This window comes from Castor canadensis, chromosome 16, assembly GCF_047511655.1.
Source record: "Castor canadensis chromosome 16, mCasCan1.hap1v2, whole genome shotgun sequence".
NCBI classification, from domain to species: domain Eukaryota; kingdom Metazoa; phylum Chordata; class Mammalia; order Rodentia; family Castoridae; genus Castor; species Castor canadensis.
In genome coordinates, this window is record NC_133401.1 from 67,975,227 (window position 1) to 68,047,315 (window position 72,089).

Here is a 72,089-nt window from a genome sequence, read left to right on the forward strand (position 1 = left end):
GGCAATCAGGAATTAACCATTAGACACAAACTAAAGAAAGAACATGGTCATTTTAAAACTCAGAGTGACAAAAGGGAATCTTAAAATGTGGTTGTTTGAAAAAAAGATGCATGTATGTGATTAAGTTGGCTGTTAATTTAAAGGGTTAAAGGATTTTCTAATGTCAAGATTGAATACACTGACATAAAACGAACACCAAATTCTTTATGTTTTTAACAGTGTGGCTATCTTAAAAAATACTATTCTGCTCTTACTAAAAATTGGTTTAAAGGAGAGTTTTGTTTTACCAAGAATATTACTTGTGTTCTCTGATTTTTGTCAGGGTTTTAACAACTGAGGAAACTGAGTCTAAACTAAATAAAATTCAAGTAAGGTCTGTTTATGTCAAGTCTTCTAAATGACCATCTCATAATTACAGTTAAACAAATATTTTAAGTGATTCTAATACAGTTGGTGTATGTGACTAAAGATATGCAAAACTATATATCTAAACTTTATCTAAATGTGATACATATGTTTACAGAGTGTAAATTTAGCATATGTAAAATGGCCAGCTGATGCTCTCTTTCCTCCATGATGCAATGCATCTAAACCTTCTACAAAAAAAGTGGTCAATAGGACTATGCACATTTCTGCTATTTATGGTCTGTGCCAATCAGATGGGAAAGGACTGCTATTTGGGCAGCCCTGCTATTTGGAACCTGGACTATATCTGTCTGTCTTGGCTGGGTAAACATTGTTATATATATGAGATACACTTGTACATTTAAAAGTATGTCTACTTGGGGTCTCTGGAACTTCCCCTCAAACTCCTGGGAGACCTAGGGTTTTGACTTTTGTTGCTAGTGTACACCTGAGTAAAAATTAAATATATGTGTGTATATATATATTTATAAATATATATAAAAATTATATTTTTACAGTGATGCTAACTGTGATGCTATTACTAAATATTACTGGCTCCTTTGTACGTTAAATGTATTTGTGCTCTCCAAATATATAAGCCTTCTACAATGCAATGTTTGGGAAACGCTGTACCTCCAAATGAAAACTGTTAATTATGGTAGCCTTTCATAGATTGTGTGCATGTGTTCCTAACTGTAAAAAGAAGAGCTTAATGGTGCTGAAGAAATGCTGACAATCATAATTATTATCTGAAAGTGCTATATGCAATGGAAATAACTAAACTTGTCAATTGCTAAATATTTAAAAATTCTAGCAATGACTGTTGTGTTTGTATCTGTGGTTTGAGTCTTTCTCTTAGGCATTTATACTCAAAGTCATGAAAAACAGCTGTAGCAGTACTCATTTTTCCAACATTTGTTTCTTTAAATATTTGCTCCAATTGGTTTTGTTTTATATATTCCCTTCAAAACTTTGTAAATTTTGTCTGGTGATACTCTACAGAAGTACAACTTCTATCTAACAAAATAAACTAAGGACTATTATTTAAGATGCCAGAAAATTACCTACAAAGCAGACAAATTAAACTTAATAGACTCCAGGTAAGCCCAATTTAGGAGCCATTCTTTCTACACTTCTTTGTTGCTTAAATTTCTCCAAAAGTATCTTATTGGCACTGACTCCCACCTGATCTGCCTGCCATTCTACTACAATGTAGGATCAAATCAGACCCACTGAGATATCTCAGCTCAGCAACAAGGAAAGATCTACTAGGACATCTCACTGTGATGAGGGCCTATTCAGAGACAGTTGGAAAAAATTATTCAGACAAGAGGGGAAATGGTCAAATTCCAAATGGAATCACTGAGCCTAGACTGTCCCAAAGCAGTTAAACCTGAGAGGTTAAAAAGAAGTGGTTCATAAGCATGACTACCTGATTCCCATGCTGTTTACTTCTAAACTGGATAAGAACTTAAACTTTTGTCCCTCTATTGATAAGGAAACCCAGAGAAACTGGGAAATGAACCAAAGACGAGTAAAGCCCTTCTTAGCCCGGGCCCCTGCGTGCAGCTATCTTGCTAGAAACTATGGATGGCCTTCATCCACAGCTGTGCTGACATGATACATTGTAACCTTGAACAGCTAACTGTCAAGTCTGCTTCTGCACTCCCTGCTTGCTTGCTGCTGCTTTTCTGGGTATAAAAATCTCAGCCACCCTGAGCTCAGGGCCAGTGCTATTTTGGAGATATCCAGGTTCTAGCCCACTAGCGTAATAAGCTTCCTTTCCTCCATCCACCTGGGTTTGAGATTTATTCTCACTGGTCAGTCATACTTTCTGTACCGTTCCTGCAACACTATCACCTGCTATTTCTGTAGCTCCAGATTAATCCAGATGTTCCCTATTAAATCTTATATTAATATTTTAACCACGTTTGTTTCTTCTCATCACCAGGCTCTAAAACTACAAATGATACAACTGAAGGGCTAACTCCACTAAACTCTGAGCATGGATCCTCCTTCTTAAATACAACTTCTGGTTATGATCTCCTAGGGATATATTCCCTTGTACAGGGCCCACTGGATCATCTATGACCTAGGATCCCAGCTGTCTCCACCAACAAAGAGCAAAAAGCAAGAGACTCCTAACCCAGGAAGTAGACAATGACTGAATACAACTTTCCATTCCCTGAAAGATTTTAGGGTCTTTAGTCCTTGAGTGGGGAATGTTAAGTAGTAGTTAGCTAAGAGTGGTGCATGAGGTGAGATAGATAGATGAGGAGATAGAGAAATTATATTGTTTTTAATAAATATTAAAAGGGCCAGACTTGGATATTAGAGTGAGAAAGTAAAAACTAAAAAGCCAGAGCAGCTAGTGCCCTTCCACTTCCTTTTACATGTTGTTATAAGAACAGGGAGAGATAAAGTGGCCATCTGTATCTGCCTGTTAACAAGCTTCAGGGCTCCTTCAGTGGGTAGAGGGACAGAAAGAATAGAAGGCATGTCTAAAAAAGGAAGTCCTAAAGCATATCCATTGTCCCTGTGTTTGGGGTAGACCTGTATGACATCTCCCTGTTTTAGCACCCATATAAGCCACCCACATCCATTATCTTAATGATTAGAGGTTGGTAAACATGACCCTGTGTATTCCCCCAGCAGGAAAAGCATGATAAGAGATGAGGGCTACCATTTTGAGTCTTTGATTCCATTTCCTGCATGAAGAAGGGGAAATGTTTCTTCCTTTATGCCCATTTCTCCCTACTTTTATCCTGTTACACTGAATTTCTTTACTAATAAACTTTGCTATCATTTTTCACTACCAAAAATAAATAAATAAATAAAATTACTGGAGGCTATCATTTTATACTAAATTCTTGCTCTGGGACCTCTGAGATATCAGGACAAACCTTATAATGAAAATTCCCAAATATGCCCGTTTTCCTGTCATGATAACAAGTTCCCTCTGCTTTAATCCTTACAAAGTGTAACTGAAGCAGCCTCATGTTACCAGTTATTTCTCTATTGTTGAGTCTCTCTGTTCCTGCCTTACAGGGGAAGTTACTTTGAAATGTCCAATTTCTGTTTTGTTCCTTCTTTTTGCTTCTTATTGTCTATAAAACTAACCTCTCCTGCTCAGCTCATTGTAACACTTACTCTATTTTATAGGATAAAGGGTTACATGATTCTAAGAGTACAGAACAGAGCCAATTAATCTTTAAACAAAATTTGTTGGAATTTTGTCGTTTCACATTATTCATCAGAGAAATGCAATTTAAAGCCTAACAGAAATAGGACCTTACACCTGTGATCATGACTATTCTTAGAAAGATTAAAGAGCTGGATACAGTGGTTCACATCTGTATTTTCAACTTCTCGGTAGGTAGATAAAGGATTGCATTTCAAGGCCAACCCAAGAAAAAAAATTAGTGAGACTCTATCTCAAAGAACAAGTTGGTGATGCTGGGTCACACCTGTATTCCCAGCTACATGGGAGGCAAAGGTAGGAAGATTGAGGTTCAAGACCAGCTCTAGGATTACAGATTATCTGAAAAAGAGCTGGGTTTGTGGCTCAAGTGGTAGAGCTCTTGCCTAGAAACTATGGGGAGCTGAGTTCACAGCCAGTACCACCAAAAAACAAAACAACAAAACAAGGAGAGATAACAGTGTTAGAGGTGTGAAGAAATGGAAGCCTTTGCACAGTAGTAGTAAGAACATAAATTAGAAGAGTATGTAGGAGTTTTATGGCTTTATCTTGGAGAAACTTTTTCCATATTTTGTTATTTTTAATTGATACATAATAATTGTACAAATCATAGAGGAAAGAGAGATTTTCTTATGTGCGCTCTTTGATTGGATCTAGTAATCACATTAATACATGGCCAATGAACCAGAGAAAATCATCCAAACTTTATTACATTTTGATATACATGAGGACTTTACAAAAGAGCAAATTCTGAAGAAAATCACCAAAACAAGATGTGTTTGTTCTTCTTAGACAAAGATCAACACATTTCTGAAGGAATGACACAAAAGATCTCTGAAGTTGGGGCTGTTACCAACAGATCATTATAAGGTTGTGTGTATGTGTTTGTGTGTATTTAAAAGCTAGTGTAAGAAAAGGGCTACTTCAGTGAATTTATTCAGGTTCATTGTATCCACAATTATAGTCTCTAGTGATTAAGTCTATTTTACCATATTGGTACAGAGAGGTCACCACTTCCAGAAGAGTCCTGAAGTACTTGTTGCATGTAGGAAGAGACAGGTTAAATGTCCCAGTCTGACGTCACTTTTCCTCAAATATTTTATATTTTAATTAAGCACATTTTGAGATAGCAAGTCCTTAACCCCTTCAATGTTTAGGGAGTGCCCTGTGATGTTTCAACATGTGGATACAATGTGCAATCATCAGATCAGAGTGATTGGTATACTCAGCAAACATTTATCATATTTGTGTTGAGAGCATTAAAAATCCTCTGTACCAGCTATTTTGACATGTGGAACTAAATATTGTCAACAATAGTTACCTGACTGTGCTATAATTGGAAGTCATTCCTCCTCTCCTATTGCATGCCTATACCATTAACCATTATCTCTCCATTTATCACACATACATTTTTCTTTCAACACTCAAACAATAAAGGAATTAATTGGTATTCAATGAATATAGGAAGGCACACACAAAATAACACACACACATACATTTAATAAATTGAGCAAGAAATCAAGCTAGAGATATTTGCAATGTACACAACATCCTACAAATCTGTTAGAAATTACAAATATTTTAATAAAACGGAAAAAACAGATGAGCAGATAATTTAAGAAGAAAATAAAATGTACAATAAACCTTGTGAAAAAGTGTTCAGCCCCACTCAGAATCAATGAAAAGCAAATCAGAAAGACAATGAATACAGTTTCCACCCATCTCCTAGCAAACAGGTTTTTGTTTTTTAGCAAATAGGTGTTTAAAGTAGATGTAGGAATGAGACATACTGTAGCCGTTTCAAATATCTTTTTAAATCAATAATCTAATTACTCAAGATAGCCATCATTAACGTTTTTCAGTCTTTTCTATATTGCTTGCTACTGTAAGTTCTTTTAAATTTCATTTTCTTTTGATTAGCATATTACATAATAATTACATTATGTACAATTTTGTAATTATGTACAATTACATTGTACAGAAAATGGGGCTCAGTATATTTCAACCCATGCATACAGGATGCACTAATAAAATCCAGCCTCACTTTACCCCAACTACAGTAATCGCTATTCTACGTTCAGGTAATCTTTTTTACTTGCACATATGAGAATATGTCAGTACTTGTCTTTCTGTGTCTGGTTTGTTTCACTTAGTCAAATATCCTCCAATTCCAGCCATTCTGCTGCAAATAACAGGGTTTCATTCTTCATTGTGGCAGCATAATAGCCCATTGTGTTTGTGTGTTTGTGCGGGTGTGTGTATATTACTTTTTTATCTATTCATCCATTGATGGGCACATAGGTTGATTTTGTGAATGGTGCTGCAATAAACATGGCTGTGCAGTTATTTCTTAGTATTCTGGTTTAATTTGCATTGTATGTATATTCAGAAGTGGAATGGCTGGATCATAGGGTGGATTTATTTTCGGTTTTTGAGAATATTCCATCCTATTCTACATAATGTCTGTACTAATTTGTGTTTCTGACTGTAATGCATGGCAGTCCCTTTTTATTTACATTATTGGCAGCATTTATTATTTTTATGTTTGATAATGGCCATTCTTCCCAGAGCAATATGCTGTCTCATTATGGTTTTGATTTGCATGTCTTTGTAAGCTAAAGATACTGAGTATTTTTTTCATTTACTTGTTGACATTTGTGTTTCTTCTTTTCAGAAGTGTATGTTCAGGTCATTTGTCTCTCTGGGGGTTTTTTGTTTTTGATTTTTGGTGGTACTGGGGTTTGAATTCAAGGTCTTGCACTTGCTAGTCAAACACTTTACCATTTGACCCACACCTTCTGTCCTTTTGCTTTTAGGTTACTTTGCAGATAGGATCTCATAATTTTTAGCCTAGACCAGTCTATATATGCCTCCTTTGTAGTTGAGATTAAAGATGTACATCACCACACACAACTCGTTTGTTGAGATGGGGGTCTCTAACTTTTTGCCTGGGTGATCTCCAACTCCAATCCTCCTGATCTGAACGTTCTACATAGCTGAGATGACAGACCTGAGCCGTTACACCTGACCTTCATTTTTCCATTTTTTAATTGGGTTATTTGTACTATTTGTTGTTACAATTTTTGAGATTCTTATACGTTCTGGATATTAATCCTTTGTCAGATGCATAATTGGCAAATATTTTCTCCCATTCCGTAGGTTATCTCTTTCCTCTCTTGTTTTCTTAGCTGTGAAAAAGCTTTCCTCTTTGATGTAATCCCATTTCTATATTTGCTTTTATTTTGTGTGCTTTTGGAATCATATAAAAAAACCACTGACTCTACCAGTACTTTGGATATCTCTTTTTTTAGTGCTGTGACTCACGCCCAGACCCTTGTGCATGCTAAGCATGTGCTCCACCATGTCTGCACCCAGGTCCCAGAACGTCTCTAATGTCAGAGAGCCTCATCCTCTCTGACCCAGCGTTCACTCTGTGACACACTGTCTAATGAAATCCCTGCATACAGGTACAAGAGCTGTGTGTAAATATGTCTGCTGCCAAACTGTCATAAGCAGCAAAGTATTTGAGACAACACAGTGTTCTGTGTTCTTCAAAAATAATGGTTAACCATGGTATGCTTGTGTCATGTAATTTTATTGATTAAAATCAATAGACTCCCCAAATCTTCCAACTTAGTGGAGAAAAATCTCTTTAGTTTTTCTTTTGTTGTTCATTTTCATGTTTGTCCTCTTTGGTACATATTATACTACAGTACATTGGAGCAATATTGACATTTGGAATAGAAGGAGTTTCATTTTACTTGTGACTTTCCCTAACTACTAATTTCTTGGATATAGATAATTTATCAAAATATTCTTTGTCTGTGGCCTGAAGGTGTCCCCAGGACTCCTTTTTTAAGGAAAAATATCACTTAATCAAGATTTATTTCTAAACTTGAAAACATTCAGACTAATCAAAGTGGAACTACTGTAATTTCCTGTGATACATAAACACATAAAACTTTTGAGAAGGTAGACACAATTAACTAACCCTAAACAATCCACTGTATTATGCCCAAAAGCAATGGCAATTTAACAAATGTAAGGGGATGAGAAAATGCCACTAAGCCTCCACAGGTTTAAGAAGGACATAATCCCCAGCAATCTATTTCTACTAAACGAACACAAATACACATTTACACTTTCCATGGTGGTGTTTGACTTTGCTTCTTAAAGCCACTGGTAACTGAAGCTTCTTTCACATAGGATATTTCTAACACTAAAACTTTTATTTTCAGGGCTAGGGGATTTCATCTCAGTAGTAGAAAAATGGCCTAGCTTATACCTATCCCTGGGTTACATTCATGATATTACGATACATAATATAATATAGTATAGTATTGAATAACATAATATCTGTTAATATTTTACTTTTTATAAAGAAATGAAAAACCCACAAATTGTATTATTGGTCATTAAGCAATAAATCAAAAAGTAAAACACAATCCAACCCAATTTATCCATGTGTTCACCCTCTCCAATAATTTTAATGTTTTTCTATATCATTTATATAGTGAAAGCAATGATATAAAATTATAAAAGTAATTATAATTTATTTATGGAGATTAAGCAAATGATTTGTAGTGTGTTGTCTTTTAAGTTACCTTGTACATAGTTCAATCTCTAAGATGCTACCACTTCTTCCCAACAATAAACCTGTTACTACGGTGGACTGTGCATCAGCACCGTGTCATCCGACAGAGCACAATGCAACCTGCACACTCAGTGCCCTAAATAGCCAAAGATTACAACTTTTTGCCAATATAAACAAAAGGTGACCAAAGTTATAGTTATTATGCAAAATTTGAAGTGCAAAAAGATTTCTTAACTAAAATTTTATTTGTACATTTCTCTCAAGTTAAAAGAACCCTCAGATAAGCCTCAAATTATAGTTTATACGCACCAAATCAGAATGAAGAGAGCCTACAGAATGTGAAAAAACGTTTGCAAACTATTCATTGGACAAGTGACAAATATCCAGAATTTATAGAGTTCAAAAAACTAAACACCAAAAGAACAAATAATCCAATTAATAAAAACACAAATAAATTGTACAATTCTCCAAAGAAGAAGTAAAACTGGCAAATAAATACATGAGAAATGTTTAACAGCCTTACTATAAAAGAAATGAAAATCAAGATGACACTGAGATTCCATCTCACTGAAGTAAGAATGATTATCATCAAAAAAGCAGCAATAAATTCAAGTGATAATTCAGGGAAAAGAATCTTTATTCTTGTTGGTGGGAATGTAAATTAGTGTAGCCACTACAGAAATAAGGTGGGGGTTCCTCAAATAAACAAAAAACAACCACCATGTGATCCTTCTACACCACTCTTGGGCATATATCCAAAGGAACAACAGAGATACCTGCACATCCATGTTTATTGTAGCCCTATTCATAATAGCCAAGCTACAGAATCAGCACAGGAGCCCTAAAACTAATGAATGAATAAAGAAAATGTGGTTGTTAGTATGATGGCTCAAGTTTATAATCCCAGCTACTCCTGAGAGGGAAGTAATGAGGGTCATGGTTCAAGCCAGCCCAGGCAAAAAGTTAGCAGGACCCTATCTCAACAACTAACTTAGGAACGGTGGTGTGTGACTACACTCAAGTTACGTGGGAGGCATGGGTAGGAGGACTGCAGTCTAAGAACAGCCCTGAGCAAAAATATGAGTCCATGTGAAAAATAATCTAAAAGCAGAAAAGACTGGAGGTGTGGCTCAATTGGAATAGCGCTTGCCTAGCAAGTGCAAGGAGCTGAGTTTAGACCCAGCCCCCCAAAAAGATAGTGGAGTATTATTCAGCCATAAAGAATGAAATTATGTCATTAGCATGAAAATGGATGGAAGTGGACATCATCACATTGAGCGAGTTAAGCCAAGCTCACAAAGACAAATATGGCATGTTTTCTGTCACATGTGAAATCAAGACCTAATGACAATAATAGCATGAATAATAGCATAAAAGGGGATCTTTGAGGAAGAATTAGTGGAACTGGGGAGGGACAATGCAGAGATTTAAAGGGGACGAATATGATTGAAGTACATTGTATGTATGAATGAAAATACCATGATGAAAACCAATACAAATTGCATAAGATGAGGGAAGTAGGGGGAGGGGAGAGAGAGTAATAGAGATCATATTTTCTCCAATGCTCAGATGAAGAGAGGGCATGCAATGAATGGTACCTGCTGAGTGAATATAACACACACCAGGCACCTCACATACAGAATGTCATTAATCCATAGACAATGGTAAGCAGACATGTCAGTCACATTAACATCATCTCAATGATGGGGAAACTCAAGGCTCAAGAATACCTTGAAAGCTTTCCAAGGTCACAACCCTAATAATGGCCAAGCAATTTACTAACATTATGCTTCCAAAAGCGACTGCACATAATTTTGAATATTGACTTTTATATTATGTAGAAAAGTGTTATTTGCTTGATGCATAATTTTTTAATGAATGCTTCTTAAGTATATTGGCAAGCAAAACAAGACATTATATTGTAACAGAAAAATGAAAGCATCAAACTTCACAGAAAAAAATACTAGTTGGATCAGTCATACCCATGTCTTAGAATGCATGAGCATTCCATGAAGTCATGAGAAGGACACCATTTAGGGTGTGGTGAACATGTGAGACTTCAAATAAGGCATACAATTTGGACTGACTGGTGAAGGGCTGGTAAGACAGGGGTCAAAGCAGGGAAGTGAGAAGTCCCAGGCTGCAGAGTGGCTTGAGCAAGCAAAGAGGTCTAAGGACACTGAAGAAGTCAACTTGTTTTGGGCAGTGTTTGGGGAATACAATGAACTGAGGATTGCAAGGCAGATCATGGAGAGCCAGGAGGTTGATTATAATTGCCACATTGGGGATCAGAGGTTTCCAAAGTCACACTTTGTAAACAACTTTCCTCTACTGCTTCAGAGAGGCCTTATCATTGCCTGAAGGGCCAAATTGGTGAACTCAGCCTTAGAGTTAGGACAGGTTTAGTTAATGCAGAAGCTCAGCCTTAGGATTGCGAGTGATCCGATGATCCACCAACTCCTTCTGAAGCTCAATTGATTAGGGTGAGCAACAGAACAGGGACTCTGTGTAGAGGATGTTCCTACCATGGAGGCTATGAACTGTCTCTGCTGTTGAGGGAGAGAGGAACCATATGTATTCATGGTTTCCCAAGAACAGGAGCTTTTATCTGTGTGCTTTCCACTACAGGAGAAATGGCACCTAAAGAGAAAAATGTCTTTTCAGATACCAATAGATGCCACCAGTTTCCAGTGGGCTTCATGTCTCCCTTGAAGTCAATAGAGTTGAGGAAGGAAAAAGAATCAGTTTTCTTTCCTTGAACTCCAGGTGAGTGCTGAGTAGGTGGGCCACTCCCACCTACAGTTCAAATCAAGAAATATTCTAGTAGGCAATTATCACTGGGCTCCATTGTGCCATGTCCCGGGTTTGAGGACAAAGAAGTGTTAAGTGCATGTAGAAACAAATTCAAAACCAATAGAGTTTTTCTGTTCTCTATCAACTATTTACCCTCTACTTACTCTACACAAAGGATATCATAAAACATTCTTATCTGAAAGTTGTTATCTCATGTCCATAAACTCAGGAAAACAAGTTTCTTTAAAATGTAAATCATAAGGGTTAACTTCAAATTATTTTAAGCCCCTCCAAAACTCAAATCCTGTAATATCAGTGCTCTAAAACAAAAAGTAAAGGGTGGACATCAGAGACACAAAATAGAGCAATGGTTATCATTGTAGAAATAAATCAAGATGGATTTTCTTGGAGGAGTAGTCAACAAGAGGGAACCCATGACACACACAGAGAGCATTCAGTATGCAGAGTCCCAATTAAATCAGCAATTTGTTAATTAGGAGTTTGAATGTCAACTGACTACTAGCCTGGATTTCTAGTTTTCTAGAAAATTTGGGTGGGACATCATTGGATATTTGGTGAAGACTTATGGGATAAATAAAAGGTACTTTTAAGGTGAAATGAGTGGAGTCCAAATCAAAGAATTGAAGAAAATGAGGGGGTTTGATAGGCAGACAATCTGCCAAACACTAATAAGAGAGTTGTATATGCAGGCATAATGGGGCGAAGTGGAAATGGTTCAGTTTAAGAATAGAATTTATGGAATCTCCTTCTTTGCCCACAGATTGTTAATTTCTGTGGTTTGAATGTGGTTCCATTTTAGTCTGATAATAACATTAAATTGGGCTGAAGGAGGTATACTATATGCTGTTAGAAAAACATTTAACATGAATTCTGATCCATAACTTTATTATTTATGAAGATCATAGCCCATAGACACAAACATGCTGAGTGATGAATACAGAAAATCACCAAACTTTGTAATGGAGAAACCAATATACAAATATCAAATTCCTATGTGCGTCATGGAGGAAAGGATTAGAGATTAAATATTTAAAACATAGTTAAAGAGCACCTGTATAGCAAGGGGAAGCTCTGAGTTTACAGCCCAATCCCATAAAACAAGCAAACAAATAAAACATAATTAAGATTAGAACAGTAAATAAGATCAGGAGTGGGTGGGATGATCCAAACCATCTGACACAATCTTTCACCTAACACAGAAACATTTTTGCAATATGTTGAAAGGTTATTTTCTTCAGACTGAATTAACAGGCATCTTTTTTGTTATAGGTATATCTCTTCCATTTTTAGGTAGTCTATTTTAAACCCCTATATTCTTTTTTCAAGTTTTCTCTTTATTGAGTTTTTATCTGCCCTCTTGTAAATGTCATTAGTTGGTCTGTTTTGGCTTTAGGAGAACAACAAAAAAATTTCATCACCTCTTCCGTAGGATAATTTATTTAAACACAGACACACACTATCATACTTGTCTTTAAGCATTCTCTATTTTAATCTAAAGCTCAATGAGAAATACCTGTTGCCCATTTTGGGTGCTTACAAATGTCTTATTAATTTCACTGTCTTTTGATTCTATGTATTTAGCCAAGGTTCTAACCCAGTACTACAGCCAGGAATTTGCATAGTATTCAATAGCCTATCAGACCAGCATGGGCCATTGAGCCCTATACTTTTAACTATGTGTAAAGTTGTAGAATAATATGTGAACACCTACTGATAGTTGGGATGAAAATGTGAGTCATTAGGAATCAGTTATATAAGCCTAACAACATTTTTTTTCCTTAATTAGAATGAAAGATTTGGACACTATGAAAGGAAATGGATATTTTTTAGCTACCACCTTCAGTAGAGGAGTATGGAGTACAGTAAATCTTGTATACCATGGTTATTTTCATCAATATTTGATGGACTGTTGGTTTAAAAGGGTTGTTGTTTTTTCTGTGTGCTCCCTAACTAGGCTTCTGCACTCTCTAGCACACTTGCAATGGGGCTCTCCACAGGAAGGTTTTGTGCTGTCCAGTCCCTGAGTCATCGTGACTAGGGTCAGAGCCTCCCTGAGTCAGGAGATGTAGGACTAGGAATACTGCATGGGATCTGAGACCTACATTTGAGTCCATGTGAGGAGTAAGCTACAATTCCTCTTTAATAATGGAAGTGTTTCCCTGGAAGATTTTCTTTCCATGATCACCAGACATGGGCATGAGTCAGACCCTAGCTACTGTCCATACAGAGGAGTAGAAAAAAGCCATATGAGGGATTGGGAAGGTGTCATAACTGCATCATGTGGTTGCTGAGTAACAGACGCATAGGCAGTGCAGTGAGAGCGAGGTGAGTTGCACTGAACACAGGGAGTAACCAGCATCAGTTTTGGGGAGTGGTTTAATGAGACCTTTCAGGTGGGCACTGATATGGTTGTACTGCAGATCAGCCCATTCTCAGCAGACCCTGTTGGGCACATCACCAAACAAGGAACTCACAAAAAGGCACACAAGGGTCAAAGCCTTGATTAGACAGGAAAAAGGAAATAAGATGGATAGAAAAGCTTTGAGATTGAGGTTTCATAGTATTAATAATCTCTCCTTGCCCACAAAATTCAAGAAATCAAAACCAGATTGGACAGTTCTCCACATCCCAGAGGCTAAGTAAGATGGCAGATGCCTCAGGGCTTCCTGCCTTTCTATGGACCTGTTCAAAAGGTGGTTCAGGTCAATGCTGGAGGCATCTGAGCACTTTTTTGTGCCAGTTCTTGTGCTGGAGACAACACTGTAATCCTATGCAAATAAGGAAATTTATTGATCAGATTTTTAGTCATTGAGACTACAGAATGGCTTATTTCTAGAATTGGATTCATGACACATAATGAATCAAAGACTCATTGAAATACAGAGATTGAAATAGGGAGCTGAGAGATGAGGGAAAGTGGGAAAAGATAATGATTAAGAAATCATTTCGGACACCAGTAGCTCAAACCTGTAATCCTAGCTACTTGGGAATCTAAGGTCAGGAAGATTGCAGTTCAAGGCCAGCAGGGGCAAATAGTTCTCGAGACTCCATTTCCAAAATAGTCAAAGTAAAATCGACTGGAGGTGTGGCTTAATTGGTAGAGTGCCTGCTCTGTACTGAATTCAAACCCCAGTACTACCACACACACACACACACACACAGACACACACACACACAGACACACACACACACACACACACACACACACACACACACACACACACACAAAGAAGAAATGAGGGCAAGGGATTCATTATCCAAATTCATGTTTTGGCATTATGTATAGGGAAGACCTGCATCAGAAAGACACTGGGAGGAGATGATTTTCAAGTTCATTATAAACTAGAGTTGGGATTTTATTTAGTATGTCTTTAGGCCATCTGTGTCTTCTAGTTTCATAGTAAATGGATGTCAAGTTTACAAGCTTGGACCATCACCTTCTCCATTCATCCAAATGAGGTTTTGAAGTTACATTCAATTTTCCCCTTTCAATGTTGTCTTTTCTTATGTACTTTGGCAGTCATTTATTGGTTTATGGGTTCCTGTTCATCAAGTGCAATTTCTTTTGAATTATGCTCCTAACATATATTACATAATTATGATTCTAAGCTCTTTTTCAATTTCAAACATAGTCAATACTTCTGTATGCCATTTAAAAAATTAGTGATAAAAATATAGATCAAAAATAGTTTAAAAAACAATGTGTTACCAACTGAGAAAACATTGTAGATTTTTATTCTTTCCTCTTAGACAATAAACAATTATTTCTGGAATATTTATGTGTACTAAGAATGGTACAGGGCCAGGGTTGCATTAAATAATTCATTCAGCAACATTTTTGGAAAATTGGTTTCCTTGTTATTGTCTGTTTGCTTGTTTTGAGTAAGCTTCTTGCTATGTAGCCTGGGCTGACCTCAAACTCCCAATCTTCCTGTGTCTGTGTCCAGAGTGCTGGAATGAAAGGCATAAGCCATTACAACCATCACTCTTAAAAACTTCTAATAATAATCAAATAATTATTTTATGTTTTACACCTAAGAAGACTGAAGCTCACGGACGTGAGTCTTCAGAACCAGTGACAGCTGGTCATGATTGAATTGAACTGTAAAATTCTATTTATGGAAACTCAAGACTGATGTGCTTTTCTATGTTGGCCATTTCACAAAAGAGCTTTGATGCATTGGTTGAGATAAAAGTGTACATTTTGTCTTTATAATTCACATTTTCTCCATGTTGCTCACAAGGCCATCAAGACTGGCATCCAAATATTTCATTGGAATCATTTTGTCAGCATTGAAGCACTGATGAGGATATTCCTGCTTAGTATACTTTAAACATAGAGGAATGAGTTACTCTGGCAAAAAATTATTAATGCCAAGAATACACTAGGATTCTATTGATGGCTTATTTTTTTCTTTCTGGAATAATTTCTTTGAATCTTGCTTATCTTTTTGTCTTTATTCATATATTCATATGTGCATACATTGTTTCAGCCATTTCACCTCCCTGCCCCCATCCCTTCCCTCTCCCCTCCACCCCCCTTGCTTCCAGGCAGAACCTGTTCTGCCCCTTTCTCCAATTTTGTTGAAGAGAAGACACAAGCAATAATAAGAAAGACAAAGCATTTTTGCTAGTTGAGATAAGGATAACTATACAGAGAGATTCCTAGCATTGCTTCCACACACAAGTCTATTACAACCCGAATTGATTCTTCTCTACCTGACCTCTTCATTACTTCTGGGTCACCTTCCCATATTGACCTCTGTCATTTTAAGGTTTCTGTATTAGCTCCTCTGCAGTAAGGACGTCAAACACTTTCAAGTTTTGGGTTTCCTACCTATCCCTATTCCTCCTGTATATGCTCTCCCGTTAGCGTGTGACCCAAGTCCAACAGCATTGCTGCCTTTTTCCCTAGATCTAAAGTCTGCATATGAAGAAAAACATGATATTTGGTCTTCTGAACCTGGCTAACCTCGCTCAGGATGATGTTCTCCAGTTCCATCCACTTACTTGAAAATGATAAGATTTATTCTTCTTCATGGCTGAGTAAAACTTCATTGTGTATAATAAATACCACATTTTCTTAATCCATCTTGGATTAAGGCATCTTGGCTCTTTCCATAACTTGTCTATTGTGAATAGTGCTGCAATAAACATGGGTGTGCAGGTGCCTCTGGAGTAACCTGAGTCACATTCCTTAGGGTGTATCCTCAGGAGTGGGATTGCTGGATCATATGGCAGATCTATGTTTAGATTTTTAAGAAGTCTCCATATTGTTTTCCAGAGTGGTTGCACTAGCTTGCATTCCCACCAGCAGTGTATGAGGGTTCCTTTTTCCCCACATCCTTGCCAGCACCTGTTGTTGGTGGTGTTTTTGATGATAGCTATTCTAACAGGGGTGAGGTGGATTGCTTTTCTTTTTATCTCAGTTAATATTAACCTTTAGCTAGAAAGCTGGGGCAGGAGGATCTGAAATCTGAGGCTACACTCTGTCTAAAAAAGAAAGAAAGATGGAAAGAGAAAAGGAAGGAAGGAAGGAAGGAAGGAAGGAATGGAGGGAAAGAGGAAGGAAGGTAGAAGAAAAAGAAAGAAAATGTCAGCCTTCAAAGGAGAACAGCTTTTTATGCCTGTCCTATATATAATCAAAGATCATTTTACAGGTTTCAATTTACTCTCCTTTCTTAGCATATCAATTTCTCAATTTTGCTTCTTTTCAAAAACTTTTTAAGTATTTTCCTTAGAATGCGCAATATACACTTACAATTAATTCTCTACTTTCAATAGCATTTACTGCTTAAAGGGTAATTAAGTATCTTATACTAACAAAGTATTCCATCAAGATCATTGGTTATTATTAATGAACTTATAATCATAGACTATATTTTGACTATGACAATTATGGACTGTTACCAGTTTAATCACCTAAGACTAAGAAAAACAAAATTTTTGTTTTATCTAAACCTATTACTTTTCTAATGTTATTTCTTTATGTAGATCCAAGTTTCTCACCTACATCATTTTGCTTCTCTACAAAGAATTTCCAACATTTGTTGCAATGCAAGTTTTCTACAAACAAATTATTTCAATTTTTACTTATCTAAGAAAGCATTTATTTATCTTCATTGTTTCTTGTTTGGTATTGTTTTTAGAATTTTTTAAGTAGATGTTAGTTTTAGAGCAGTTTGGTTCACAACAATATTACAGTTTCTCACATTGTCAATATCCGCCACCACAGTGATACATTTGTTACAAGTATGTACATAGATGGAGACTCCTTTTCACTGAGTCTGTAGTTTACATTAGAGTTCACTCTTGTTAGTTCATGTGCTTTTGTAGTCATATGTAAAAATACTTTCCAAGAACAATGTTAAAATAAGTCTCCTATGTTTGCCTGAAGTCACTTTACTATATTACTAAAGTACTTTACTGTACTTTACAGTTACAGGTGTTATGAGTAAAACTCAATCCACTTTCTGAATTTTTATTTGTCGATTTTCTCCTTTTTATATGTGAATATCCAGTTTTCCCAAGACAAAGAAATGAAAGGCAACCAATTTAGAAGGAAAAGAGCAAAATTAACACTGTTTTGAATGATGTCATAAACAGAAAATCCTTGAGATGCAAAAGCAGCAACAAAAAATGACAGAAATAATAGACAAATTCATTAAATTTGCAAGATACATAAATTAGACAAAAATAATTTGCATTTCTAGACAATCATCAAGAAAGAAACTTGATAGCACTATTCCATGCACAACAGCAACAGAAAGACTAAAATATGCATGCATAAACCTGACAAAGAGGTAAAAATCTGCACAACAAAAGGGATAGTGTCTTATAATTTGTTTGGAATTTTACAACAGCAAATATCACCCTTTAAGGAGAAGTAACTTCATATGCCTATCACATCCTGAATTTATTAAAATGTGTTTGTAAAATTTGCAGTTTTATTGAGAAAATATCTTTTCAGGGATCTTGAAGGGAGAATCAAATGTTTCACTCAACAAAATGTATTTAAAATTCATGTGGAATGAAAGAAAGTTGATTTAACGCCAATTGTACACCCTAAAGGACTACACTAACATTCATTTTTATATTTACTGTGCTGCCTACCACTGAGGAACTCACAGTTCAGACAGGCACAAAAATATATTTGAAAGAATTTCAGTGAGTATCACAAGAGGTAGAAAAAAACTAAAGAGAAGGAAACAATTCTTCTTGGGGGAAATAAAAGATGGATTCAACAGTTGGAAAAGTAGGAGAATATTTGTGGCACAATAATTCATCATAAAGAACATATTTATTGGAATGTTTTTTCCCATGATGGATCTACACTCTTCTAAGTGCTTTGTGACAGCTGGAAGCTAGTTACCAAAAAAGCTTCTAGAATTTATGTGCTAACCTTATACACGGAAGGAAGAGATGAGCATGCAGAAGTCAAAGTTATGATCTCATCCTATTTAGTCCTAGATCCTAATCTGCTAAGACACTGTACTTCTGCTAGGAAAAGAAACAAAACAGAATATCATAAAATATAAATCTTGCATTTCACACATTAAATTTTTTGTAATAGGTTCCACATTACTGCTTTTGAATCCTTGTCTCAAGACTGGGAAGAAGACAAACATCATTTTCAGACAGGGAAGCATCACATCCAAAGGACAGGCTTGGCTGGCTAAAGTCATGAAACAAATAAGCAGCAGGAGTAGGGTCTAAGCAGAGGCCACATCACTCCTAATCCAGTGACCGCTCTGACAGAGAAGAACAGAATTAAGAAAACTCAAGAGAACTGAACAGAATGGAAAAATAGAAAATGGAGGGAAAATTATGAAATAAGATATTAATTCACACATTCTTCATCAGATGCATTGTTGAATTGTGTTTTGCTGTTGGTGCAAGTTAAAGGCTATGGAAAAATTGAATACTAGTTTGGGTCAGGGCTTCATTTTGGTGGGCTTCTCAGATTGGCCCCAACTGGAATTTGTCTTTTTTGTCTTCATTTCAATTTTCTACTCCATGACACTCTTTGGCAACACCACCATCATCATTCTCTCCCGAATGGACCTGAGACTACACACACCCATGTACTTCTTCCTCTGCCACCTCTCCTTCCTGGACCTCTGCTACACCACCAGCACTGTACCCCAGCTTCTGATCAATCTTTCTGGACTTGACCAGACCATCAGCTATGGAGGATGTGTGGCCCAACTCTTCATAACCCTCTCCCTGGGTGGAACTGAGTGTGTGCTCTTAGTGGTGATGGCCTTTGATCGCTATGCCGCTGTGTGCCATCCTCTCCAGTACACAATCATAATGCACCCCCTTCTCTGCCAGGCATTGGCTATTGCTTCTTGGGTGGGAGGCTTCATCAACACTCTGATTCAGACTGGCCTTATGATGGCCATGCCTATCTGTGGCCATTACCTGAATCACTTCTTCTGTGAGATGCCTGTGCTCCTTAAGTTGGCCTGTGAGGGAACAGGAGGAATTGAGTCATATATGTTTGTTGCTGGGGCCATAATCTTGGTCTTCCCTGTATCATTAATTCTAGGCTCTTATGCCCACATTGCCAGGGCAGTGCTGAAGGTCAAGTCAATGGCTGGGCGCAGAAAGGCTTTGGGGACTTGTGGATCCCACCTCCTGGTGGTTTCTTTGTTTTATGGCTCAGCCATCTACACATACTTACAACCCAAGGGTAGTTATTCCAAGAGTGAGGGAAAGTTTGTTGCCCTTTTTTATACTATAGTCACTCCCATGCTCAATCCTGTGATTTATACCCTGAGGAACAAGGATGTTAAGGGGGCTCTGTGGAGGGTACTAGGGAAAGGCAGAAACTCGGAGTAGGAAGGGAAGGGATGGTCAGTAACATTCTCTGTAATAGTTCTCTTATCCAGAAATTTGACATATTTTGAGGGCCATTTGTCACTAGAGCACATCTCTGAGTAGACCTCAATATCTTCCTTTTTTGGGAAGTTGAAAGTGGGAATCTCTTGTGATGTTTCTATTCAGTATTCACGATCATTGTGCAGAAGGAAGTAGCTGATTTATATCACAACATTCCACTAGGGTGTATTCTGGTCACATTTGGACAGTTGCTGTGGGTTCAGGGGACATCTGAGAATGGAAAGATTTAATTAAATATGACAGCACCTTATATAAGCCAAGATTTCCAATGTGATGCCACGTAGAAAGTACTTTGCCTAAATTCAGATGGCATGAGTTCCTTGGTAGTTTTCCAATTAATTGTGGTCCTGGCTACATCCCATCACATGTCAAGAACTGTTTCTAAGTTCTTTGGTAGTGGAAACTTTTCTAGCCTTCCAGTGGTTACTTTTACATGAAGCAAATGACACTGTGGCCAGAGGTAGTTCATGGAGCATGTAAAATTGTAGATGTGCCATTTACTATGTTGGGTGAATCATTCTTGGTTAATTTTATTATATTCCTTAGTTCATCATAAATTTCAAGGTTTTTAAATAACCTATTCAAGTTCACATGCTAGATATGGGATAAAACTGAGATACTTTCTGTAACCATAAATCCAACAATTATTATCACACTCTGGCAGTTCTTTCTCATAGAGTTTATTCTTAACAGGGGAAGAGAGCTTAGAAAGTGAGGAAGTTGGAAAGGAGACTGAAAGTGGTGGAATTATTATGTACTCACATTTGGAAATGGAAACTTAGACCTGCTAAAACTATTATAGAAATGGGGGAGGAGAGGAGAAAGAAGAATGATGGAGGGTGTGAATTCAATTATATAATATTGTAAGAACTTTTATAAATGTCACAATGTATCCCCAGTACAATAATATGATAAAAAAGCAAAAAAGAATTGGTACAGTATGGGGAGGTACTAGTGGGAGGGGGAGGGGGAATTAAGGGGATTACAGTGTGGGCATATTGTTGATGGATTTCATATACTTTTATGAAAGAAAATAAAGAAGCCTTGCAATTGCTCTAAATGGCAAAGTGAAGAGGTACAAGGGGGAAATTCTGTGGGGGTGATCTAACCAATGTACAATATAAGCCTGTTCAGAATTGTCAGTATTAATCCCCTTGTGTAATGAATATATCCTAATAGAAATTTTATAATAATTTTAAAAAAGAAAGGAAATCAATCAAATGTGAGCTTGTACTTCATACTTTATTTGGTGTATTCTGATCAAGGTTCTCAACTCTTCTGAGTTGAACAGTCTTTCGTCATGGGGCATGCATTTCTTCTTTGTGAAATATGTGTAGTAATAATAGTTTCTATTTTTGCAGCCTTGCTATAGGTCAAAAGCCATGCTGAGGATTTCTATCTTTTCACCCTTAATTTTTACAACATTACATATGTATCTATTCCTCTTCCCTTTCGGTTTTCTGACAAGAGGTTGGATTTTAGATAATTTTCTGTATGACTTATTTCATGTTATGTGAGTATTAAATTAAGTAGTAGGATTTGAATCTGGCCTGTCAGATTTCAAATCCTATCTACTTAACCACTACCAAAGAGTTCATTTTTTATATTTCATTAGCTGAAGGCAGCAATGAATGATCTGCATGAAACAAATGATTTTCTCCTCCATCCTTTTACATCGAGTCTAAATAATTCTAGCATATGTATATTTCCCTAGCAGAGAAAATAGAATTATTTGAACAAACAGCACGATTTAATAAAATTTGTGGTTAATGTATAACTCTATCATTTATCATGCATTAAATGTAAGTAAATCATAGTACAGGATCATACCCTAGAGTCAAGCAACTTTTCGAGTTCCACTGGTATAGATGAACACAGCCATTGTTTTTGCAGTTCAAGTCTGTGGGCAGAAACTACCATCTCTGGGATCCTGCACCCCTTGGATTTCCTTGGTCCTTCCCATCCATGACCATGTCCGTGGTCCTTTTAGCAATTCCAGAATCACTTATCCTATTTTATGGAATCAAACTTTGTCTGATTGTAGAATTACAAAATAAAGTCAATTAATCTTTCAACTAAATTTGTTGTGAGATTGTTATTTGACAATAATCATCAGAGAAATGTGAATAAAAAACAGAGGGAATTATGATCACATGCTTGTGAGCATAGCTGCTGTCAAAGGATGAAAGATGCTTGAGATGATGTGAAGAAACGGGAACATTAGGCTCAGTTGGTGAAAATATCACTAGTACAGCTATTATGGAAACAGAATGGAGCTTCTTGCAAAAAATTAAACGTACAACTCCCACATGACCATGCAATTCTTCTACTTGGTACATACTGAAATCCTTACCCTGAAGGGACATTTGCACTCCAGTGTTTATTACAGCACTGTTCCCAATATCCAAGATATAAAAGCAACCTAGGTTTCTGTCAACAAATGAATGGCTGAATAAAATGTGTATGCCTGTTACTGTTGGGTGAAATATTCTGCATATGTCTGTTAGAATCGTTTGGTCTAAAGTGTAGTTTAAATCTGATATGTCCTTATAGATAGTCTGTGTGAATGGTACATTGCAGAACATAAGATATTGAAATCATCTACTATTTATTGTAGTATAATTTCTCTCTCCTTTCAGACCTATTAATATTTGGTGTATATATTTAGATGCCAAAATAAGAGATAATCTGCAAGGGAAAAATAAGTCTCTGTGTTATACTCATTCACCAAATTGATTCAAGGCATAAATGTGGAAAGGGAACATTATAAATCTTTCAGAAGATCATATAGGAGCATTGCACAGTTTGAACTTGGACTTTTTTCATATTTTATCATTTTTATTCAACAACAAATAACTTTACATATGGTAAAGGAGGAAGAGAGGCTATGACACCACCCTGCAGTTCTTATATGTGTTCTTTGACTTGATCTAATAAGGAAGTTAATACATGGGTGATTAGCAGAAGAAAAGCATGCAAGTTTTATTACATTTAGACATACATGGGGATCTTTACAAAGAAAGGTGAATTGCAAAGAAAATTGTCAAAAAAGATGTTTTTATACTTTATAGAAAAAGGATAATAAACTTGTTAAGGAATGACAGGACAAATGTATCTATGGCCCAGGTAGTATAGTAAGCAAATGTCACAGAGACATACATGGGATTATAAAAGCTAGTGTAAGATAAGGGCTACTTCAATGAGTATTCGGGTTCTTTGTAGCCCCGGTTGCTAGTCTCATAATTTAGACTATTTTCCCACATTGCTATGTGGTGATCACCTCTTCCCAAAGACTCTTTATGACTGTACATAGGAAAAGGATGGCTCAATGAGCTTTACTAAAGTTAAATTACCTCACGTGATTTCTGTTTCAAATAATCTATATTCCAATTCAGCACATACTTAACTCCTTCAATATTTATGGAGTTCAGTGTGATAATATGAAGATGAACCAATGTGTAATGATCATATATGAGCAACTGATGTATCCATCTTCTCAAACATTTATCATTTCTTTATATTGAGAATATTCAAGATTCTCTCAATGGCTATTTTTAAATATACACTGGAATGTTAACCATAGTCATCCACCTGTGCTATATAACATTAGAAACCATTCCTCCTGTCCAACTGCACTGCTGAAACCATTAGCCATCCTCTCTTCTGTCCCTTCAAGATACAGGTTTTATCAAGACTCAATCCATTTAAGAATGGATTTGTGTTAAATGAACATGGATGAGCACACACATACAAAATGCAATTCATAAATAATGTGAAAAATTAAGCTAGAGATGAGGAGATATTTCCAAAGTACAAACACAAATATTATAGAAATATATATCCTAAAATGTAAAAATATATGATCAGATGATTTAAGAAGAAGATGAAATGGACAATAAATCATATGGAAATATGTCTAACCCTATCCTAATAAAGGAAATGCAAAGTAGAATGACAAGAAGATACAGTTTCACACTCATCCTGTTAGAAAACATTTAAAGGCTTTTTAAATAGATAGAAATCAGACAAATTCAAGTACATTTTAAAATATATAATCTAATTACCCAGAATAAGTGGCATCAACATTTTTGAGTATATGTTCAGCTTTTTAACTATGAACCCCATCTATATATCCAGAGCAATATCAGATACTTAGTTAGTATTTACCTTGTACTATGTTGTTTTGCACTTTAATTTCAATTTATGTTTTATTAACTTTTATTAATTGTACATATGAATGTGGATGAGTGTAATATTTTAATACATACATAGAATGTACAATAATAAAATCCAGCCTCACTATCCACTGACTCCAGCACTGCTCCACAGCTATAATAATCACTACAGTCAGATCAACTCTTTTACCTTCTGCATATGAGAAAGCATGAAATACTTGTCTTTCTGTGTACAACTTATTTCACACGACATAATTTCCTTCAATTTCATCCATTTTGCTGTAAATGATAGGATTTCATTCTTCTTTATGTCTGAATAATATCCCAATAAAAACATGAAAACAGTTGGAAGCTGAACAACATATTGCTCAATGATCAATGGGTCATTGATGAAATAAAAGAGGAAATGAAAAGCTTCCTAGAATTTAATGAAAATGAAAACACTTGTTTTTCTAGGAGTTTGAGATGTATCATTAGGTCATTGATTTGGGATCTTTCAGTCTTTTTAATATATGCACTCAAATAAAAGCGAGAGCACACAAGGGAGGGGTGAGGATAGGCAAGACACCTAAAAAACTAGCTAGCATTTGTTGCCCTTAACGCAGAGAAACTAAAGCAGATACCTTAAAAGCAACTGAGGCCAATAGGAAAAGGGGACCAGGAACTAGAGAAAAGGTTAGATCAAAAAGAATCAACCTAGAAGGTAACACCCACGCACAGGAAATCAATGTGAGTCAATGCCCTGTATAGCTATCCTTATCTCAACCAGCAAAAACCCCTGTTCCTTCCTATTATTGCTTATACTCTCTCTACAACAAAATTAGAAATAAGGGCAAAATAGTTTCTGCTGGGTATTGAGGGGGTAGGGGGGAGAGGGAGGGGGTGGAGTGGGTGGTAAGGGAGGGGGTAGGGGGGCAGGAGGGAGAAATGACCCAAGCCTTGTATGCACATATGAATAATAAAATTTAAAAAAAAAAGACAATGAAAACACGACCTACCAGATCCTAATGGGCACAGCGAACGCAGTCCTCAGTGGAAAGTTTATAGCCATGAATGCACATATTAAAAGGACAGAGAGATATCAAATCAATGACCTAATGATACATCTCAAACTTCTAGAAAAAAAGAACAAGCAAATCCCAAAACAAATAGAAGGAGTTAAATAATAAAAATAAAAGCTGAAATCAGTGAAATAGAAACACAAAAACCATACAAAGAATCAATGAAACAAAAATCTGGTTCTTTGAAAAAATAAACAAGATTGACAGACCCCTGGCAAACCTGACTAAAATGAGGAGAGAAAAAACTCAAATCAGTAAAATCAGAAATGCAAAAGGAGAGATAACAACAACCACCAGGGAAATCCAGGAAATCATCAGAGACTATTTTGAGAACCTATATGCTAATAAATTTGAAAATCATGAAGAAATGGACAGATTTCTAGATACTTATGACCATCCAAAATTGAACCAAGAATATATTAACCACCTGAATAGATCTATAACACAAAATGGAATTGAAGCAGCAATAAAGTCTCCAAAAAAAGAAAGTCCAGGACCTGGTGGATTCTCTGCTGAATTCTATCTGACACTTAAAGAAGAACTAATACCAACCCACCTTAAACTGTTCCGTGAAATAGAAAGGGAAGGAAAGCTGCCTCAGTCATTCTATGAAGCCAGTATTACACTCATCCCAAAACCAGGCAAAGGCACCTCCACAAGGAGAACTACAGGCCAATTAACTTAATGAATATTAATGCAAAAATCTTCCATAAAATAATGGCAAGCCAAATTCAGCAACACATCAGAAAGATCATTCACCATGACCAAGTCAGCTTTATCCCAGGAATGCAGGGGTGGTTCAACATATGCAAATCAATAAATGTAATACACATTAATAGAAGCAAAGAAAAAAACCACAAGATCATCTCAATAGATGCAGAAAAAACCTGCAACAAGCTCCAACACCATTTCATGATAAAAGCTCTCAGAAAACCAGGAACAGAAGGAAAGTACCTCAAGACTATAAAAGCTATATATGACAAACCTACAGCCAACATCATAATGATGAAAAACAGAAACCAGTTCCTTAAAGTCAGGAACGAGACAAGGATGCCCACTATCCACACTCCTATTCAACATAGTACTGGAATTCCTAGCCAGAGCAATTAGGCATGAAGAAAAAATAAAAGGAATACAAATAGGTAAAGAAACAGTCAAAAAATCCCTCTCTGCAGATTGTATGATCCTATCCCTTAAAGACCAAAAACACTCTACCCAAAAACTCCTAGATACCATAGATAGCTACAGAAAAGTGACAGGATATAAAATCAACTTACAAAAATGATTAGCTTTTCTATATACTAATAGCAAACTGAGAAAAAAATATATGAAAACAATTCCATTTACAAAAAAAATCAAATGCCTAGGTGTAAACTTAACAAAGGATGTGAATGACCTGTACAAGGAGAATCACAAACCCCTGAAGAAAGAGATCAAGGAAGACTACAGAAGTTGGAGAGATCTCCCGTGCTCATGGATCGGTAGAATCAACATAGTAAAAATGACTATACTACCAAAAGCAATCTACATGTTTAATGCAATTCCCGTGAAAATCCCAATGACATTCATCAAAAAGATTGAAAAATCTACCCTAAAATTAATTTGGAAACACAAAAGACCAAAAATACCCAAGGCATAACTCAGCAAAAAGAGCAATGCTGGAGGTATCACAATACCAGACTTCAAACAATATTACAAAGCAATAGCAATAAAAACAGCATGGTACTGGCACAAAAACAGACATGAAGACCAGTGGAACAGAATAGAGGACCCGGATATGAACCCACCCAACTATACCCACCTCATTTTTGACAAAGGCACTAAAAATATACAATGGAGAAAAGACCGCCTCTTCAACAAAGGTTGTTGGGAAAAGTGGTTATCCGTCTGCAAAAAACCGAAACTAGATCCATGTTTATCACCCTGTATTAGTATCAGTTAAAAATGGATCAAAGACCTTAATATCAGACCACAAACTCTAAAGTTGTTACAGGAAAGAGTAGGAAATTTTTTGGAAATAACAGGTATAGGCAAGGACTTGCTCAATAGAACCCCAGCAGCTCAGCAACTTAGAGAAAGTATAGACAAATGAGACTTCATAAAACTAAAAAGCTTCTGCTCAACAAAAGCAATAGTCTCTAAACTGAAGAGACCACCATAGAGTGGAAGAAAATATTTCCCAGATACACATCAGACAAAGGACTGATAACCAGAATATCTTGAGAACTCAAAAAACTAAACTCTCAAAATTAATGAACCAATAAAGAAATGGGCAACTGAACTAAACAGAACTTTCTCAAAAGAAGAAATTCAAATGGCCAAAAAACACATGAAAAAATGCTCACTATCTCTAGCCATAAAGGAAATGCAAATCAAAACCACACTAAGATTCCACCTCACCCCTGTTAGAATAGCCATCATTAGCAACACCACTAACAACAGGTGTTGGCAAGGATGTGGGGAAAAAGGAACCCTTATACACTGCTGGTGGGAATGCAAACTAGTACAATCTGGATAAAAATTTGGCGGCTTCTTAAAAATCTAAACATAGATCTGCCATATGACCCAGCAATCCCACTCCTGGGGATATATTCAAAAGAATGTGACACAAGTTACTCCGGAGGCACCTGCACACCCATGTTTATTGCAGCGCTATTCACCATAGCCAAGTTATGGACACAGCCAAGATATACCCCACTACAGACGAATGGATTAAGAAAATGTGGTATTTATACACAATGGAATTCTACTCAGCCATGAAGAAGAATGAAATGTTATCATTCGCAAGTAAATGGATTCTGAGTGAGGTTAGCCAGGCTCAGAAGACCAATAATTGTATGTTATCCCTCATATGCGCACTTTAGATCAAGGGCAAATACAGCAATGTGATTGAACTTTGGTCACATGATAAGGCAAGAGCACACAAGGGAGGTATGAGGATAGGTAAGAAACCCAAAAAACATGATAGTATTTGATCTCCTCAATGCAAAGGAACTAATGCAGAAACTTTAAAGCAACAGAGGCCAATAGGAGATGGGGATCAGGAACTAGAGAAAAGGTTAGTTCGAGAAGAATCAATTTAGAACGTAACACATTTGTACATGGAAGCAAGGCTAGGAATCTCCCTATATAGCTATCCTTATCTCAACTAAAACCCTTGGTCCTTCTTATTATTGTTTATACTCTCTCTTCAACAAAATTAGAGATAAAGGCAGAACAGTTTCTGCCTGGTAGCAAGGGGATGGGGGGGTGAGGGAGGGCCTGGGGGGAGAAGGAGGAGGTTGGGGGAGAAATGGCACAAACATTGTATGCACATATGAATAAACGAAAAAAAAATGGTTGCAAAATTTTGAATACTGACTTTTCTATTACCCACAGTATGTAGAAAAGCACTATGTGCTCAACATACTGTTTTCCATGAATGCATACATTTTCAAGTTTGTTGTCAACAAAAATAGGAATAAAAAATAATAATAAATGATAAATTAAGTATTGTAGGATAAGAAAATGACAGCAGTGAAAGGACTGAACTTTCACAACAAGGAAATTAATATTGATTGGCTCAATTGCACACATATTTGGGAGTACATGATGATTATATGAAGAGTCCTGAGAAGGAAGACATTTCAGGTATGCTAAGGTAGGCCTCCAGAAAACGTAGAATTTGTTCTCACATAGGAAAGTCTGGTAGGATAAGGGTCAAATTAGGAAAGTGTGAGGAATCCCAGGCTGCAGAGTCACAGGAGCCAGTAAGAAAGTATGTTCTGGGAACACTGAATAGATAACTCTGGTTAGGACAGACTATAGGAAATAGAGAAATCTGCAAGGCAGATCTTGGGAGCCTATCATATGATAGCAATTGCCACACTGGGGCCCTCTGGGGTATCTATGGCCGCACTTGATAATCAACTATCTTTCCACTCCCTCAGGGAGGTCTTAGAAATGCCCACAGGACAGAATTGGTACGCTCAGTGAAAGGGTCAGGAGAAAGTTTGACAATGAAGGAATTACATCTTGGGTTCAGGCAGTGATTTGATAATCCAGTAGCTCAGACTTAGGATCAGGAGATGATTTGATTACACAGATGCTCATCCTTAGGAAAACGAGGTGGTCTGATGATACATCAGCTCTTTCCAGCTCTCAGTTGTTTAGGGTGAGCAAGAAAGTTTCCAAGAAGGGGATGCTGGCAGCTCCAAGTTTATAAACCTCAGCCATCTAAAGGATAAGAGCGCTGATCTGAGCTCTTCCCACTGTGGGAGATCAGGACAAAACAAAAAATGTCTTTTTCAGATATCAGTAGATGCCACCAGTCTCCAGTGGTCCTCATAGCTCCCTTGAAGTCAACAGAATTGAGGGAGGGAAAAGAAGCACTTTTTTTCCTTGAACTCCAGGTGAGTGCTGACTGGCTGAGCCACTCTTCTTTCACAGTTCAAATCTAGAAAACAAGACATATTCCACTAGGCAGTTAGCACTGGGCTCCATTGTGGTAGGTTCCCAGTTGGAGGACAGAGAAACGTTAAATTCATGCAAAAACCTATTTTATAACTGATATATTCTTTATCACGTTCTTTCCTTTATCTACTCTAAAAACATCACTTCAAAAATATTCTCACCTGTAGGTCTTCATCTCCAAGTTCATAAATTTAGGGAAACAAATTTCTAAAAATATAAACCATGAGGGTTGACTTAAAAATCATTCTGGAATCCCCTCCAAATTTGTAATGCCAGTGCTCTAACATGTCAAATAAATTGCAGACATCAGAACCAGGAGGCAAAGGACAGAGGCATAGTCAGAGTTGTTGAAATAAATTAAGAAGGGTTTCCTTTGGGATAGACAACAGGAGAAAACACATTCCAGATTGAGACAATGTCATGGATGCTGAGTCACAGTGAAAACAAACAGCAATTTGTTGATTCAGTCTTTGAATGTCCACTAAGCTGACGACGCTCAATCTCCGATTATTTGGTCTTCTAAAAATTTGAATGTGGTGTTGTTAGTATTTCAAAGAGTCTCCTGCAGACTACCATAAAGACCTGTGTGATCAGATCAAACACTGTGTTGTTTCTCTTGTGAAAGTGATGAGATCCCGACTGGAGAATGGTTGAGTCTGTAGAACAGATGTTAATGGAGGTAGGTAGAAGGATGTTTTGGTGCCTCATTAGGTTCAATCGGTAGATAATTTACTAATACTAATAAGTGAGCTACAGTTGCAGGCATAATGGAAGGAAGTTTTCTAAATTAAGAATATATGGTTGAACAAAGAAATAAGGAAGGAATAAGTGGAACATCTTCCTATGCCCATAGAGAAGATTAAATTTTATGACCTGATGATAGTTCCATTGAAGTAAGACAATATCATTAAATTATTTGATTCAGTTGGGAAATGCAGTACTACATGCAGCTAAATGAGATTCTGATCAACAAGTTTATTATTTTTAAAGATAGTACATATACACATAGACACAAATACAGAAAGAGTTGGACATAGATAATCACTGATCTTTGTAATGCAGAAAAACAAATATATATCAAGGAAATTTTTGGTAGAGATTCAATTTTTAAAGTATAATTAAGATCAGAAAAGTAAACAAGGTCTAGGCTGTGCACAATGTTCCAAGCCATCGAACAAAATCTTTCACCTAACAAAGAAAGTGTTTTACAACAATCCCTAAAGATCATCCTTCAGACTGAATTAGCAGGAATCTGACATTACATTATAGGAACATGACTTCGATTCCAGGTATTCTATTTTTGAACTAGTTCATCCTTTACTCAAGTTTTCTTCTTCATCAATCACAATCTGTCCTGTGGTGTTTGTCTGAATTTTGGCTTTGGGAGAACAAAGCAAGTTAATTGCATTTTCTATAAGACCGATCTTTAACGTGGACATACACTGTCACACTTGACCTTAACCATTTCTTTATTCTAATAAAAAAAAATCTCAGTTAGAAATACCAGTTTCTTATACAGGATGTTTACACGTGCCTTATTAATTTTATTGTCCTATGATTCTATGTATTTAGACAAAATGTAATACAAGTCCAAAGCTAAGAACATGTGTGCTACTCAATATTCTATATCACCAATGCAGACTATTGGTGCTATACTTTTATTTCAGTATTAAGTTGTAGAAGGATCTGTGGATGTCTATTCATATTTTGAATGAAATTGTGAATCATTAGGAATGAATTCTATCAGCCTCACATTATTTCATCCTTTTATTGGGATAAAAGATTTGGGAAATACAAAAAGATATGCATGTTTTCAAGCTTTCGCTTTCCCTTGAGGAATATGGAACCCATTCCATGATTATTTTCCTTTTTTGGAGGATTGTCAGTTGAAGGATATTGATGTTTACTCTGTTTGTTCCCCTAATAAAACCTTTCCCACCCTCTAACCCACATGCACTGTGGCTCCACCACAGGAAGGCTCAGAGATGCCCTGTCCTTGAACCAGTGTGATCAGGGTCAATGCCACCCTGAGTTAGGAGATGTAGGACTATGAATAATGTGTAGGATATATCTGAGACCTACATGTGAGTCCATGTGAGGAGTTAACTGAAATTCCTTTTCAAGAATATAAATGACTCCCAAAGAAATTTTCTTTTTGTAATTACCAAATATGGGCATGAGTCAGATCCTAGCTAGTGACCATAGCTAGAGTGGAAAAAGTTGTATGAAGGTATCATCACTGCAGCAATGGTTTGCTGAGTGATGCAGAGCAACTTCAGCAAAGTGAGATGTGCTGAACACAGGGAGTCACTGCCATCCGTTACAGATTTGATTAATGTGATATTTGCAGTGGGTATGGTGTTTGTGGTTCCACAGATCAGCCCATTAACAGTAACACCTGGGAGGGTTAGTAGGCAGAACACACTTCCAAACATGTAATCACAAGTAATCATACAGGTGTCAAAGTCTTGGTTAGGCAGAAAAAGAGTCAATATGATGGAGAACAGCTCATAACAGCATTGACCTAGACACTATAGAGCATTAAGACAGCCTTTGCACATCAGATTCCAGAAGAAAATATCAGATGCCAAGGAAGGAGGATCACCTCAGCATCCCAGTGTGTAAGGATAAGTGAAGCTGCCTAAAGGCTTCACACACTTCTAAGGAACTGTTTAAGAGCTGGTGCGGGTCAATGCTACAGGCATCAGGGAATTAATTACTGATAAAGCTTGTTACTGTGCCAGTCATTTTTTAGGGTATGAAACTATAAAGCTGTGCCTCGTACATCAAATTATTGATGTTATTTTAGTTGTGGAACTAGAGAATTGCATATTTCCAGAAGGCATGGTCTTTGATGGATTAAACGTTGAAATAGAGAAATTCCCACAAAGATGGAAATAGGCAGCTGAGAAATGGGGAGAAAAGAACAAGACTTTTCTTGTAAAGGAAGTAAAGCATGGGATTTATTATCCAAGTTCTTGTTTTGCTTTGTGTAAAGGGGAATCATGCATCAGATGACACAAGACCCTAGGTGGAAATGGTTTTCAGGTTTCTTTTTAAACTATAGACATCAAGGTATCCTCTTTTGATTTTTATGCAGTCTGGTCTTGTATCTGGTTAACTTCAGCACTCCTGTAGGCACTGTTGACTTGTGTTGAGGTTTTGATCCATGTACCTTTAAGACATCTATGTCTTTTAGTTTCTTAGCAAATCTCCGTCAAGTTGCAATTTTGTCCATCCCGTTCTATATTTGTTCAAAAGAGTTTTTTAAACTAATTTCAATTTTCCTTGTACATTTTATCTTCTTTTTTTTACTTTGGTGGCTATTTATTGGGCTTCTTGTTTCATCAATTGAAAATTCTCTTTGATTGTGTTTCTAACATGTCACGTAATTATAATTTGAAACTTTTTGTTCAATTGCAAATACACTGAGTACTTCTATATGCTATTATAGATTATTGGTAAAAATATGGAAAAGAAATGGTTAAAAATCTTGTGCCATTAACTGAGAAATGTTCAGATTTGTTCATTTTCTCCTCTTGCACAGGAAACAAAATTTATGTGTACCAGGCATGGTGCCAGTGTGGAGATGGCACTCAATGATTCATCCAGCATGCACTGAAATTTTTTGTATGTATTTTTGTTTGTTTGTTTGTTTTTCTATTGCTTTTGGGGGAGCAGGGGCTCCTTATGTAGCCCAGGCTGACCTTGACCTCACAAACCTCCTGCATGAGCCTCCTGAGTGCTAGGATTACATGTGTCCACCACCATGCCCACCTCTGTCAGAAACCTTTAATTCTAACAAAGGCTTCTCAAATCAATGATTTTTTGTTTTACAGCTAAGTAAAGTGAACCTCAGAGAACTGAATGCACTGTTCTTGGGCAATCAATCAAAAATAGCTCTAATGCATTTGTTAAGCCACATGTGTACACGTTTTTCTCTATGATTCAAATTTTGTCTGTTATTCACAAGGGTATTAAGGGTGGCATCACTGATTCAGCATCGCAGCATTGACATGATCTTCCAATTTGGCAAACTTAAGAAGGAATGAATTATTTGCCCCAAATTATTCATGCTAATCACAGGGTAGGATTCTGTTGATATTTTTTCTCTTTTTTTGGCATACTTTCTCAGAGTCTTGTTTATATTTTTATCTCAATTCATACAAACCTTTAATTGGGTGTGGTGGCTCACCCCTATAATTGCAGCATTCAGGAAGATGAAGGAGGATCATCTGGAGTTCAAGACCAGCCGGGGCACAAGGTAGACCTGTTCTAAAAATATGAAAACAATAACATAAAAAGTAAACAAGAAAAGTATATTAAATAAATTCCAACCTTCCAAAGAAAACAATGTTTACCTCTGTCTTCCACAGTTTAGCAAAGGTCAATTTACTGATTTCAGTTTTCTTTTCTTTCTTACAATATTAGTCAATTTTGCCACTTTTCTTAAATCTTTTAAAAGTGAGTTGCCTGAGAGTTTGCTATACACATTTACAATTAATCTTCCCCATTCACATAACCATATACTGCCCTAAGGTGATATAAGTATCTTACACTAACAAAGTAATCCACTTGTATCTTTTTTTCATTCATCAAGCTATAATCATAGTATACATAATCATTGTTTACATTTTTGTTGTGATTATTCTGAGCTGTATTCTGTTAAATCCATTAAGGCTAAGAAAAATAGAGCTTTTATTATACTTATGCTTATTTTTTCTAATGTTCTTCCATTCTTTATATAGATCCAAGTTGATCAATATAACATTATGCTTCTCTCCAAATAAATTCTTTCAATATTTCTTCCAAGGCAAGTTTTCTACTAATAAATTATATCAATAAGTATCTTAGAAAATATTTATTTATCCTTAATCTCTTCTTACTTAGACATTTGTTAGCAAGAATTGTACATAAATGTTAGCTTTAGAGAATTTATTCACAACAATATTGTTCAGAGATTTGTTTATTCTCTGCCCCAACACATGCATAGTGTTTTAAGTTATCAATGCCCTCCACCAGAGAGGTACATTTGTTACAACTGATGAGCCTACATGGAGACCTCATTTCCACCCAATGTCCATACTTTATTAGGGTTCACTCTTGTTGGTTCATGTGCTTTTGGAGTCATGGGTAAAAATCTTTGCCAGATCCAGTTAAAACATATTCTCCCATGTTTATGTCTAGTCACTTTACATTCCCAGTTGTTCTGAGTAAAACTTAACTTATTTGAATAGGTACTTGTGTGTGGGTAGGATAAGATTCTATTTCCTTCCTTCTATATGTGGATATCCAGTCCCCAAAAGAAAGATATAAAAGGTAATCAATTTAGAGAAAAAAAAAGTGGAATTACTTTTTATGACATGGTTATATAAACATAATACTCTAAAGACTTGAAAGCAAAAACAAACTGTAAAAATTTCTGAGATCAGTAAAGTTTCAAGATATAAATTTCATACAAAAGTGAATTACATTTCAAAGGACAATCCACTATCAAAAAGAAATTGAAGAAAACTCTCCCTTTTACAGTATCATCTGAAGGAATAAAATGTGCATGAACATATTTAACCAAAGAGATTAAAGATCTTATGCTGAAAACCATAAACTCTTGTAATTCTGTTGAGAATTTTACCACAAATATCAATCTTTAAAGATAGGCAACTTTTTATGTCTATCTCAATTCCTTAGTTTATTAAAGAGTGTTTTGGTTAATCTTCAGGTTTCTTAAAAATAGATTTTCATATTTTTTGAAGAGAGATCCAAATGTTTCACTGAATGAAATTTAACACCCATAGAATATGAAGGAAAGTAATATTAACTTAGCACCTCTTATATACCCTAAAATAAGAGAATAACATTTATTTTTATATTTACGATGTCCTCTACTGCTTTGGATTTCACAGATCAGAGAGGGACAAAAACATATTTAAAAGAACTTCAGTGCCAAAAGAAAGTAGAAAGAAACTCCACTAAGAAGAATGGGTCAGAGAGAATGGAACATTATTTCTTGGGAGAGATGATGAGGGATGGATCAGTACCAGCTGAAGGAGACATGGAAGAGTGTCTTTGACGTTATGACTCATGATCAGAAACATATTTGTGGTAATGTTTTCCCAGTATGGACCTACACTCTTCTCATCCCTTTGAGACAGATGGTGACAGGTCATGAACAGGAATTCCTGGACTGGGTTGCTGAACATCTGCACTGAGCAGAAGGAAGCAGATGAGCACCCAGAGGCCAAATATGATCCTCCATATAGTTATTTCAAGATTCTAATCCATTGAAAAAGTCTCTCTCCCAGATTAAGAAAAGGAGAAAAAGAAAACAACATAGACTATTAATGCTGCATTTTATATGTAATATCTTTTTTAAAAAGTTTTCACATTACTGCTTTTGGGTCCTAATCTCAATGCTATGACTTTCAGAATAGAAAGCATCATAGACAAAGTGTTGAATGTCCTGGCTAACATCATGGAACAAACAGGCAGCAGGACTAGGGTTCAAGCAAAGATCCAATGGCCTCTGTTATGGTGAAGAGCAGAATTAAAAACAGAAGACTCACGGAATGAAAGAATAGTGAAAAAGATAACAAAACCCATGATCTTGAAGTATTTTGTGAAAATTATGTAATAAGATTTTAATTCACATTCATCACAGGAGGCATTGAATTGTCTTTTGCTATTTGTGCAGGTAAAGGCTATGGGAAGATTCAACACCATTTTGGATGAGGGCTTCATTTTGGTGGACTTCTCAGATTGGCCCCAACTGGAACTTACCCTATTTGTTTTCTTTTCAGTTTTCTACTCCTTAACTCTGTTTGGCAACACCACCATCATTGTTCTCTCCCGACTTCATGTGAGCTTGCACACGCCCATGTACTTCTTCCTCTGCCACCTCTCCTTCTTGGACCTCTGCTACACCACCAGCACTGTGCCCCAGCTGCTGGTTAATCTTTCTGGACTTGACAGGACCATCAGCTATGGAAGGTGTGTGGCCCAACTCATCATATCCCTCTCCTTGGGTGGAACTGAGTGTGTGCTCTTGGTGGTGATAGCCTTGGATTGCTATGCTGCTGTGTGTCATCCACTCCAATATATGACCATTATGCACCCCCTTCTCTGCCAGGCATTGGCTGTTGCTTCCTGGTTGGGAGGGCTTGTAAACTCACTGAGTCAGACAGGGCTCATGATGGCTAGGCCTCTATGTGGCCATCACCTTAGTCACTTCTTCTGTGAGATGCCTGTGCTCCTTAAACTGGCTTGTGTGGACACAGGAGGAATAGAAGTCAAGATGTTTGTGGCACGAGTCATGATGGTTGCTATACCTGCAGCACTAATTCTGGGCTTCTTTGTACACATTGCCAGGGCCGTGCTGAAGGTCAAGTCAGTTGTCAGGCACAGAAAAGTTTTTGGAATTTGTGAGTCCCATCTCTTGGTGGTTTCTTTGTTTTATGGCTCAGCCATCTACACATACTTACAACCCAAGGGCAGTTATTCTGAGAGCAAGGGGAAGTTTGTTGCCCTTTTTTATTCTATAATCACCCCCATGCTCAATCCTCTGATTTATACCCTGAGGAACAAGGATGTAAAGGGGGCTCTGTGGAAGGTACTAGGCAAAGGCAGAGACTTGGAGTAGGAGAAAAAAGGAAGGCCAGTAAATTTTTGGACATATATTTCATATTTTGAAATCCAACCTGTTCTTTGAGTTCCATTAATGACTGGTAAACAGCTGTCAGTTGGCCTAAGGGTTTAGTGTCTTTCTTTGGGTTTTGGGAGTGGGGATTGCTAGAGATGCTTTATATCTCAGTGTCAATGATCACTGTGCAGGGGAGTAAGAGTTGATTTACATCACAACTTTCCAAAAGAATACACTTGGCAAGAGGGTGTGTTCTTGACACAGGTGGAAAATAATGATATATTCTAGGCATTTCTGAGAGTGAGGGAAATCTTAATTAAATGTACCATATACAAAGTCAGTGGTTCCCAGTGTGGTACCACATAGATCGCACTTTTCCTTAATGTAGAAGACAGAAGTTCACTGTTGGTGTTCTAAATAATTGTGACCCCGCCTATAACCCCTTACATCTCAGGGCCTACTTCTAAGTTCTTTGGCAGTTATAATTCTAGCCATCTAATGGCTAGATCAAACTATGAGATCATGATCAGAGATATGTCATGGTGCAAGTAAAGTTTTACATATTCTGTCATTTACTTACTTAAAATGACAAAATCATTAGGATAGCACTAGGTAATGGAAGCCTCAAAATATCAGCTGCCCCAAGGGTCTTAGCTATGATGCATTGTGGAGAAGATGTATTCATACAAGAGAGAATAGAATTGAGAAGACATTAGCACAAGAACAATGAGCCAAGAGGAACTGATGTATGAAAGGAGGAAATAAAAGAGAGTAACACAGGTAAAAGAGAGAGGGGGAGGGAAAGAGAGAAAGATGTGAGGGTGGTCGCTGCAGTGGGAGACACTGGAAATTCAAGGGGCGTTAGGCTAGAGTGAAGAGACAGTTGAGTGTTCACAATCTAGCACTGTCATTTGTCTTTAGAGTTTGAACCCAAGGTATTGTGTTTCCTAGGCAAGTTGGAGCTATGGCTCTAGGCTTTTAGCTTTAGTTTACTTTTCAGGTAGAGTCTTGCTTTTGCCCAGGGCCAGACTTAAACCATAATCATCCTACCTTTACCTCCTGCATATTTAGGATTACAGGCCTGAACCAACACACTCAGCTTGTTTTTTGAGATAGGATCTCAATAACATTTTTTTTGTCCAGGCTGGCCTCAAGCTACAATCCTCAATCTCTGCCTCATGTGTAACTGGGATTACTGGTGTGCACCACCAAAAGACCCACTATCATTTCTTTTAATGTACTTAAAATATGGCTTCATATTAAAGTGCAGATATCCTCATAAATGACTTCTTATAGTCTTGATAAGTTTCATTTTGAGTGAATTGTCTTTAATTCTGGCAGCAGTCATTATTTTTATCATCTTTGAAATCCTCATGACTTAATTCTGAGAGTTATTCTTGTTATAATCCCTGAGTATCCATGACTGAAAGAAGTTTCAATGTATTTCAGTAACTTTTCCAAGTTCACACAGCAAATATGGGATGAAGCTGAGATATTTTCTGTAAGCCTAAATCCAATGTTTACTACCATAATCTGCCATTCCTCTTTTTCTGACAGTCAATTCTTAATATGAGAAGAGTGTTTGGAAGAGAATGCAGTTGGAAGAGAATTCAAGTGTGAGCTTTAATGTATTTCACATTTTTTCTAGACTCTTCTGTGTTACATGTTCTTTTGATAGTGGACATATCTTCTCTTCACAAAACTAATGTGTGTGGTAATAATAGTTTCTATTTCTTTTACCCTTTCTATAGATCAAAACCCATGCTAAGGTATGAACTACATTGGCACCCTTAATTCTTGCAACATTAAATTTAGTTATATTCCCTCTGTCACTCCCTCATTAGTTTGACTGCCCAAGAGACTGAAGGTTGGATTATTTTCTATATGACTTACTTTGAGTTACCCAGGCAATAAGTGGAAGATCAGGATTTGAATCACCTGCCATATTCCAAATCTTATCTACCTAAACACAACCTGAGAATGCATATTTTATATTTATTTGACTAGTCAGTAATCAAGTCTGCATAAAACAAGTGTTTCTTCTTTATCCTCTTATATCATGTCTAAATAATTCTAGCATATATGTATTTACTCAATAGATAAAAGAATTATTTGAACAGAGGAAAAAAATAATATTTGTAATTAATGTATTATTCTTCAATTTGGCATGCACCAAATACTGGTCCTCAATTATGTTAAAGGACTCATATCCTGTAGACAAGCAATTTTAAGAGGCCACTGGTACTATTGTGCATGATTGCCATTTCTTTTACAATTCAGGTTGTCAAAGACAGATGCCATCTTTGTGGGAACCCGCACCCCTTGGGTTTCCTTGAACCTTCCCAGGCATGGCAGTGACTAGTTGGTCAGCAGAGATCACAGATCCTCTTAGCCATTCCAGAGCCAGTGAGTGATCCCAGTTTCCATTGGTTGCTATGTGAGAGAGAAAGTCAGGGCTGACTTCTCACCTTGGTGTCTGTCTCCTTTATCTTTTAAAACCCAAATGGCTGCCATTTGATGGCCATTGCTTTTTTACCACTAGTGTGCTAAACATTCCAAATGAGATTTGAGATATAAATATTGGTGATGCAAGAATGAAAAAGTGGAACTTATCTATTGAAAAAAGGGAGACTTAGGACCAAAGAGACTGTATAGGATATTACCCAAAGGGAAAAAAACTACAAATGGTTTAATAAGAACATGTTTCCTAAATGTCAGGAAAAGTTTTTTCTATATGTTTTAAAAGTTTCCTGAACTTCATACCTTATTTTTATGATTATTATCTTTACTGGCATTGCTTGTAATTAATAGTCATAGGATATAATCACAAACATTAGTAAAAATGTCAACTCTACCTACTTCTATACAGCATAATACTGAATAGCCTAGCCAGGTCAAATAGGCAAGAAAAGATATAAATGACATCCAAACTGGGAATGAAATTCTTAAATTGTTCATATTTGCAAACAATATAATCTTGTAAAAAGAAACCTATCAACACTACCAAAACGATGTTCGAACTAATAAGCAAATTCAGTAAAGTCTCAGGATATAAAATCCATACGCAAAGATCACATTTCTATACATCAAACAATACAAAAACTCAATGAAAAAATTAGAAAGAAATCCTAATAATGCTAATAACCAAAAAAGAAATAGAAAGGCTTAGTAGTAAATTCATCCAAAAAGATGAAAGACTTGAAAAGAGAAAGCTATAAACAATTGAAATTATAAACTCAAAGAAAATACAAATAAATAAAAAGATATTCCATGTTCATGGATTAGGATATGTATTATTAAAATTTCTACAATATCCAAAGCAATCATCAGATTAATGCAATATCTACCAAATTTCAATGGAATTCTGGTTCTGTACAAAAGCTCTAGAACATTCAAAGCAATCATTAATAAAAATTATGAAACTAGAGAATAATAACACCTTATCTAAAAGCATACTAAAATCTAAAGTAAACAACAAGATGCTGGCATGAAAAAAGACCTATTAACCAATGGAATGGAATAGAGAGCTCAGCAATTAATCCACAAATTATCGACTAATTTTAACAAATGTACCAAGAACACAATGGGAAGTGGATCTCTCTTCAATAAATTATGTTAGAAAAATAGGGAGAAAAATCTAAGGGAACAATTATTATCCTTCTAAGATATCAGAGGATATTGGGAAAAACTAAATTTCCCAAACACCAGTTTTGATCATGATAGCAAGTTCCCTCTGCTTTACTCCTTATTATAGGTATCCTGAAATAACCTGACCTTAACCCAATCAGTTATTTTTCAAAAGTTGTATCTCAATTTCAGTCATACAAGAGGAATAATTTTGTAATGACTAATTCCCTTTTCCTTTCTTGTTTCTTCTTGGTTTGGCCCTTTTCTGCTAATAAAACCAACCACTTCTACTCAGCTAATTTTAACAATTATAAGGGTTACTAGATTCTAAGATTGCAAAATAAAGCCAACTAATTTTTAAACTAAATTTTTGGCAATTTCTTTTTTTTTTTTTATACTTTGAAAGAAGATTTTATTTTCACATTTGTCTACAATTAGAGTAAATGCATTTCCTGGAATAAAGACAGAGCCTTTGAATTTAAACTACCCCAGTATAAGATTACATACATAAAACTCCAATTTTTTTGCATAGTGGATTAAATAATCAAATTAGAATAGTTATACAATTTAGAATAAATGATAATAAAATGTATCACATAAATAAATTCATATTTAAATTACATATATGTGTAAAATAGTATCTTGTGTGTTATAATTCAATTAAGCTTCAATTTCACATAAAGTATAATGACTAAATAGCAGTAGTTAATTTAAACTGAAAATGAAAGAGAGTCAAAACACCTTAAAAAGAGATATCACTTTCACATTGGTCTACAATACAGTAAACAGATTTTTTGGCATAAAGACACAGACTTTGGAGTGAGTTTATCCCCACTACAAGATTACATCCATAAAACTCCAATTATTTTTTCTGCAATAGTGAATTAAATAAGCAAGTTAAAATAGTTATACTGTCCAAATTAAATGAAAATAAAGTAGAATTGAAATGAAAAGATTCTTACATATTTTAGAAAGCATATACAGTATCATGACTTTATTCATACTGATTTGCTTCATCATATGCAAAAAGATTTGTATTTAAATCATAAATTTATAAAATACCATCTTGACAATTATAAGTCTACTAACCTTCAATTTGAGGTGAAGTTTTTTTTTTGAGGTAAAATGTAATGACTAAAAACAGTAGTAATTTAAACTGAAACTGAGACAGTAGTCAAAAATATTTTCAAAAGAGATCTTCCTTTTTCTCTGGTCTACAATTACAGTAAATATAATTCTTGGCATGAAGGCAAAGATGCTGGGGTTTAAAATATCCCCACTGCAAGTTACATACATAAGACTGCAATTAATGTTTATGTAATAGAGGGTTAAATAATCAAATTAAAATATTTATACTATCTAGATTTAAATGAAAATAAAATATACCATCTAAATAAAATATAATGGCAATAATATAACAGAATTCATAGTTAAATCATCTACACAATACTATTCTGAGAATTATAATTCTATTAATCTTCAATTTAAGGTAAAGAATAACAAGTAGGTAATAGCAGGAATTTAAATTGAAAACGAGAGAGCAGTCCGAAGTACTTTGGAAGAAGATCCTAACGTTGTCAGGTTTCTTCTCCTGGTTTTAGAAGTTCAGTAGCAGGATCATTTGAAGGTGCAATCGACCTGCAGAATACTCACTTCCACTTTGATCATGTGGATACAGTGGGGGGACATCCAGATCTTGGGGTGAAGATGACTGGGGAAACCACTCAGTCAACAGACATTTCTCATTGGGTACAAGGGACCTCTGAGTGGAGGGACAAAACCAGGGCCCACTGCCTTGCTTTCAACAGGCACGTTTGAATTGTGTGCAGGAGGAGCTGGGTCAGTAAGTGGTTGTCCTGATGGGGGGATTGTCACCCTTCCCTTCTGTTCGCATGGAGGACACGGGGACCCATTCTCAGGAGGTGCTCCGTGATGGCCAGTCAGCCCATCACAGCTCGAGTCCCCTCTTTCCTTGCCAGTGTGATGCTCCAGTGGATGATCGGGGCTTCTTGAGTCTTTTCCTCCTCCCTGCTGAAGCACAGATGGAGGTCTAAGTGGACCTTCCAACACAATAGGAGAGAGGAACGCGCTCCTTTCAGATGAAGGTTGAGCCAATGGTGAGGGACCACATGGAAAATGCTCCCTGCCACATGCTGCATTTGAAACCCCAAATGCATTTGGATCTTCTTCTAAAAGTTTCAATTCCAACTCCATTTCCATTAACTTTTGTCTGTTGTTGGCACTGACTTGCCTAAGGTACTGCAGCTGTTCTTCAGCATCCTGGGCCTCCAACCAATTAAAGTGAGCTTTCTTCTCATAGGAAATAATCTCCCTTTGGTGATTAAGTTTGGTTCTCTCCAATTTTTCTTCGAGCTCTCTGGCTACCTTTTTATAGGTCTGCAGCTCTGCAGTTTTGTGGCTGATGTTTTCTTTCACTTTGGGAAGTTTCTCCTCTGCGTCTCACTGGTGGTGATCCTCGACCATTAATTTCCTATAGAATTTCATTCCCTCTTTGAACAGTTCAGGAATTATTTTAGCTTTCTGCTGAAGCTTCTCATTCTCAATTTCAAACAGTGCATGTTCAGACTGTAAAATGACTTGTTCGCTCTGGACATTTTTAATACATTCTGTCAGGTCTTTGCTTGCTTTCTCAACTTCATGCAGCTGAGTGTAAACTTGGTCTCTTTCTCATTCCAAGGATTTTAAAGAAGCATTTAACCTCACAGCACTCATCAGGTGCTGCAGAGCTCCTTTGGTCTGAGTATCTAAGTGAGCAGGATTTTCTGGGCCAAGGTTCATCGCTGTGTCCAAGTCACTGTCATGTGTTACGTGTTCTCCCAGAACAAAGGCCCAGACCTTCAGCTTTCGAATGCCTTCACTTAGCCACCTGATGTGATCGTCTTTGTCTTTTAGAATTCGTGCTGCAGATGTCCCAGGCTCTTCAAGTGTTACTTTGTGTTTATTAAGGTGACTCGCTTGTCCTTCACGCTTCAGCTTCTTGGAGCTGAAAATTTTCACTCAAAGCCTGTGCTGTTGAGTCCTTAAGATTCGCTTCACTGACTTGAAGTGTTCTTAAGGTTGTTTTGGCTGCAGCTACTTTGGGTTTGAGAGATTTTAGTTCATCTTCTAGGGACTGTATGGTTTTTGACATTTCCACATTCAATTCAACTTGTGTATAATGCTTACATTTCTCTTCTAGCAGCTCTGTTTCCAGCAGGAGTACTTCCTCCAGTTTATGCTTGGAGATGTCCAGCTTTCCACAGGCTGCTTCTCGCTGTTTCTCAACAAGACTAAGTTTTTCAAGTAGCTCACATTTTTCTTCAATCAGTGTAGAAAGCTTTAGAGCAAGCTGTTTTTCTCTTCGAGCGTAAAGCCGGCTTCTAACTGATTGAAAACTACTCCACAAAAACAATGGGATAGAGAAAAATCCAATAATAGGTAAACATATCACTACTTCCCATGGGAAATCATGGGGCTTTTGCCTCAGTTCTGCAGGGTCTGTTGTCATAACCCTGCCAAATTCCTGCAGGACCAGCCCCAAGTGCATTAAAGGGACAGCTTTGAGCACATCCATAGCTTCAAGGCTGCTTTGGCGGTTGCCAAGGCCAGGCTGAGCCTCGAAAGACAACAAACACTCAAAGTTCTGCCTAGAACACTGACACCAGAGCAGACCACTGTGGAGTTGGGGGAGGGGGGTGTTGTTGGTTAATGTGCAGTTTACCCTGCCCACAGGGGAGATTTGTATGGTACTGGCCAGACCTTGGCCAGGAGTAGGCATTGTCTTTCATAAAATGGACAGGGACATCTCAGATGTCCTAAAGCTCACCTAGGAACCCTCACAGATACAACCTAAGAAAAATACTATTGGGGGGGGAAGAAGTTACCATTTTTTATTACTGAATATGCACGTAGAGTTCATTGCAGACAAGTCAATTTATTCACACCTATCACACCAGTGTTAATTCCCCTTGCACCACAACACAATTGCTCTGCTGCCATCAGACTGGTTCCATTGGTACTTCCTTGAAATGCTGAAGAGAGACTTTCCTTTTCATTATTCTACCTTTCATATGTTCTTCTTGTTTTCACTTTATTAGGATATATCATTGTACAGGGGGGAATCATTGTGCTAATTCCCAACAGCCTTACATTGTACATTGCTTAGTCCACTCTCACCATCTCCCCCACCCTCTCTCCCTACTCAAATCACTTGCAAGAGGTTTCATCGTTCTATTTCATGTATGTATATGAAGTCCATCAACCATATTCCCTCACCTTCACATCCTTCATTCACTCTCCCCATCCCACAAGTATCTACCCCACACTGTATCTATTTTAGAATCCTATCTTTAATTTTGAATTCCAAAGTCAATGTTCAAAGGGGTTTCCTGATGTACCCAGCTGTGAGTATACTTTACTTTGTTCAATTCAACCCAGTCTGTATGGTTTCTTTCCTTCCAAATGTATTGAGACTTGTTTTATGATCCAAAATTTGACTCTAGATTAACAATCATCATGAATGATCTCTGTGACCTTTAAAAGAATTTTCCACCCCACCATTGGGTGGACTGTTCTCTAAGTTGGTTAAATGACATTGTCAAGTATTTAGAGAATTACCAATTTCTACTTAACAATTCTGAGAAAGGAGTATGAAAATCTCCAACTGCAATTGTGAATTTGTCTATTTTTCCTTTCACTTCTACTAGTTTTTAGTTTGTGTGCTGTGAAGCCCTGCAAATGGGTCCATTTGCATCTAGTTTGTTGCAGTCACTTGAAAAACTGATCTTTTCAGTGTTATCAAGTGTCCCCCTTTATCTCATTTAATCTGACTGTTTTTTCCTCTGCCATTTACTCTGTGTGATAATAATAAAGCCATTCCACATTACCTTTGCATGGCACATCTTTTCTAGCCTTTCACATTTAACCTATCTGTGACTTTATACATGAAACGGGTTCTTGAAGAGAGGCTGTAGCTGTCTCACTTGTTTTTCAATATGAAAATATTTGCTTTTTAACTACTGTGTTTAGATCATTCATATCTTTGCTGTGTCATCGCATTTGAATATTCCATCTTTTCATCTGTTTTTTGTCTTATCCACCTGTTATATATTCTCTTTGCCATTTTTGGATTCAGTATTTTTAATCATCCATTTTATATTCATTTTGGCTTATTTACGTATGCTCCTCTGCCTTTTTTCTGCTTGATCTGTAGGTTACAATGTACACCGGAAACTCATTGTGTATCTTCAAATAACATTAAATCATCTCACATACAGCTTAGGAATGCTACAATTGTATATTTCTATCACTTTCATTTTCCATTCTTTATCCTATTTTTGTCATATGTTCTATAATATATTGCTTTTCCTTTAATCAATCATCATTAAAGAAATTTAAAGCATGGAGGGAAAGTCTTCTATACTTTACACTGGATAGCCTGCTTTGTTCCTGTGCAGATCTGAATTGCCATCTGGTGTCGTTTTCCTCTTCCCTGATGAAGTTCCTTTAATCCTTCTCATAGTGCAGATGTGCTGCCAGTGAATTCTCTTATTCTGTCCTATCTGGTCTTTGGCCTTTGATCTTGAAATCCATACATTACATGGAATAGCCTGGAGAACCTTCTCACGTGAAGACTCAGTAAAAGTAAAGGTAGGTGGAATCCTCTGGACCCGGATGACCTGCGTCGCCTAAGCAGGAACACCTACCAGCTGAGCCCAATTTTTGGCAATTTCATCATTTGACACTAACCATCAGAGAAATGAAAATTAAAGACAGGAGGTGTATGAGCTCATATTTGTGAACATGGTTATTCTTAAAAACCTAAAATATGACAAGTGTTGGAGAGTATATGAAGAATCGGAAACCCTCACACAATGTTGGCAAGAATGTCTATTCATACAGCAATTGTGATAACAATTAAAAATAGAAACATCATATGACCAAGCAATTCCTCTACTTGGATATGTACTCAAATAAAATTAAACCAGTACAATAGATATCTGCACTCCAACATTTTGGAAGAATTATTCCCAATATTTGAGATATGAGATCAACCTAAATGTCTAACAACAAATGAATGGATAAAGAAAAGTTTTATATTCTGTCACTGTTGGAGAAAATGTTCTGTGTATGTCTGCTGGGTCCATTTGGTCTAAAGTATACTTTAAATCTGATGTTTCCTTATAGATATTCTGTGTGGATGATCTATCATTACTGAAAGTGGAGTATTAAAGTTTCCTCTTATTATTGTAGTATAGTCTATCTCTTCTCTCAACTTATTAATATTTTGTGTATATAGTTAGAGATTATCTGCAAGGGAAAATATGTCTCTGTGTTACACTTTTGCACCAAATTGATTCAAGATATAAATATGAAAAGGGAATACTGTAAATTTTTGAGAAACGCATTGGTAGAAATGTTTGCTTTTCTTAGAAATAATTGTCATATTTTATAATTTTTAATGGACATATGACAACTGTACATATTATAAAGGAGGTGTAGAGACTCTGTGATACCACCTCTTAGTTCTTAGGTGGCTGGATTTAGTAACCAAATTCATGTAAGGCTGATTACCAAGAGAAAACATGTAAGTTTTATATATATATATATATATATATATATATATATGTGTGTGTGTGTGTGTGTGTGTGTGTGTGTGTGTGTGTGTGTGTGTTTTATATATAAATTATATAATATATAATACTATGTATGTATATATAATTTTAACAAAACAGTGAGTTCTAAAGAAAATTAGCAAAACAAGTTTTAGATAAACAATAAACTTATGAAGGAATAATAAGAAAAATGCATCTATAGATTGGGTAGTGAATTGTAGGAATTACTAACAGACATATAGAAAAGTGTATAAAAGCTAGTTTAGGGTAAGGATGATTTCTATAAGTTCATCCTGGTTCATTATGGCCTCAATTACTAGTCTCTGGTAACTAAGACTATTTTCCCATGTAACTAGATGGAGGTCACCTTTCCCAAAAGAGTTATTATGGCTTGCTGCATGAAGGAAAGGTAGGCTGAAGGGTCCTTTGTGAAGTTACATTACCTCAAGTGATTCTAGCTCCAAATTCAGCATATTTTGAGACAGGATATATTTAACTAATATAACAGCATGATATTTCAGTAGATGTATACAATGTGTAATGACAGGATCAAATAATTGTCATGTCCTTAACCCCAAACATTTATCATTTCTTTGAGTTGAAAACATTCAAAATATTCCCTTTTAGCTATTTTTAAATATAATAGAATGTTGTCAACTGCAGTTATCCAACTGTGCTATAGAATATTGAAAGTCTTTCTCCCTATCAAACTGTACCACTGTACCCATTAACCATTCTCTTTTCATTCTCTATAAGATATATTTACCTTTTGGACATTCTATCATGGAGGCTGAGGGAATATTGTTTGATATTATATAAAGGGGGTTTTCAAAGCAATAGAAATATGCTTAATGCTACAAAACTGTACTTAAAAATGGTTAACATGGTAAATTTTATACTATATGGGGTCCTTTTTTCACCACAATTAAGAATAAAAAAACTCACAGAGTCAAACACTACAAATGCATGCATTATGTTTATACATAAAATTGTACTCCAGAGACATTTTTTTAAAAAAAGAGATTATAATATCAAGATAATTTGTGAAGGGTTACTACTTGGAAGATGGAAGTGAACTTTTTGATTCCAATGGTAAAAAAATATTATGGCAAATACATTGGCAGCTGTGGGAGACTTAATTAGGCTGGATATAAGAAATATTTTACAAAGGTGAGGAGCAATGCAAAATTATAAGTGACTATTTGGAAGGTGGTGAGTTCCCCTTTCCAAAGAATTTAACAGGAGAAGTATGGTCATGGATAGAAGCTGGTACACAAAAGATCTGTGTATCAGAAAAGAGCCTCAAAGGTCATTTGCAAACCCAGTTTTCCAATCTTTCCTTCCTGTCTGCTTCTCGGGGTAGCACAGTCAATGCAAACAATACAAGAAGATAACAGGCAAAAATTGAACTGGTTGGGTTTCCTCTTCCTAAAATGGGAGTACAGCTGCTCTTCAGCCCCTGCTGATTTTATTTGAGGAAATTAGTGGCTACTGTTGCCAGATATTTTTGATTTTTAGAAAAGATGAAAATACAGTTTTTCATGTAGAACCTACTGATTTTTACATATTACCAAAAGTTCTGATAAAAACACAACTGCAATATTAATCAGACAGATTTGAAAGTGGCTGCAAACTTGAGATCTCAAACTCCTTTTTTCCTGTTTTTGAACTCTACAAAGTGAATCATTTCTATTAAATGTCTGTTTTCTAGGTTTTGAATGGTAAGTTTGTTTCAAAGAAGCTAACTGTGGTCCTGCTCTACCCAGACAGAAATCATAGGTAAGTGAGGATAAACTCCAGTTGTTCTGGACCCTTACCGGTATTTTCAGGCTGAGGAGTAAATGATATAAAGCACCAGCAGTCGTCCCTGGGTCCAGACAGCAGATCCTCTTTGGAGATTGGGTCAGAGGCCCTGACAACCAGGACAGATGCAGGTGATTCAGGCCTAGGCCATAAGTATCACAACTCCTATGTGCCCTGTGATGCAGGGACCTGCAGTGGGAGTGTCTTTCAATTGGCCAGTCCAGACTGATGCTGTTGGTTTCACTTTCTCTGTGGTTCCCCAATATTCTCTCTGCCAGCTGCTGGCTGTCCAGTCAGGTGCAGCCAGCATTCAGCTGCTTGATGGCATTCAGCTCTTGCTGCTCCAGGAACCACTTGCTGGCCTTATTACTTCCCTGATTGCAGGGTAAACTCCTCCCTGCCACCACAGTCACCTGTCTCACTCCTGCTGCTGCTCCTTACTTTTCCTGTGACCAGATCAGCAAAGGTAAGGAAGGCCAATCAAGAGAAAGTCTATTTTGTGGCCTGGGGCAAAAAGTTGTATCCCAGCTGTTCACAAAGTGACTGGAGCTGCTGCTCATATAGCCAGAACGGGGAGGGAACTAGAGTATCTGCATCAATCGCTGAAGTTGCCTCACATTTATGCCAATCATAGTACAGTACCTTACCCAAATGAAGGACTGGGTTTGTTTCCACAACTCATAGGTCTTCCCATTGGGCAGAAGTGCTCCTCCTTTGGCCCTGAAAAAAGTGGTTATTATGATGGAAAAAGTCTGGTACAGACTGTTTTCTGGTGTGGGAGTCATGGTTTGGACATTGGCATGAGAGCAGTCCAGCTGCTTTATTGGCAGGCTTTTGCTCAAGAAAAGGGTCTACCAGTTATCAGTTAAGAAGATAAGTCTACCTAGTCTCCAACATCTCAGCACCATTAAAGAAAAATAAACTTTGAGAAGAGGGCTTAAAGCCCAACTTATTAGTAACGTGCTTTAACAGTATTTAACAGTGCTCTAATAATACTTGACTTATGTCCCAGTGCACCAGGAAGAAGTGGGTCCCTATCACCTGTTTTATGTTTAGCTTCTTCTTTTCCTTTAAAATATTGTATTTACTTTATCTTGAAATTACAAGAAGCCATCTGTACACACAAGAACTCAGTATTATTCATAATAACTAAAAGGTAGAACAAGCCAGAGGTCTGTCAATAAATGAGTAAATAAAGAAAATATGGCATATCCATAAAATGCACCATTATCTGTCATAAGAAGAATGAGGTGCTGAAACATGCTACTTCCTGGATGAACCTTGAAAGAATTATACTACTGAAAACATCACACAAAAGCATCTTCACATATTGAAGTCTCTTAATATGAAATTTCAAAAGAGGATGAATCTACAGAAGCAGAAAATACATTAATTCTTGCCTGAAAGTGAGCATGAATAGAGATAGATTGGGTTTGTTTTTGGGGTTTTTTTTGGTAATGAAAATATACTAAAATGACAGATGCACAATTCTACAAACAAAAGCCATTGAACTGCATATTTTACTATATGTATTGTATGGTACAGGAATTGTAGCCCAATAAATTTACTAAAACCATTATACAATGATAAATGCCACCAGGGGTTATTGTTAGAATCCATTGGGTTGATGGGTGCTGAGTTCTAAGAGTGCCTGGCACATCACATTACTACCCAAGGTATAGCTATCATTTTTATTCTGTGGAACAAGTCATCTAAGAAGACTTTCCCCACCCTCTTGAAAAACAACAGTCTCCTTCATGATCCTGCATAATGTTTTGCATTAATTATATGTAAATTAAGCCCAATAAGTGAATAATGTTTTCAATATTGGCAAAATTTTCCATAGTCACTTTAAACTGCCTGAATGAAAAGATAGACTATAGAACTTAAAACTTTGATCACAATGATTTTTTTCAGATTTCCTTCTATTTTTTATTTTATTTTTTTATTATTCATATGTGCATACAATGCTTGGGTCATTTCTCCCCCCTGCCCCCACCCCCTCCCTTACCATCCACCCCACCCCCTCGATACCTGGAAGAAACTATTTTGCCCTTATCTCTAATTTTGTTGAAGAGAGAGTATAAGCAATAATAGGAAGGAACAAGGGGTTTTGCTAGTTGAGATAAGGATAGCTATACAGGGAGTTGACTCACATTAATTTCCTGTGCATGTGTGCTACCTTCTAGGTTAATTCTTCTTGATCTCACCTTTTCTCTACTTCCTGGTCCCCTTCTCCTATTGGTCTCAGTTGCTTTTAAGGTATCTGTTTTAGTTTCTCTGCATTGAGGGCAATAGAAACAAGGCCAGCAGTTTTCTTTCCTTGAACATCAGGTGAGTGCTGACTGGGTGGACCACTCTGCCTTCTCAGTTCAAATCTAGACAACAAAAAATATTCCACTATGCAATTGCCACTGGGATCCATTGTGGTAAGTCCCTTCTTTGAGGAAAAGTGTTAAATTCATGCAAAAAAACCCCCATATTTTATCACTGATAGATTCTTTCATTCTCTATCACCTCTTCATTTCTATGTCTTCTAAACACATAGTCTCAAAAAATATTTGTTCTCTCCAACTTCATAAAATTGGGAAAAACAGGATTTTTTAAAAAGTGTAAATCATGAGTGCTGACTTGAAATCATTTAAAAAATCTCTTCCAAGTGCAAATACTATGACGCTAAAGAGCTAATATGAAAAATAAATTGTGGACATTATAGCCAGGAGGCAAAAGGCATGGCCAGAGTTATTGAAAGAAATAAAAGAAGAAGGGTTTTTTTGTTTTTGTTTAAGGAATGACTAACAGTAGGGAACACATCCCAGATTGAGAAAATGTCAGGTATGCTGGGTCACAGTGAAACAATTTGTTGATTCAGTCTTAGAATTTCAACTAAGTTGACTATAATCAACCTCTGATTATTTGGTCTTCTACTTGTGAAAGTGATGAGGTCCAGAGCAGCACATGGTTGAGTTTGTAGAACAGATGGTGATGGAGATTGGCAGAAGGATGCTTTGGAACTTAGTTAGGTTCAATAGGTAGATAATCTCCCTAACACTAACATTCAGGCACAATGGGAGGAAGTGTAACTAAATTCAACTTAAGAATACATGGTAGAACAATGAAGGTTATTAGAAAGGAATTTGTGGAACCTCTTTGTATGCCCAGATTAAATTAAATGTTATGCCTTGGAGATGGCTTCATTGTAGCATAACAATATCATCAAATTACTGGACTCAGCTGAGGAATGTAGTACTTCATGATACTGCAAAAATATTAAACATGATTTCTGGTCAGTGAGTTTCTTATGTGTAAAGATAATTCATAACCAGTACACACATGCACAGAAAGAGTTTAGCAAGGTAAGCACTGATATTTGTAATGCAGAAAACAAACTATGCAAATGGTAAAATGCTTCATGTACCAAGAAAATACTTAGTAGGGATTAATTTTTCAAAGTATAATTAAGATTCGAGAAGTAAAGAAGATCAGAGAGGTGCAGGATGTTCCAACACATCTAAGCAATCTTTCTCCTAAGGCAGAGATATTTTTACAATATCCTGATAGGTCATCTTTCAGAATGAATTAGCAGGAACCTTTGACATTACAGAAACATGATCTCCAGTTCAGGTAGTCTATCTTTAGACTACTTAATTCTTTTTTTAAGTTTTTTTTTCCTTATTGGATCACAATCCACACTTTGATAAATGTCACCAATTGGTCTGAATTTTGGCTTTAGGAGAAGAACAAAGCAAGTTCTTCTCCATAAGAAAGGTCTGTACATGGGCATATACTGTCACACTTGATTTTAAGCATTTTTATTCTGATTTTAAAAACTCAATTAGAAACACCTGTTTTTCATGCAGGACTTTTACACATGCCTTATTAATTTTATTGTCCTATGCTTCTTCTAGATACTTAGTGAAGATGTAATATAAGTCCAAAGCCAAGAACTTGTGTGATACTCAATGTTCTGTGTGACCAATTCAGACTATTGCACGCTACACTTTTGTTTCAGTGTGAAATTGTAGAAGGATAATTCGTGAATGCCTGTTGAAGGTTAGGAAGAAAACTTGAGTCATTAGGAATGAATAATACCCATTTAACATTGTTTCCTTCTTTTACTGTAATGAAAGATTTGGCAAAGTGAAAGGAAATGCATGTTTTCAAGCTGTCACCTTCCCTTGAGGAATACAGAAAACAGAAAAGCTTGCATGCCATATTTTTCTCAACACTGAAGGACTATCAATTGACAGAAGCTGGTTTTTGTACTGTGTGCTCCCTAATAAGTGATCCTCACCCTAAACCATGAGCACTGGGGTTCTCTGTATGAAGGCTCAGTGCTGCCCAATCCCTGAGCCACTGTGACCAGGGTCAATGCCTCCCTGAGTTAGGAAATGTAGGACTAGGAATAATGTCTGGGATGTACCTGAGACCTACATTTGAGTCTTTGAGTCCATGTGAGGAGTAAGCTGCAATTGCTCTTCAAGAATGGAAATGTGCGATTCCAAGATGGCAGCTAGAGGGAGGAAGCAGAAAGCGTGCCTCCTATAGTGAAATTTTGGAGAGACACTGGAGACACACCTTGCAGGCAAAACTACCAAGAAGAGGCAAAACTTTGACCCCTCCACACATCCAGCCAGTGCAGAGAATCTCCACTTCACGTTAAATGGAGAAACCAGGAGGGCCCCCGGACTGCCAGTCACCCGCACCCAGATGGCTTAGGAAGACACAGACAAGTTGAGCTTAGTAATACCATGGTACTCCCACAGACAACCCTGGGCCAGATCAGCATAGCCTCCTGGACAGACCGACCTCCACCTGGGGAAAAAAGAGAAACTGAGTAATAAGCAATAAGAACAATAAAGACATGTGGGAAAGAGGGTGGGGCACACTGAGCACCAAAGAGGGGGGGAAGGGAATCCTTCCCAGAACTGTAAATAAACAAGCCAGGCTGGGACTGAGAGACTCCGGCAGGAGCTGGGGCGTGCGCCCAGCAACCAGGTGCAGGAAAGCTTCTGAGAGTAGCGGAGGGAGGAAAACTCCACAGGACAGGGGGAAGACCCACCTCACAAGTGAGCTGAAAACAAACACGCAGGCCTGAGAAAGCGGGTGCAGTGTCACCTCCCCCAGTGTGCTTGGAAAGGGGAAAGCTTGTAGCATAGGCTTGCACACAGGAGAACTCTGAGTAAACAAAGCCTGCAGGAACAGGTGAGTGCTAAGCTCACCCCTGAGATCTGCATAAATAACACCTCCAGCAACAGCAGGATAACAGCAGAAGGCAGGCGAGCCACAGCTGCAGATAGCCATTCACAGAACTGTCTCCAGACTCTTTTTTTTCTCTCTCCCTACCTTTGATGAGACAACAACCGAACTACACCTGCATGATGAAAACCTTACTGAAACTGTATTGCATTTGAACTTGGGACACTTTGTGGGGTTTTTTTTTTGTGCAGTTTTGTTCTACTTAATGCATCCTCTTTGATGAGACAACTACAGAACATCTGAGGCACCATCTCCAAGATTGGAGACTGAGATGGACACCAAAATTATTAAGGCTGAAACTTCATTGCATTTAAACTTAGAGGGTTTTTTTTTGTTTGCTTTTGTATTTTTCATTTTGTTTTATTTTATTTATATATATATATTTCTTTCATTTACTTATTTTTTATTTTTATTCATGTCTTTATTCTTTTTATTTTTTATTTTCAATCAACTCTCTGTCTCTCTAATGCCTGTTCACCTTACTGTCAATTAATACACCAATGCTCCCTGTTTACACCTTTGAAACTTTTTTGTTTGATTCCTTGTTTTGGTTTTTCCTACTTGTCTGTTTATTTATATTTCCCTTTTTCTTTAACTTCTTGCTTTCCATCTCCTCTCACCCTTCCACTCTAAATATTACCATTGTTATTATTATAAGCTAGAAAATACTTAATTGCACACAGTACAGGGACAGTAACAACACCAAAGACAATGATGGGAAGACGAAAAAAAACAGGGAAACCAGTTTCCCCACAGCAAATAATTAGTACAGGAACCAGAGGGAAATGAAGAAAACAGATACTCAGATCCAGACACCAACAAAATGAAGATAAACTATGCCAAAGAACCCAATGAAGCCCACAAGATAATTTAAAAGAAGACATACCACAGGTACTCAATGAGAATTTTATAGAGATGATACTGGATATGGTGAACCAAAATGTACAGGAGACACTCAAGAAATTCCAAGACAACAAAAATAGAGAATTTGAAAAAGCAAAAGAAGAAATAAAGGAAACCATAGAAGCACAGTATAAACACCAGTGAAACAGAGAACACGATTAATAAACAGATAAATGAACTCAGGACAAAAATAGACAACATTAAAGAGGAAACCATCCAGGATATGAAAAATCTAAGAAAAAAGAATGAAACAGAACTGCAAAACAAAACAGAAGGCCAATCCAGCAGAATAGACCAAACAGAAGACAAAATCTCAGAACTTGAAGATGAAATGGTAATTAAAGGAAAAACTGAAGAACTATTAATTAAACAACTCAAGACCTGTGAAAAGAAAATGCAAGAACTCACCCACTCCATCAAAAGACCAAACTTGAGAATCATGGGCATCGAAGAAGAGGTGCAAGCGAAGGGAATGGCTAATATATTCAACAAAATAATAATGGAAAATTTCCCAAATCTAGAGAAAGATATTCCCATACAGATGCAAGAGGCCTCCAGGACACCAAACAGACCAGACCAAAATAGAACTACCACACGACATATCATCATAAAAACAACAAGTTCAGAAACTAGGAAAAGAATATTGAAGGCTGTAGGAGAGAAAAAACAAATAACATACAAAGGTAAACCCATCAAAATCACAGCAGACCTCTCAACAGAAACATTAAAAGCAAGAAGAGTGTGGGGTGAGATCTTCCAGGCACTGAATGAAAATAACTTCAACCCCAGGATACTCTACCCAGCAAAGCTATCATTCAAAATTGATGGAGCAATAAAAGTCTTCCATGATAAGCAGAAACTAAAACAATATGTGACCACAAAGCCACCACTACAAGAGATTCTTCAAGGGATTCTGCACACAGAAAGTGAAACCCAACATAACCATGAAAGGGCAGGCAGCACCAAACTACAGGAAAAGAAAAAGCAAGAAAGTAGAGAGTAACCTCAACTTAGGTACACACAATCAAACCTTCAAACAACTAAGACAACTAAATGACAGGAATCACCACATACCTGTCAGTGCTAACACTTAATGTTAACGGACTTAATTCACCCTCAAAAGGCACCGCTTGATGAAATGCATTAAAAAGGAAGATCCAACAATGTGTTGCTTACAGGAGACCCATCTCACCAACAGAAATAAGCATAGGCTTAGGATGAAAGGCTGGAAGAAGATTTACCAAGCCAATGGCCCCCGAAAACAGGCAGGAGTAGCAACACTTATCTCTGACAAAGTAGACTTCAAACCTACATTGATCAAATGAGATAAAGAAGGACATTCCATACTAATAAAAGGGGAAATAGACCAAAAGGAAATAATCATCAACCTGTATGCACCCAATGTCAACACACCCAATTTCATCAAACATACCCTGAAAGACCTAAAACCGTACATTAACTCCAACACAGCGATTGTGGGAGACTTTAACAACCCCTTATCATCAACAGATAGGTCATCCAAACAAAAAATCAATAAAGAAATCCAAGATCTAAAATATGCAATAGATCAACTGGACCTAGTAGATGTCTACAGAACATTTCATCCAACCTCTACACAATATACATTCTTCTCAGCAGCCCATGGAACCTTCTCCAAAATAGATCATATCCTAGGGCACAAAGGAAGCCTCAGCAAATATAAGAAAATAGAAATTATACCGTGCATACTATCTGATCACAATGCAGTAAAAGTAGAACTCAACAACAAAAGTAAAGACAAAAAACATGCAAACAGCTGCAAACTAAAAAACTCATTACTTTTTTTTTGAAGGTAAGAATCAAATGTTTTATTTTTCTTATTATAAATTGATGTAACAGATAATAAATTTTTTGAACTAATAACAAAAATATATTTGGTAATTATAGGTAATAGATAAGCAAAATAAATGTTAGTAAAATTGTACAGATGAGGAAGAAAAATTGAGAATACTTTGCTACCTTCCCCTGCAATAAAGTTTCCTTTCTTTTTTCTTTCTTCTTTCCTTCCTTCCTTCCTTTCCTCCTTGTTTTTATTTCTTTCAAATGTTTTTTAATCTACAAAATTCAAATACAAATATTAAATTCTTTTTTTTTCTTTTTCTTTTATTATTCATACGTGCACACAAGGCTTGGTTCATTTTACTTAATGAAAATGGATCATTGATGAAATAAAAGAGGAAATTAAAAAGTTCCTGGAAGTCAATGAAAATGAAAACACAACCTACTGGAACCTATGGGACACAGCAAAGGCAGCCCTGAGAGGAAAGTTTATAGCCATGAGTGCATACATTAAAAAAGATTGAAAGATCCCAAATCAATGACCAAATGATACATCTCAAACTCCTAGAAAAACAAAACAAGCAAATCCCTAAACAAATAGGAGAGAAATAATAAAAATATGAGCTGAAATCAACGAAATAGAAACCAAAAAAAAAACATACAAAGAATTAATGAAACAAAAAGTTGGTTCTTTGAAAAAATAAACAAGATCAATAGATCCCTGTCAAACCTGAATAAAATGAGGAGAGAAAAAACCCAAATTAGTAGAATCAGCAATGCAAAAGGGGAGATAACAAAAAACACCATGGAAGTCCAGGAAATCATCAGAGACTACTTCGAGAACCTATATACAAAAAAATTTGAAAATCTTAAAGAAATGGACAGATTTCTAGATACATATGATCATCCAAAACTGAACCAAGAGGAAATTAATCACCTGAATAGATATAACACAAAATGAAATTGAAGCAGCAATCAAGAGTCTCCCCAAAAAGAAAAGTCCAGGACCTGGTGGATTCTCTGCTGAATTCTATCAGACCTTTAAGAAGAAATGATACCAAACCTCCTTAAACTGTTCTACGAAATAGAAATGGAAGGAAAACTGCCTAACACATTTTATGAAGCCAGTATTACACTTATCCCAAAACCAGGCAAAGACACCTCCAAAAAGGACAACTATAGGCCAATCTCCTTAATGAACATTGATACAAAAATCCTCAACAAAATAATGGCAAACCGAATTCAACAACACATCAAAAAGGTTATTCACCACAACCAAGTAGGCTTCATGCCAGGAATGCAGGGATGGCTCAACATACGAAAATCAATAAATGTAATAAACCACATTAACAGAAGCAAAGACAAAAACCACTTGATCATCTCAATAGATGCAGAAAAAGCCTTTGATAAGGTCCAACACCATTTCATGATAAAAGCTCTAAGAAAACTAGGAATAGAAGGAAAGTACCTCAACATTATAAAAGCTATATAGGACAAACCTACAGCCAGCATTATACTTAATGGAGAAAAACTGAAACCATTCCCTCTAAAATCAGGAACCAGACAAGGATGCCCACTATCTCCACTCCTATCCAACATCGTACTGGAATTCCTAGCCAGAGCAATTAGGCAAGAAGAAGGAATAAAAGGAATACAAATAGGTAAAAAACTGTCAAAATATCCCTATTTGCAGACGACATGATCCTATACCTTAAAGACGCAAAAAACTCTACTCAGAAGCTCCTAGACATCATCAATAGCTATAGCAAGGTAGCAGGATATAAAATCAGCATAGAAAAATCATTAGCATTTCTATACACTAACAATGAGCAAACTGAAAAAGAATGTATGAAAACAATTCCATTTACAGTAGCCTCAAAAAAAATCAAATACCTAGGTGTAAACCTAACAAAAGATGTGAATGACCTCCACAAGGAAAACTATAAACTTCTAAAGAAAGAGATTGAGGAAGACTATAGAAAGTGGAGAGATCTCTCATGCTCATGGATTGGTAGAATCAACATAGTAAAAATGTTGATACTCCCAAAAGTAATCTACATGTTTAATGCAATTCCCATCAAAATTCCAATGACATTCATTAAAGAGATTGAAAATTCTACCATTAAATTTATATGGAAACACAAGAGGCCACAAATAGCCAAGGCAATATTCAGTCAAAAGAACAATGCTGGAGGTATCACGATACCTGACTTCAAACTATATTACAAAGCAATAACAATAAAAACATCATGGTACTGGCACGAAAACAGACATGAAGACCAGTGGAACAGAACAGCGGACCCAGATATGAAGCCACAAAACTCTAACCAATGTGTCTTTGACAAAGGTGCTAAAAATATACGATGGAGAAATAGCAGCCTCTTCAACAAAAACTGCTGGGAAAACTGGTTAGCAGTCTGCAAAATACTGAAACTAGATCCATGTATATCACCCTATACCAATATTAACTCAAAATGGATCAAGGATCTTAATATCAGATCACAAAATCTAAAGTTGATACAGGAAAGAGTAGGAAATACTCTGGAGTTAGTAGGTATCGGTAAGAACTTTCTCAATGAAACCCCAGAAGCACAGCAACTAAGAGATAGCATAGATAACTGGGACCTCATAAAACTAAAAAGCTTCTGTTCATCAAAAGAAATGGTCTCTAAACTAAAGAGAACACCCACAGAGTGGGAGAAAATAATTGCCAGCTACACCTCAGACAAAGGACTGATAACCAGAACATATAGGGAACTTAAAAAACTAAATTCTCCCAAAACTAATGAACCAATAAAGAAATGGGCAAGTGAACTAAACAGAACTTTCTCGAAAGAAGATATTCAAATGGCCAAAAGACACATGAAAAAATGCTCGCCATCTCTAGCCATAAAGGAAATGCAAATTAAAACCACACTAAGATTCCACCTCACCCCTGTTAGAATAGCCATCATTAGCAACACCACAAACAGAAGTTTCAACAGAACTAAACAGAACAAAAAATTGAAACTAAATGCTTTGATTATGGAGTATTTAGGGAATTACATCATATATTCAGGAAATTATATGATGTACCATTTTAATTCACATTCTTCATAGGACACATTCGCTTGTCTTCTGTGTGTGAAGATAAAAGGCTATGGGGAACTTCAACATTACTTTGGACAAGGGTTTCATTTTGGTGGGCTTCTCAGATTGGCCTCAACTAGAACTTGTCTTCTTTGTAATCATTTCAGTTTTCTACTCCCTAAGTCTTTTTGGCAACATTCTCACCCAACTAGACCTGCAACTGCACACAACCATGTACTTCTTCCTCTGCCACCTCTCCTTTCTGGATCTCTGCTATACCACCAGCACTGTGCCCCAGTTTCTGGTCAACCTTTCTGGACTTGACAGGACCATCAGCTATGGATGGTGTGTGGCCCAACTTATCATGTCCCTCTCCCTGGGTGGAACTGAGTGTGTGCTCTTGGTGATGATGGCCTTTGATCGCTATGCTGCTGTGTGCCATCCACTTCAGTACACGACCATTATGCACCCCCTTCTCTGCCAGGCACTGGCTACTACTTCCTGGTTGGGAGGACTTGTGAACTCTCTGATTTAAACAGTCCTCACAATGGCCATACCTCTGTGTGGCCATCTCCTGAATCACTTCTTCTGTGAGATGCCTGTGCTCCCAAAGTTGGCTTGTGAGGACACAAGAGGAACAGAGGCCAAGATGTTTGTGGCACCAGTCATAACGGTTGCCACAACTGCAGCTCTAATTCTGGGCTCCTATGCCCACATCGCAAGGGCAGCATTGAAGACCAGGTCAATGGCTGGGTGCAGAAAAGCTTTTGAAACTTGTGGCTCTCACCTCTTGGTGGTTTCTCTGTTTTATGGATCTGCCACATACACATACCTACAGCCCATGGGCAGTTATTCTGAGAGGGAGGGAAAGTTTGTTGCCCTTTTTTATACTATAATCACCCCCATGCTCAATCGTCTGATTTATACCCTGAGGAACAAGGATGTGAAGGGGGCTCTGAGGAGGGTACTAGGGAAAGTCAGAGATTCAGGATAAGTGAGGAAAGAGGGCCACTAGAAGTTTTCGTCATATCTCTCATGTCCTAAAACCCTTCCTGCTCATTGAGTAATTTTGGTCCCAAGAAAATAGCCCTCATTAAACCTCGGAAGTTTAGTGCCTTCCTTTTAAGGCAGTTGGAAGTGGGGATTGCTTGAGATGTTTCTAGTTGAGTATCTATGATCACTCTGTAGGAGAGAATGAGAGATCATTTAAATCACAACTTTCTACAACCATGTGTTTGGCAAGAGGGTGTATTCTGTTCACATGAGTAGTGACAGCTCTGGAGCATTTCTGAGAGTGAGGAAAATATTAATTAAATGCTTCAAACCATATACAAAGCCAAAGGTTCAAAATATTGTCTGATATAGATGGCACTTTGCCTAAATGCAGAGAACATGAATTCTCTCCTGGTTTTCTACTTAATTGTGTAACCACAATCCCTTACATTTCAGGGCTTCTTTCCAGTTCTTTTGTCATTGTTACCCTTTCAGCTATCTAAAGGTTCCTGTTAACTTGGATCAAATTATGAGATCATGGTCTGAGATACTTCATGGAGCAAGTAGAGTTTTACGTATTCTGTCTTTTACCTACCTTTTTTTCAAAAAAGCAAAATTATTAGGGTAGCACTAGGTAAAAAGGGCATCAACATCTCATCAGTTGCACCAAGAATCTCTGACATGCTGCCTGGTGTCACAGAGAAGAAATTTGCATCCTAGAAAGAATAGAAAACATAAGCATTAAAACATGATCCATGAGGAAGTGATATATGAAAAAAGAGAAAGCGTAAAAGAGAGTACCACAACAGAGAGAGAGAGAGAGAGAGAGAGAGAGAGAGAGAGAGAGAGAGAGAGAGAGAGAGGTTCCTGCAGTAGGAAGACATGGAAAATTCAAGTGGCACTTAGCCAAAATTTGTAGACAGAATCTTTGCAATTTACTACTGTCATTTCTTTCTTGGAAGGTTTAAACTGAGGGCCTTTTGCTTGCTAGACAAGTGCCTAACCACTTGAGCCATGCCTCTAGTCCTTTTTGCTTTAGTTTATTTTCCAGGTTGGGTCTTGCTTTTGCCCAGGGCTGGCCTCATATCACATCCCTCCTACCTCCATTTTCCACAAAATTTGGATTATAGGCATGTGCCACCATGCCGGCCCATTGTCATTTCTTTCCATGTATTTAAATGATGGTTACGTGTAAAATTGCAGGTATCCTTATAAATAAATTTTTAAAGTCTCAGTAAGTTTCATGTTGAGTGAATCATCTTTGATTACAATAACAAAAACTATATCATCTTTGAAAAAAATTTATGCAAACAAATAATCTTCATGACTTAAATCTGAGGTAGTTTGTTATATTCCCTACTCATTCATGAATGAAAGAAGTTTTAACATTAACTTATCTAAGTTCACATAGCAAATACAGAATGAAGCTGAAATACTTCCTGTAATCCTTAATCCAATCCTTACTACCATAATCTGCCAATTTTTTTTCCCAAAAGTCACTTCTTTATATAGGAAGAGCATTTGGAAGGGAAGGTAGCTGGAAAAAAATCAAAAGTGAGCTTTATATACTTCACAGTTTTTCTTTGGTCTATTTTGGCCTTGTTTCAAACACTCTTCTGCTTTCCTTATTCTTTCATCAATGGGCATATCTTTTTCTTTGGGCAAAACTAATGTGTATGGTATTTCTGATTTCTATTTTTTTAATCCATTCTACAGATCAACGTGCTGAAAAATATATCCCATTGTCATACTTGGTTCCTCTGCCCCCATTAATTTTACTGATCAAGATACTGAAGATTAGATAATTTTCTATATGCTTCAAGTCATTGAGACATCAAATCAGATGTTAGGATTTAAATATTGCCATCATATCCCAAAATACTACTGAAGTACTACTTAATAATCCATATTTTTATATTTCTTTAACTGAAGATAGCAACCAACAACCTGCATGAGACCAATGATTTTTCTTTTATGCTTTAAAGAAGATTATTTGAACAAACAGGACAGAATTTAATTAAATTTTTAAATTAATGTTTTACTCTCTCATTTGTCATCTAATAAATGTACATGCTCAGTTATGCTTGTGGAATCATACAGTGTAGTTAAGCAATTTTCAGAGGCCACTGGGAGAGTTGGACACACACAGCCATGCTTTCATAATTCAGGTCTTGTGAGAGGCCAGATGCCATCTCTGTTGGAACCCACACCCCTTGGGTCTCCTTGTGCCTTACCATGCATGGCAGTGGCTAATTGGTCAGTCACTGAGATGGGACCACTGAGGTCATGGGTCCCCTAGCCATTCCAGAGCCAGTGCGAAATCCCAGTTTCCTTAAGTTGCTATAGGAGAAAGTCAAAGCTGACTTCCCATCTTGACACCTGTCTCCTTTGTCTTTCAGAGCCCAAATGGCTGCCATTTGATGCCCATTGTAACTTATCCTTAAATAGGAAAAACCTTCTAAATGAGATTCTGAGTTAAAAATAATGATTCATGAAAGAATTAGAAAGTGGGACTTAATTATTGGAAAAAAATAAAGGGAGACTTAGGAGAAAAGAGGTTGTGTAGGATAGTCCCTGAAGTAGAACACCTTAGAGATGATTTAATAACAATATATTTCCCGAATGTCAAGAATGACACTTTTGCTCTAGGCATTAAAACTTTCCTAAACTTCATGATTTATTTTTTAAAATCTCATTGCTTATACTGGCATCACTCATAATTAGTAGTCAAAGGATAAGATCACAAAGTATAAAAATGTTTAATGGCCTAAAAATGTCCACTCCAGCCACTTCCATACAATATAATACTGACAGTCTTATCCAAATAGCCAAGGAAAAGAAATAAAAGGAATCTGAAAGAGAAATGAAATTTTTTAATTGTTTCTTGTTAGCAAACAATAAGATTTTATAAAAGGCCCCTTCTGACTCTACCAAAAAACTGGTGGAACTAAGCAGTAAATTCAGGAAATTGCAGGACATCAAATTCACTTGAAAAATCACATTTGCGTACATCCAATTATTCTATAAAACTGTATGAAAAAATTAGAAAACAATCCTAATAAAGATAACTACAATAAAGTCTGAGGAGTCATTTACTCTAAGAGGTGAAAGACCTGTATAATAAAAACTACAAACCACGGAGAAAAGAATTTAAAGAAGATACAGATAAGTAAAAAAGATATTCTTTGCTCATTGATTGAAAAAACTATTATTATTGAAATGTCCACTATCCAAAGAAATTCATAGATTGATACAATCTCCAGCACAAGTTCACTGGCATTTTCTCCAGAAGTAGAAAAATCCATCTTAAAATTTATATGGAACCAGGAAAGGCCTCAAATATTCAAAGTAGACTTGAATTAAAAGAACAAAGCTGAATAATACCTGACATAAAATTATACTAAAATTATAGTAATACAAACAGCATGGTGCTGGCCTAAAAAGAGACACATCAACCAATGGAATGGCATAGAGAACTCAGAAATAAATCTACAAATTTTTGGTCTATTGATTTTTTTTTGAGACGGGATCCGGATGTAGCCCAGGCTGACCTGGAAATCCCTTTGTAGTCCGGGCTTGCCTTGAACTCTTGCTCCTGTGGTCACAGTCTCCTGAGTTCTTGGATTTCAGGAGTTTACACCATGCCTGACTTTGCCAGTTTTTACAAAAGTACCAGGAATATGCAGTAGGAAAGGATGTCCCCTTCTGTAAATGGTTTTAGGAAAACTGGATATCCACATGAATAAGAGTTACATTAGGTTCTTATCTAACTGCATACCCAATATGAACTCAAAATGAATAGCAAACTTAACCTGGAAATATATTTTAAAGGACACTATACTTGAAAATGTAAAAGTACTGGAAGAAAGTGAAAGGGAAAACTCCATGGCAGTTGTCAAGTGTTTTTTAACTAGTAAGTTTCTGAATATGAATCCCAAAGCACAGAAAACAAAAATAGACCTATGTAATAAAATCAAACCAGAAAGCTTTTGCACAGCCAAAGAAAAAAACAACATAGTGAAGAGCAACCCATGGACAGGACAAAATGCTTACAAACTGTACTTCTGAGCTGGTGGTGTGCCCAAGTGATAGAACTCCTGCCTAGCAAAAGTGAGACTGAGTTCAGACCCCAATACCATCAAACCACACTTCTGATTAAGGATTAGTATAATACATACAAGGAATTAAATTAATTTTTTATTTAAAAATAAAAGAAATAAGCCTATTAAAATGTGCAAAATATGATTAACTTTCTCTCAAAAGAAGATACACAAATAGCCAATAGATATTTAAATGCTCAAAATCCCTAAGGTTTAATAAAAGTTACAGGAAGTTATTGTTTCAGACTAAGTTCGAACACTGGGCCCCAAAAGGTCAAACTAAAAATCTAAATGGACTCATTCATGCTGAAATTTGCTGTCACCAAACTGAAGGTGAGTTGTTATAAGCCTTCTAAGATAGCAGGACAGATACATTACAACCAAATTTCCCAATATGCCAGTTTTAATGAGCATGATAGCAAGTTCTCTGTTTTAATCCTTAGAAATGGTACCTGTAGTAACCTCATGCTAATCAATCAATTAGTTTTCTATACTGGAATCTGTTTCCTGCCTTACTTACAAGGGAAATAACTTTTAAATGAATGACCAATTCCCTTTACCTTCCTTGTTTCTGTTAGGCACCTCATGTCTGCAAAATGAGCTTCGTTTCCTTAGTTAATTGTAACACTTTCTCTATTTTTGTATGCATTCAAAGGAAAGGAAATCGGTACAATGAAGAGATATTGACACTCCCATGTTTACAGGTGAGATATGAAACTAACCTAAGTTTCCACCAACAAATTAATGTATAAAGAAAATGTGAAATTCAATTGCTTACAACTAAAAGTCATACTTTTACTTGTCCACCCCACCATCACAATTGGGTTGTGGTATTGCAGCTTATATCTCTTCTCTTTAATATGTCTATCCAGTAACACAGTACTATGAATATAATTATTTTATTAAATTTATTATTTAACCTTTGTACCAGAGTTGAACATGACTTATCAGTATGGAAGTACATAAAAACCTAAAAATAGAACTGCCATATGATGCAGTATTAATGCTCCTAGGCATATCCCAAAAGAATCACAGGCAGCACACAACAGAGACAGGTGCTTGTAGCAGCACTGTTCACAATAGCCACGTCATGGAAATAGCCTAGGTGCCCATCAGTGATTAACAAATAAATAAAAATTGGTAAATACACCTACCGGATTATTATTCAGCCACAAAGAAGAATAAAATTATGTTTTCAGGAAGACAAAACTGGAGACCATCATATTAAATGAAATGAGTCAGACTCTGGAAGACCATTCTCCTAATTTATCTCTTTTATGTGGAATTTAGGGAAAAAAATTTAAAAGGACATGAAAGTAAAAGTGGAACTATCAGAAATCACAAAGTGAACTAATAAGAGGGACAGAGGGAACAGTGAATGTGGGAAATGAGGATGTAAATATGGTCAAAGTATATACATGTGTGACAATGTAATAATGAAACCCGTTAATAAAGTATGTTCTTGCCTTACTAGAAAACAGAAAGAAAATGTGTATAGTTGTCAATGTTGGGCAAAATGTGCTGTGCATGTTCTGTAGGTCCATTGATCTAAAATATAATTTAAATTATCCGTGATGTTTCCTCATGGACACTCCATGTGGTCATTGCTGAAACTAGAGTATTAAATTTGCTAAGGATTCAAGCACAATATTGAATGAGAGTGGACATTCTTGTCTTATTCCTGATTTTAGAGAAGGTGATTTCTGGTTTTGTCCATTCAGAAAATGTTGGCAACAGGTTTGCCATATATTGCCTTTATTATGTTTAGGTCCCTTCTATTCCTAGTTTCTTTGGGACTTTTATAATGAAGGGACATTGGATTTTGTCAAAAACGTTTTCTGAATCTATTGAAATGATTGTATGATTTTTTTCCTTTATTTTATTTATGTGATATATTACATTTATTGATTTGCATATGTTAAATCATCCTTGCACTAATGAAATAAAACCAACTTGACCGTGGTGTATGATTTTTTAATGTGTTGTGGAATTTGGTTTGCTAGTATTGTATTTAGAATTTTTGCATCTATGTTCAGCAAGGAAATTGGTCTATAATTTTCTTTTTGGTTTTATTCTTTGGTATTAGGATAATTAAGACTTTGTAGAATGAGTTTCTGTTTTATAGAATAGTTGAGGAACACTGGTGTTAGGTTTTCTTTAAAGGTTTGATATAATTCAGCAATAAATTGGGTCCTGAGTTTTTCTTTGGAGACTATCATTGCTCCAATATTATTGATCATTATAAATCTGTTTAAGTTATTTATATCCTCTTGATTCAATTTTGGTAGGTTACATGTAAATAAAAATTTATCCATTTCTTCTAACTTTTCAATTTACTGGAATATAGTCTTTCAAAATATTCCCTAATGATCCTCTGAATTTCATTGCTAATTGTTGTAATGTACTCTTTTTCATCTCTAAATTTATTAGTGTCTTCTCTCATGGTTAGTTTGGTGAAAGGTTTGTCAACATTGCTTATTCTACCTCTTTGATTCGTTGATTTTTGCATAGTTCTTTTAGCCTCCATGTCATTGATTTCTGCCCTAATTTTTATTTGGAAGCTTAATGGTTCTTGTTTTTTTTTAAGACATTGAAGTATATTATTAGGTCATCTATTTGAGATCTCTCTGATTTTTAATGTTGCCACTCATAGTTCTAAACTTCTCTCTTAAAACTGCCCTCGTTGTATTCTACAGGTTCTGATACTCTGTTTTCATTTAAACCTGAGATTTGGGGCTGGTGGAGTGGCTCAAGTGGTAGCTTACCTGTCTAGCAAGCATGAGGCCCTTAGTTCAAACCCCATACTGCAAAAAAAAAAAACCCTAATCCTGAGATTTTTTTTATTTCTTCCTTGATCCATTGGTTATTTTTTTATTCATTTATTCACATGTGCATACATTGTTTGGGTCTTTTCTCCCTCCTGCCCCCGACCTCCTCCCTCTCCCTCTCTCCCCCTCCCTTTCAGGCAGACCTTTTCTGCACTTTTCTCCAGTTCCGTTGAAGAGTAGAAATAAGCAATAATAAGAAAGACAGCATTTTTGCTAGTTGAGATAAGAACACCTATACAGAGAGATTCCTAGCATTGCTTTCATGTACAAATGTGTTCAACCCAGGTTGATTCATCTCTAACTAATCTTTACACTGATTCCTAATCCCCTTCTCATGTTAACCTCTGTCATCTTAAGGTTTCCGTATTAATTCCTCTGGAGTGGGGACATCAAATGCTTTTATGTTTTGGGTTTTCTATCTAACCTTGTACCTCCTGTATATGTTCTCCTCTTGTCATGTAACCCAATTCCTACAACATTGCTGTATTTGCCCTTGATCTAAAATCCACATATGAGGGAGAACATACGATTTTTGCTCTTCTGAGCCTGGCTAACCTCACTTAGAATTATGTTCTCCAGTTCCATCCATTTACTTGCAAATGATAAGATTTCATTTTTCTTCATGGCTGGGTAAAATTCCATTGTGTATAAATACCACATTTTCTTGATCCATTTCTCAGTAGTGGGGCATCTTGGTTGTTTCCATAACTTGGCTATTATGAATAGTGCTGCAATAAGCATGGGTGTGCAGGTGCCTGTGGAATAACCTGTGTTGCATTCCTTCGGGTATATCCCTAGGAGTGGGACAGCTGGGTCATATGACAGATCTATGTTTAGATTTTTAAGAAGCCTCCAAATTTTTTTCCAGAGTGGTTTTGCTAGCTTGCATTGCCACCAACAGTGTATGAGAGTTCCTTTTTCCCCACAACCTCGCCAACACCTGTTGTTGGTGGTGTTTTGATGATGGCTATTCTAACAGGTGTGAGGTGGAATCTTAATATGGTTTGGATTTTCACTTCCTTTATGGCTAGAGATAGTGAGCATATTTTCATGTGTTTTTTGGCCATTTGAATTTCTTCTTTTGAGAAAGTTCTGTTTAGTTCAGTTGCACATTTCTTTATTGGGTCGTTGGTTTTGGGAGAGTCCAGTTTTTTGAGTTCCCTGTATATTCTGGTTATCAGTCCTTTGTCTGATGTATAGCTTGGAAATATTTTCTCCCATTCTGTGGGTGGTCTCTTCAGTTTAGAGACCATTTTTTTGTTGCGCAGAAGCTTTTTAGTTTTATGAAGTCCCATTTGTCCATCCTTTCTCTTAGTAGCTGGGCTTCTGGGGTTCTATTGAGGAAGTCCTTGCCTATACCTATTAGTTCCAGAGTGTTTCCTGCTCCTTCCCATACTAACATCAGAGTTGGGGTCTGATATTAAGGTCCTTGATCCATTTTGAGTTGATACTAGTACAGGGTGATAGACATGGATCTAGTTTCGGTTTGTTGCAGACGGATAACCACTTTTCCCAGCAGCATTTGTTGAAGAGCCTGTCTTTTTTCCATTGTATATTTTTGGCCCTTTTGTCAAAAAGAAGGTAGGTATACTTGTGTGGATTCATATCTGGGTCCTCTATTCTATTCCATTGGTCTTCATGTCTGTTTTTGTGCCAGTACCATGCTGTTTTTATTGCTATTGCTTTGTAATATGGTTTGAAGTCAGGTATTGTGATACCACCCGCATTGCTCTTTTTGCTGAGTATTGCCTTGGCTATTTGCAGTCTCTTGTGTTTCCAAATGAACTTTATGGTAGATTTTTCAATGTCTGTGATGAAAGTCATTGGGATTTTGATGGGAATTGCATTAAACATGTAGATTGCTTTTGGTAGTACAGCCATTTTTATTATGTTGATTCCTCCAATCCATGAGCATGGGACATCTTTCAATCTTCTGTAGTCTTCCTCAGTCTCTTTCTTCAGGGTTTTGTAATTCTCCTTGTAGAGGTCATTCACTTCTTTTGTTAAGTTTACTCCTAGGTATTTGATTTTTTTTGAGGCTATTGTAAATGGAATTGTTTCCATGTATTCCTTCTCAGTTTGTTCATTGTTGGTGTATAGAAAAGCTAGTGATTTTTGTAGGTTGATTATGTATCCTGCCACCTTACTGTAGCTGTTTATGGTGTCTGAGAGTTTTTGGGGTCTTTAAGGTATAGGATCATATTGTCTGCAAATAGGGATATTTTGACAGTTTCTTTACCTATTTGTAATCCTTTTATTTCTTCTTCTTGCCTAATTGTTCTGGCTAGAAATTCCAGTACTATGTTGAATAGGAGTAGGGATAGTGGGCACCCAAGTCTCGTTCCTGATTTTAGAGGAAATGGATTCAGTTTTTCACCATTAGGTATGATGTTGCCCATAGGTTTGTCATATATAGCCCTTACAATGTTGAGGTACTTTCCTTCTATTCCTGGTTTTCTTAGAGCTTTTATCATGAAGTGGTGTTGGATCTTGCTGAAGGCGTTTTCTGCATCTATTGAGATGATCAAGTGGTTTTGTCTTTGCTTTATTAATGTTCTGTATTACATTTATAGATTTGCATATGTTGAACCACCCATGCATCCCTGGGATGAATCCGACTTGATCGTGGTGGATGATCTTTCTGATGTGTTGCTGGATTCAGTTTGCCATTATTTTATTGAGGATTTTTGCATCAATATTTATCAAGGAAATTGACCTATAGCTCTCCTTTTTGGAGGTGCCTTTGTCTGTTTTGGGGATGAAAGTAATGTTAGCTTCATAAAACAAGTTAGGCAGAGTTCCTTCCCTTTCTTCTTCATGGAACAGTTTAAGGAGGATTGGTATTAGTTCTTCTTTAAACATCTGGTAGAATTCAGCAGAGAATCCATCGGGTCCTGGACTTTTGGTTTTTTTGGAGACTTTATTGCTGCTTCAATTTCATTTTGTGTTGTAGATCTATTCAGGTATTAATGTCCTCTTGGTTCAGATTTAATGGTCATAAGTATCTAGAATTTTGTCCATTTCTTCACAATCTTCAAATTTCTTAGAGTATAGGCTCTCAAAGTAGTCTCTGATGGTTTTCTGGATTTCCGTGGTGGTGGTGGTTATCTCCCCTTTTGCATTTCTGACTTTACTGATTTGAGTTTTTTCTTTCCTCATTTTAGTCAGGTTTGCCAGGGGTCTGTCAATCTTATTTATTTTTTTCAAAGAACCAGCTTTTTGTTTGTTTCTATTCCATTGATTTCAGCCCTTTTTAAAATTATTTCTCTCTTTCTGCTTGTTTTGGGTTTTGCTTGTTCTTGTTTTTCTAGGAGTTTCAGTTGTAGTATTAGATCATTGATTTGAGATCTTTCTGACCTTTTAATGTATGTACTCATGACTATAAACTATCCTCTTAGAACTGCCTTTGCTGTGTCCCATAGGTTCTGGTAGGTCATGTTTTCATTTTCATTAACTTCCAGGAATCTTTTAATTTCCTCTTTTATTTCATCAGTGACCCATTGATCATTGAGGAATGTGTTGTTTAACCTCCAATTGTTTGCAGGTTTTTGACTGGTGTTTTTGTTGTTGATTTCTAGTTTTAATGCATTGTGGTCAGATAGACTGCATGGAATTATTTCTATTTTCTTATATTTGCTGAGGATTGCTTTGTTCCCTAAGATGTGATCAGTTTTGGAGAAGGTTCCATTAGCTGCTGAGAAGAATCAGCAGTTGGGTGAAATATTCTGTAGACAACAGCTAGGCCCATTTGGTCTATGGTGCGATTTAGTTCTTGGGTTTCTTTGTTGATTTTTTGTTTGAATGACCTATCTATTGGTGATGGGGAGGGGTATTA

The 72,089-nt window shown here is 36.6% G+C and overlaps 2 protein-coding genes and 2 pseudogenes across 2 annotated transcripts; 3 read left to right on the plus strand and 1 right to left on the minus strand.

Moving 5' to 3' along the window:
* Window positions 1–18,917: 18,917 nt before the first annotated feature.
* Window positions 18,918–19,856, plus strand: LOC109677060 (olfactory receptor 2Y1B-like). The gene has a single exon (XM_020153221.2). The coding sequence runs from the start codon at window positions 18,921–18,923 to the stop codon at window positions 19,854–19,856; it is 936 nt and encodes a 311-aa protein (XP_020008810.1). The 5' UTR covers window positions 18,918–18,920.
* Window positions 19,857–36,304: 16,448 nt separating this feature from the next.
* LOC109677057 (olfactory receptor 2Y1B-like) lies at window positions 36,305–37,240 on the plus strand. The gene has a single exon (XM_020153218.2). It carries the CDS (start codon window positions 36,305–36,307, stop codon window positions 37,238–37,240), a length of 936 nt encoding a protein of 311 aa, XP_020008807.2.
* A 4,586-nt stretch (window positions 37,241–41,826) lies between these two features.
* Window positions 41,827–41,893, minus strand: LOC141418338 (small nucleolar RNA Z39; annotated as a pseudogene).
* Window positions 41,894–60,403: 18,510 nt separating this feature from the next.
* On the plus strand, window positions 60,404–61,484 carry LOC109677062 (olfactory receptor 2Y1B-like; annotated as a pseudogene).
* Window positions 61,485–72,089: the final 10,605 nt, after the last annotated feature.

What these genes read in the sequence shown, in the direction of transcription:
- LOC109677060 (XM_020153221.2), top strand. Translation starts at nt 18,921, where the DNA reads ATGGAAAAATTGAATACTAGTTTGGGTCAGGGCTTCATTTTGGTGGGC.
- LOC109677057 (XM_020153218.2), top strand. Translation starts at nt 36,305, where the DNA reads ATGGGAAGATTCAACACCATTTTGGATGAGGGCTTCATTTTGGTGGAC.